Source organism: Zingiber officinale, chromosome 6B (assembly GCF_018446385.1).
Source record: "Zingiber officinale cultivar Zhangliang chromosome 6B, Zo_v1.1, whole genome shotgun sequence".
Lineage (NCBI taxonomy): Eukaryota > Viridiplantae > Streptophyta > Magnoliopsida > Zingiberales > Zingiberaceae > Zingiber > Zingiber officinale.
The window spans coordinates 2,853,159-2,923,191 of NC_055996.1; the positions used below are offsets into that span (position 1 = coordinate 2,853,159).

General features: G+C 36.6%; 8 protein-coding genes across 15 annotated transcripts in view; 7 read left to right on the top strand and 1 right to left on the bottom strand.

Annotated features, from left to right (window-relative positions):
• The first annotated feature begins 5,451 nt into the window (after window positions 1-5,451).
• Window positions 5,452-8,695, top strand: LOC121991708 (cytochrome c biogenesis protein CCS1, chloroplastic-like). Of its 2 annotated transcripts, none has more exons than XM_042545717.1 (8): window positions 5,452-5,944; window positions 6,162-6,381; window positions 6,461-6,572; window positions 7,147-7,419; window positions 7,521-7,786; window positions 7,862-8,018; window positions 8,097-8,180; window positions 8,270-8,695. In XM_042545717.1, the coding sequence occupies exons 1-8, from the start codon at window positions 5,536-5,538 to the stop codon at window positions 8,408-8,410; spliced, it is 1,662 nt and encodes a 553-aa protein (XP_042401651.1). In that variant the 5' UTR covers window positions 5,452-5,535; the 3' UTR covers window positions 8,411-8,695. The 2 variants fall into 2 exon arrangements, with proteins under 2 accessions (XP_042401651.1, XP_042401652.1); XM_042545718.1 differs by having other exon boundaries at window positions 7,183-7,419.
• Window positions 8,696-11,065: 2,370 nt separating this feature from the next.
• LOC121991709 (30S ribosomal protein S9, chloroplastic-like) lies at window positions 11,066-15,347 on the top strand. Its single transcript, XM_042545720.1, has 2 exons — window positions 11,066-11,518; window positions 14,688-15,347. Exons 1-2 carry the CDS (start codon window positions 11,144-11,146, stop codon window positions 14,973-14,975), a joined length of 663 nt encoding a protein of 220 aa, XP_042401654.1. The 5' UTR covers window positions 11,066-11,143; the 3' UTR covers window positions 14,976-15,347.
• An 885-nt stretch (window positions 15,348-16,232) lies between these two features.
• On the top strand, window positions 16,233-24,040 carry LOC121991710 (peptide chain release factor 1, mitochondrial-like). Of its 6 annotated transcripts, none has more exons than XM_042545722.1 (13): window positions 16,233-16,428; window positions 16,521-16,643; window positions 16,804-16,990; window positions 18,435-18,535; window positions 19,797-19,895; window positions 21,101-21,317; window positions 21,436-21,484; window positions 21,547-21,625; window positions 21,712-21,786; window positions 21,888-21,965; window positions 22,822-22,980; window positions 23,385-23,480; window positions 23,553-24,040. In XM_042545722.1, exons 3-13 carry the CDS (start codon window positions 16,855-16,857, stop codon window positions 23,742-23,744), a joined length of 1,281 nt encoding a protein of 426 aa, XP_042401656.1. In that variant the 5' UTR covers window positions 16,233-16,428; window positions 16,521-16,643; window positions 16,804-16,854; the 3' UTR covers window positions 23,745-24,040. The 6 variants fall into 6 exon arrangements, with proteins under 6 accessions (XP_042401656.1, XP_042401657.1, XP_042401655.1 ...); XM_042545723.1 differs by having other exon boundaries at window positions 16,521-16,628; XM_042545721.1 differs by having other exon boundaries at window positions 16,233-16,664.
• A 1,874-nt stretch (window positions 24,041-25,914) lies between these two features.
• On the top strand, window positions 25,915-29,948 carry LOC121991711 (cytoplasmic tRNA 2-thiolation protein 2-like). Of its 2 annotated transcripts, XM_042545728.1 has the most exons (8): window positions 25,915-26,295; window positions 27,189-27,537; window positions 27,615-27,701; window positions 28,152-28,273; window positions 28,341-28,425; window positions 28,562-28,947; window positions 29,018-29,114; window positions 29,487-29,948. In XM_042545728.1, exons 1-7 carry the CDS (start codon window positions 25,973-25,975, stop codon window positions 29,073-29,075), a joined length of 1,410 nt encoding a protein of 469 aa, XP_042401662.1. In that variant the 5' UTR covers window positions 25,915-25,972; the 3' UTR covers window positions 29,076-29,114; window positions 29,487-29,948. The 2 variants fall into 2 exon arrangements, with proteins under 2 accessions (XP_042401662.1, XP_042401661.1); XM_042545727.1 differs by lacking the exon at window positions 29,487-29,948 and having other exon boundaries at window positions 29,018-29,354.
• Window positions 29,949-31,481: 1,533 nt separating this feature from the next.
• Window positions 31,482-47,453, top strand: LOC121991713. Its single transcript, XM_042545729.1, has 9 exons — window positions 31,482-31,704; window positions 32,453-32,610; window positions 32,702-33,593; window positions 34,129-34,829; window positions 34,922-34,987; window positions 35,053-35,236; window positions 35,317-35,412; window positions 35,501-35,567; window positions 46,439-47,453. Exons 1-9 carry the CDS (start codon window positions 31,636-31,638, stop codon window positions 47,248-47,250), a joined length of 3,045 nt encoding a protein of 1,014 aa, XP_042401663.1. The 5' UTR covers window positions 31,482-31,635; the 3' UTR covers window positions 47,251-47,453.
• Window positions 47,454-54,175: 6,722 nt separating this feature from the next.
• LOC121989868 (EG45-like domain containing protein) lies at window positions 54,176-54,749 on the top strand. Its single transcript, XM_042544175.1, has 2 exons — window positions 54,176-54,290; window positions 54,354-54,749. Exons 1-2 carry the CDS (start codon window positions 54,179-54,181, stop codon window positions 54,665-54,667), a joined length of 426 nt encoding a protein of 141 aa, XP_042400109.1. The 5' UTR covers window positions 54,176-54,178; the 3' UTR covers window positions 54,668-54,749.
• Window positions 54,750-61,861: 7,112 nt separating this feature from the next.
• On the top strand, window positions 61,862-69,262 carry LOC121991714 (serine-threonine kinase receptor-associated protein-like). Its single transcript, XM_042545730.1, has 7 exons — window positions 61,862-62,202; window positions 63,671-63,806; window positions 67,123-67,204; window positions 67,749-67,924; window positions 68,356-68,493; window positions 68,582-68,721; window positions 68,829-69,262. The coding sequence occupies exons 1-7, from the start codon at window positions 62,085-62,087 to the stop codon at window positions 69,065-69,067; spliced, it is 1,029 nt and encodes a 342-aa protein (XP_042401664.1). The 5' UTR covers window positions 61,862-62,084; the 3' UTR covers window positions 69,068-69,262.
• Window positions 69,263-69,782: 520 nt separating this feature from the next.
• The window catches only part of LOC121991715 (protein FAR1-RELATED SEQUENCE 5-like), a 2,825-nt gene continuing 2,574 nt past the window's right edge, over window positions 69,783-70,033 (bottom strand). Inside the window, exon 2 of the mRNA XM_042545731.1 lies at window positions 69,783-70,033. This exon is cut by the window's right edge and continues 2,004 nt beyond it. Within this exon, the coding sequence (XP_042401665.1) occupies window positions 69,991-70,033 (43 nt within the window). The 3' untranslated portion in view covers window positions 69,783-69,990.

The window sequence follows — 70,033 nt, forward strand, 5'->3', positions numbered from 1 at the left end:
AGTCCCCGGGATCTCTTAAAACTCTGTAAGACACTAAAATGAGGTCAAGATGATCACGACGTGGTCATTCCGATCTTCAAATTAGAAATGAATTGGCTGACATCTAAAGTAAGAGTTTTGGATGTGTAATGTGGATATACCTGTGCTCGTCCAAGTGGGCTTTCTTTTATATTTTCTCCTAAGGGTGTGTTTGGTTCAAGTTATCATATATAATCTTGGTTATATAATTATCAGGTAATCACATAACCAAGGTTATGGGGAATAAAACATAACCAAATGTTGTTTGGTACAATCTAGGTAATGCAACAAAAACTTGTTTGTTTGAAGGTTTTAATGAATACCTTAGTTTAATATTTTACCGTATTACCCTCAGTTACAAAATCAACTATACATATTATTATTATTATTATTATTATTATTATTTATTTATGTTTTTTTTACTTTTCTTTTTCTTGTATATATTTTTTACTTTTTTATGTTTTTTTTTAATGTTTTTATATTTTTTTTATATTATTCATATTTATATTTTTTTTATTTTTTTACATTTTTTAAATTTTAATTTTTATTTATTTATTTAATTTTTTAATTTTTTATTGTTAAAATTTTTATACATTTTTTATTTTTAAAATTTTTAATTTTTTAAAAATTTTTAATTTTTTTTTTAAATTTTTAATTTTTTTTTAAAATTTTTAATTTTTTTAAAAAATTTTTAATTTTTTTAAAAAATTTTTAATTTTTTTAAAAAATTTTAATTTTTTTAAAAAATTTTAATTTTTTTAAAAAAATTTAATTTTTTTAAAAAATTTTAATTTTTTTAAAAAATTTTAATTTTTTTAAAAAATTTTAATTTTTTTAAAAAATTTTAATTTTTTTAAAAAATTTTAATTTTTTTAAATTTAATTTTTTATTTTTAAAATTTATATATTTTTTTAAAAAAAATTATTTTTTAAAATTATTTATTTTTAAAAAATTTTGAATTTTTTTTTTTTTTTTACATTTTTTCTCTTTTTTCCATGTTCTTTTTTATCGAAGGGTATTTTTGGTATAAAAAATTTGTTAACCCCGGAATCAAGAAAAACCTTAGTTTTCTGAGGTTTTCCGATTCCGGGCTGCATAACCCTTTAGCTGACGTGTCGGGCATGAAACATTACTCGGGAATCATCGAATACCTAAACCAAACAAGGTTTTTGTTGATAACCTTGGATGGATAACCAAGGTTATCAAGAATAACCCCGAACCAAACGCACCCTAAGAGGCATGAATCCCATGTCTAGGTTGTGGGGATGTCACGTGAGCCCACACCCTCCATTTATCACGGTATTCATGTTCCCCACTATTGAGAGGGGGAGTCAGCGATTATATCGGGAGGTAGGGGGAAATGGCTAAGTTGCCAAACCGAGGGAGTCATGCATGTCGACCTAAAGGAGTCATGACTCAGCTAAAGGGGTTAGGTATTAGTATGTATACTAAAAGCCTAACATTTTTATAAACATTTATTTTGAAATAAGAATCGCATTGGTCAAATGTCTACATTTATGTTAAATGTAGCTGTCTATTTAATTTATATTGTAGATAACATGGTGTGTGGTATCACACAGAAGATCATGTTATCAGTTCCTTATAAATTATAAATAGTAGCTCACGACCAAGATGGATAGGGACAAACCATTAGAACGGTCGTAGTATAATTTGGTAGTAGTTTATCTTGACTATAAAATTACACTAATACACTATGAGTGTATTGAGCAGGACCATTTGAGGTTGTTCTTTTTATACTGACTGCATAAAAGAACAGGACCTCTGTTATTATGGAAGTATGTGCTCTTAATTCCGATATAATAACAAACACATATACTTAGTATTTATTTGTTTAATTTATCAATGGGTGGGATTTATTCAGTTGGATCAATAGACCCGATAAGTTAGAAAATAATATTATTTATATGGTGTGTTGTGTTGGATCGAGACCGCGCTAGAGGGGGGTGAATAGCGCTCATGACTTTCAGGCGTTTCGGATTCAGAAAAACTATCGAGTAAAGAAGCGGAATAAAAGAGATACAAAAGAATACCAAGATTTACTTGGTTCGGAGCCTTGGGCGACTCTTACTCCAAGGCTCGCGATCGTTGATCGCTTTCGGTGGGCAACAACTATAATATCGTTAAAAGAGTGCAATTGGATTTTATAATTAATGCACAAGAAATTATACCGACAATAACAAATTGTAAAACTGAATCTTTGGGTTGTCGGTGGCTTGTCGTAGCTTAGTCGGAGCGTCTCGTTAACAGCTTGTAGTAGAAGGATTGCTTATTTCTTGATGTATCTAGTTGCTGGTCGAGATGTGCTTTTATTGGCCGTTGAGGGCGCCTCCAATGCCTCATGGAGGCGCCTCCATCAACCACTAAGGCGCCTTCAAGACAGCATCCAGGGCTCCTTAGCTGTATTCGAGGGCGCCTCCAAGCTCGCTGCGCAGCCAGCCCACCTTTGTACCCGAGGCGCTTCGAAGCTCCATGGAGGGCGCCTTGGGTACTGTTCATCCGAGGTAAACTTTGTATTTTAGTCCCTGCAAAATATGTTAGTCCCAAAAATATCCTGCAGCAAAAAGTTAGTACATAATACACATAACAAAGTGTTTGAAAGTCACCGGACTGTCCGGTTCTGACTTTAAATTTCCAACCGAAAATCGTAAGTCGAACCGACGCCTACTGTTCCATCTTCCAAGGAACGCGTCCTCACTTACTCTACTCAGGAGAGCATACCTAATGCAGTCCGGTCCTCTGGACCGATTGGACTTTCTGCCTAGGGTTACCACCCCCTAGGACCTAGGGTTACCATCCCCTAGGGTTTTTCGCCACCTAGGGTTACCATCCCCTAGGACCTAAGGTTACCCCCCTTTAGGATTTCCACCACCTAGGGTTACCATACCACCCTCTAGGACCTAAGGTTGTCGCCCCTTAGGGTTTTCCTCCACCTAGGGTTATCACCCCTAGGACCTAGGGTTACCACCCCCTAGGGTTTTTCCTCCACCTAGGGTTACCACCCCCTAGGACCTAAGGTTACCACCCCCTAGGGTTTTTCCTCCACCTAGGGTTACCACCCCCTAGGACCTAAGGTTACCACTCCTTAGGATTTTCACCTGCCTAACCGCAGTTAGGACTTTCTTGCAAACTCATTTGCACATGTTAGATAACAAATAATCTTAACTTTGAATCCTTTTGCCATTATCAAAACTTGGGTTCGATCGTCTGATGCTTCCCACACCAACATGTTGTTGATTATAGAAGGAAACTGTGTGCTAGTAATTTAGGTTGATGATTGATGTCCTCTTAAGGAGCTCATAAGGGTTTCATGTAAAACGTGCAGGTGGTCCAGTCCGGCATGACAATGACATTGAGTAGTACTACTTTGGAGCTAGATATTAATTAAGTAGAAAACTAGAAACATGACAAGAAGACTAAAAGGACAACTTATGACTTTTAGCTTCCATGCATGTCCTACATGAATAAAATGGAGAGGAGGTAAAAGAAGTAGGTAAACCATACTTATTGATAATCGTCTAAACAATGCGAAGAGAAGGATGACCAAGTCGAGCATGCTAAGTTGGTTTATTTGTGCATTCACCACTAAAAACTTTAATGGAAGAACTTTGAAGATAGTAGAGATCATTTTTTATACCACCATGAAATAAGATAGTATTTGTTCTTATATTTTTGTATAAGATAATGATAATTATGATGAAATTCAAACACGACATGGTTGTCAAAACAAAATTGACACGTGAAAAGTAAATTTTTTGTAATAGATGGAACATGAAAGATATTGTGCATGTGAAAAGTATGATTAGATAAATAAATATATGTGTTTCTAAGATTAGCAATTTACAAACTTGAATTATCGTCTACTTGAATCGTATCTGAGTGATAAATAACTTTAAGTCTGCAAGGATATTATAATCTGATGTGACATGATGTGTTACTCCAGTGTCAATATACCATTATATAGATGAAAACTCTGGGGGTTTACCACGATTAGACATAGATGAGAGGACTTTAGGATAGACTTGTGAAATAGTTAATTATATTATTTTGAAGTTGTAGGACCATCAATGAAATTTGAGTGAACTCGCCTAGGACATTAAATACCATATGTCTAATTTTGAGGCAAATTTGACATTTACTCCGAGTGTATAACCAATTAAATTTTCTAGAGCATTGATTTTCAATATGTCCAATGATGTGGTAGATTTGACATTATTCTAAACTTTACCTTTGGTCCTGGTGTTGTTGATTATTTGAAACCGTAAATAAAATAAAAAATGAACAAAATGTGAGATGAGCGTGACTAGCCGCGGAAAGGAATTATTTTGAGATGAAATTGAAAAAGATGAAGTCTATGTTAAGTAAAAAAAAAAAAAGACGAGGAGGGAGATTTTATTTTATTTTTGCCAAAAAAAAAAATAATAAAAGAAAAAGGTTAGGATAGTAGGATTCTACTGGAGATGCGATAGTAGGGTTCCGACGTCAAGGTGGGAGAGGAAAGAAGGGAAGATAGGGTTATTAAAAAAAAAAAAAAAAAAAAAGAGAAAGATGGATGACTTAGCTGGTAAAAAGATAAAGCTAGAGAAAGATGTTGAGAGACAAATAGCAGACAGTGGAAAATTTTAATAATAAAATAAATTGTTGCAGCAGAAGTTTAAACTATTCCAAGAAATCTAGAATTTCAATGATTCAACCTTGAGGCACGTCTCCGAGAGTGTCGCGAAAGAAAAAGAGTATTGGCTTTGATACCATATAAAAGAAGAATAAGAAGAGTGCATGACAGCATGAAAGAATATGAGAATAATAATCAATTTTATTATTCATTAACATTTATTCGAAGAACACTACAATATATAATATATGGAAATTATTTATTCAATTAATCTATTAATAAATAATATAATTATTCTAATAATTATAATAAAATTATTTTAATAATCTTAAGTATAATACTACTTTTGATTTGATTAAATCCTGTATACTTTTACCTCGTGCTTCTCATCAACGTCTACGGCTTGAGCTCTCCACGGGGATCCGATGTGGGATTTTCTCATCTGTGCTTGTAATTCTGGTCGTTTGCTCTTCTTCTTCATCGTCGGCGGCGGCGGCGGCGGCGCGGAGGGAGTCCACCAGCGATCGCCCCCACCATGCCATGATTTTTTTTTTGTTCTTGCCTACGATCAAACTGGCGGATTAATCAGGAATCAATGATGTAGTTTTATTCGATAACCTAATCGTCATTTCCAGTCCCAATCGCTAAAGGAGAAGGAAATTACGAGGAAACAATCGCCATTTTTAATCCACTATAAGTCGTTAATTTTTTTAATAAAAAATATTTGATAGTCTTGTAAAATTTATAATACAAAATAGATTAAATTGGGGCCTGCAAGTCCCTCCTTATCCATCACTCATCAGCGTGTCTTCCTGTCGCCCCAATAAAAATCCCACCTTTCAGCAAAATCCAACCCAACCTTCTTCCACCTCCTCTCGGAGCTGCGAATGTCTTCCCTTCTCCTAAACCCCCACAAAGCCCTTTTCACGGCATCCTCCTCTTTTCCCCTTCGTTCCGACGTCAATGCTCAGATTTTGGTCGCCAGCCGTCGCGCTGCCACTAGAATCGTCGATTGCCGGCCGAGAGCCTCCCGTGATAGCTTCGAGGCAGAAGCACTTCCGGAGACCAACGCCAAGAAGAAGAATGCGAACAGAAAGATCATTCTTTTCGGTTCCTCGCCGCCTCCCCTATCGGAAGACAGGAGCGGCGCGGCGGGCAATGGGAGAGGGAAGCCTGGGTCGGAAGCTTCCTCGTGGGGTTTCTTCCAGAAGGCATTGAAGAGAGCTTTGGCGGTCCTGTCGAACCTCCCCTTGGCGATTGCGGAGATGTTCACGATTGCCGCTTTGATGGCTTTGGGTATGCGACCAATCACTACTCTTGATGGACTATTCCTCTTCCTTACTTTTTCTCAACCTTGACATTTCTCCTTCCCTTGGCATTGTTAATGTCAAGATTCCACGATTGATATTGGGGCAGCAGGAATGATTGAATAATAAATGGGAACAGAATGTTCAAGAATTGCTTTGAATAACATTAGCAATGCTTTAAATTTGTATTCATTTTGAATTATTAGGTACGGTTATCGATCAGGGAGAGGCTCCAGATTACTACTTCCAGAAATACCCGGAGGAAAATCCAATGTTTGGATTTTTTACTTGGAGATGGGTCCTTAATCTTGGCTTTGATCATATGTTCACGTCTCCAGTTTTTCTTGGCCTGTTGATTCTACTAGCATGCTCACTAATGGCTTGTACATACACAACCCAGATCCCTCTTGTTAAAGTTGCTAGAAGGTCCAATTCCTTTGAATTTGCCGCAGAAGCTTCTACTAAACATTCTGACAAGAGCTTTTACTTACTTCTTTATATGCAGATGGTCTTTCAAGCACTCTGCTGAAGCCATTCGCAGGCAAGATTTTGCAGACTCCCTTCCAAAAGCATCTGTCAAGGATCTGGGAATTATTTTGATGGGTGCAGGATATGAGGTAACTACAGAGCATGTTTTAACACTGGCTTAGCAAGTGATACACATGCCATTGCAATTTGTTGGAACATCTTAAAACATTACAGAGTTAGCTGATGGAGCAGTAAACTGTTAGGTCTTAGTATTTCCTCTCTGGAGCTAACCATTGTTGTTGAAGATTTTCCATGTTATCAACAACTTTCGCATTCAAACATTTCCAGTGAATGATCTTTGATGAATTCTTCACTCTTTTAGATTCTGAGTAGACAACATAGGAATTGCAATCTCATGAGTGATGTATAATTTACGATGAATGATGCCCTATTTGACGAAGTAACTAGAACTTTATTTATTTCGAGCATGGTGCTAGATGTTTGTCATGTTGTTTGATGCTATAGATAGGTAATCCTAAATTGGATTTCCTGGTAAAAACAAATTTCACACACTGACAAACAAATGACTTATCACAATCATATTTTATAAACTGGAAGGCAGTGTGTGGCTAGACAAAATGATCTTGTAAAAACTTGGTTTAGCATAGAATTGTGTTAACAATTTTCTCATATCATAACTAGTTCTAGCTTCTAATTGTGTAGGTCTTTCTAAAAGGGCCGTCTTTGTATGCTTTCAAGGGAATGGCAGGCCGATTTGCTCCTATTGGTGTGCATATATCCATGCTTCTGATCATGGTAGGAGGTACCCTTAGTGCCGCTGGAAGCTTTCATGGTTCTGTGACTGTTCCCCAGGGACTTAATTTCGTTGTGGGTGACACTATGAATCCCAATGGTTTTCTTTCTTTTCCTACTCAATCCTTCGACACTGAAGTTCATGTTAACAGATTCTACATGGATTACTATGATAGTGGAGAGGTAGTTCATCAGAACATGCTCAAGTTATGTTTCAAGTTTTTGTATCCTTATTCTTTCTGATTCCTGCGATGTTAACCTGTATGTTTCTTTCGGTTATCTAGGTGTCACAATTTTACTCTGATCTTTCACTATTCAGTCTTGATGGAAAAGAACTGATGAGAAAAACCATTCGGGTAAATGATCCTCTAAGATTCAGGGGAATAACAATTTACCAGACTGATTGGGGATTCTCAGCGCTCCAAATTACAAAGAATGGTGAAGGTCCTTTCAATCTGGCTATGGCTCCCTTACAAATGAATGGTGAAAAGAAGCTTTTCGGAACCTTCTTACCTACCGGCGATGCTGATTCACCAAATGTAAAGGGAATGTAAGTTAGCTATAATCTTGCATGTCATTTACAAAACTCAGGCTCATCCACTGACCTGTTCTGGAGAGAATTCAGATCAATGCTTGCTCGCGATCTGCAATCCATTGTCTTGTATGATCAAGAAGGCAAATTTGCTGGAGTTCGCCGGCCTAGCTCAAAACTTCCAATCGACATTGATGGTACAAGAATTGTAATCGAAGATGCTATTGGCAGCACTGGCCTTGATTTGAAGGTATTCCTTACAGTTGCAACTATAAATCTCCATTGAGACTATCAATCAAAAATCAATTATTTTCACTCCTACCTCCAGACCGATCCAGGGGTGCCCATCGTATATGCTGGATTCGGTGCTCTGATGCTGACAACTTGCATAAGCTACTTCTCTCATTCGCAGGTCAGTGTGTGTCCTTTGCCGGTTAACGCTATGGAAGAAATGCACATTCTTTTTTTCTTCATTGAGTCTATTGGTGCTGAGCTTTGCAGATATGGGCTTTGCAAGATGGAACAACAGTTGTGATTGGAGGCAAGACCAACAGGGCGAAGCTCGAGTTTCGTGATGAGGTGAACGGATTACTAGATGAAGTACCGGAACTTGTTTCTATCGACCAAAATTTGAATGGCTGATAATGATTTGCTTCACTTCTGGTGTTGCTCGATTGGAGTTTTGATACAAATGGATTATCATTGCGCCTGCATTCTCCATTCCCTGTCAAGGATCCATGCTACACTGGTTATCCAGTAAGAAACAATATTCTATCTAAACCTGCAACTCCAAGATACCTGCTCATACATTTCAAGTTGCTCTTGTATAGAAAAAAAAACATTCTATCTAAACCTGTTAAGCTGTATAAATAGATTGATTGAGCAAACCAAAATACAGAGAATAATTGTCATAAATTGGCTGCTTCATTTCTCAATTTGAGGCTTAAATCATAGCAAAAGCAAACCAGCTTGATAAAAGTAGGATTAATTAAATCTTTTGGTGAGAAAGGGCCGACACTAGGAAGACCGTTAATGTAACGGATCTATATACTTTTTTTTTTAATATTTAGGAGAAAACAAGCAGAGCATTCAAACATGATAAAAAAAGGACTGGCTATGCAACTATGAAACAAGTTGGGTTAGCCATAGTGCGATGATAAGAGGTAGTAGGGTTCAAAACTTATGTATGGCACTTTATACATTCACGGTGTTCGAACAACTCATGATGTTGGATGTGTTGGTGCAGGTTGTACTAACAGTCTGATTTTGATGTATGACAAATAGGTTAAAGTTAGATGGGTTGTTTGTCTAACGTTTCTACCAAGTGTGCAGGAGTTGACTTGTAAAGACTCAACACTAGGTTGAAATCCAGCTGGGCTCGATAGCTGGTAGGAAATCCAGCTAGGTCCGCGGGGCTCGATAGCTGATATGAAATTCAGATAGGTCTGCAGGGCCCGATCTCTGGCGGGAAGTCCGATTGGGTTCGCGGGACCTGACAACCGGCCGAAGTCCAATTGGGTCTGCGGACCTGACAACTGGGGGGAAGACCTGGTGGGTCAGAGACAAGTCGAGTGACTGCAAGTGAGTAAAGTTAAGCAACTGAAGGAGAGATCCAGTGAGGACGTGTTCCCCGTTGAGGGAACTGTATGCGTCGGTCTAGCTTAGGTTCATTTGGGAAACCTAAGCTAAGACCTTGACTAGATCCTGATCTCGGAGAAACAGGATCTAATTACTAATCATATTCTATTATGTTGTGCTAATTCTATTTTGTAGGAAAAAAAAAAAATCTATTTTTAGGTTACCCAGGACTAATCTTTTCTACAGAAGAAAGCTGCTGAAGAAAAGGGGTCCAAGTGCCCGGACGGAGACCAGGCGCCCGGAGCTAGTCCGGGTACCCGGACCAAGCTCGCCCGGGCAGGCCACAGGCGCCCAAGTGGTCCGGGCGCCCGGAGTCGGTTCAGGCACCCGGACCCGAAACTTCATCCATAAGCTGACGTGAAGCGCATCGATTGGCCGAGCCACGTGGTCAGGCGCTCGAAGGGGTTCTAGGCTCCCGGAATAGACCTATATAAAGGTCTTCGACCCGGAGCTTCAAAACAACAACTATTACAAGTTTTCTTCTTGGTCGGTGCTCCGAAAAGGCTCCTGCAACGTTGCTATGCTCCATCGACAACAGCGACTAAGACTTTTCAATTCTATTGTTGTTGTTGGTAACTTTTTCCAGTTTTTGTACTTAACTCTTGTAATTTTTTGTGAACTATTAGTGGATTGTCTAACGAAAACATTCGACGAGTGCATGCCTTAGAGTAGAAGTCGTCGAAGGTTAAGTAAAACTCGATTATTTAGCATTGGTTCATCTTATTCTTTCGCTGCGTATCTATTTTAAAATCGAATTTTTGACGATCGCTATTCATCCTCTCTTTAACATTCTTTTCGATCCTACAGGATGGTCCACTATAATCTATCTGCACTTCACGTATTTATCTTAATGATCAATGAAAAACTTTTGTCGAGTCGATGATCATCAAATTAATCAATTTGAACAATTAAATACTTGAATTAAAAAAAAGTTGGGTTATTTGATAAAGTTAAGTAAATAGTACATAATTTTCATTAGAATTCTATCAATTAATAATATGCATGTATTAAATCTATCTCTTTTCCCCCTTCAAATTCAATAAATACATTATTATCATTATTGTTATTATTTCTGACTAGTATTTATTTATTTTAAATTTAATTTATAATATTTATTTATACTATTATTAAAAGGGGAAAATAAGAAATTCCTTATATTTTTTTATTATAAATAACTCATTTTAAAAAAATAATTAAAAGGGCATCTTATATTTTGAAAAACCCCGTTGTCTAATGTTATTAAAGCAGTTTTAATTAAAATTGCTTTAAGTAATTTGGTTAAAATGTATAATAGTTTTAGTCAAAACTATTTTAATTGTATTAATTTCTATCAGAATTCATTTAATAATATTTGATTAATTTTAACTAAGTTGCATCGCTTTTAACTAAATTAAAATAATTTCAATTAATATTTAAATAATTTTATCAATATTAAAATAATTTCAATTATAATTATTTAATAATTTTAGAACAATTTTAAATTAAAATTGAGTGTCCTTTTAATAAGTTTTTAAATGATTTTAAAAAATAAAGATCACCTTTTGATTTTTTTTTTTCCTTATTAGAAATAAAAATACTCATGGGATTACGCTAACAGCGATATATTCCATGCATAACGCTTTAAAACGCCGTTTTATGTGATATAACAGTTTGTTTCAGACCTCTCTCTCTCCTCCCAGTCTCAAAACCTATCCACTCCGGTCGGGTTATCCCTGACCTCGCCAAGAGCAAACTCCAATGGCGACTTCCTCCCTCTCCTCTCTCACTGTGGCCTTCTCTTCATCTCTGTCCTTCTCCACCTCCGTGTCCTCCACGCCGTCCACCTTATCTTTCCCCCGGGCACGGATTGCTCGTGCCGCCTCAGCTCGCCGGCAAAAGCCGATAGTCGCCGCCTCTTCTTCCCTGACCCCAGTCGGCACGGTCGCAGGGAGTGCTTCCGTTGCCGATGAGGAGGTCGAGGGCGTGAGCCTTGAGAAGTACGTGAAGTCCCGTCTTCCCGGTGGGTTCGCCGCACAGAGGATCATCGGGACTGGGAGGCGGAAATGCGCCATTGCCCGCGTCGTTCTCCAAGAGGGAACCGGGAAGTTCGTTATCAATTACCGCGACGCTCAGGTGTGTTCGCCGATATCTGTATTTTTTTCCCCTTCATCTATTGTTAGTTACTTATAATATCTGCTTAGAATGTTCCTTGATATCCTAGTGGAAATACTTTTGAGACATAATAAACTGAATGATTAACGAGATCTCATCTGCGAAAGGAATCGTGATGCACGATTGTTCCCTGATGCAAACTTTTGCCTGATCCCAGATATATATTTTTTTCCCGAGTTTATCTTGTGACCTATTTGATACTTCTGTCTATTCATCAAATGTAGAAAGCCTGTTCTTGAAGTGTTAGAGATAACTCATCCATCTTGTTAATGTGAAAAGGCTTGAATTTTATAGTCTCAGAAGGGGAATTTAAGGAGTTAAAAGTTATATGGAATTTTTCAGTCTTCGTTTGAGGCATAGAAAGGATTAATCAATAGAAAAACTGATGGTCATCCTGCCTATAAGGTTCCTACCTGCTAAAGATCAACAAGTTCATCATAACAACCTCCATATAGCACCCTTCTTCTATTGTTAGTTACTTATAATATCTGCTTAGAATGTTCATTAATATCCTAGTGGAAATACTTTTGAGACGTAATAAACTGAATGATTAATGAGATCTCATCTACGAAAGGAATCGTGATGCACGATTGTTTCCTGAGGCCAACTTTTGCCTGATCCCAGATATATATTTTTTTTTCTGAGTTTATCTTGTGACCTATTTGATACTTCTGTCTATTCATCAAATGTAGAAAGCCTGTACTTGAAGTGTTAGAGATAACTCATCCATCTTGTTAATGTGAAAAGGCTTGAATTTATAGCCTCAGTAGAGGAATTTAAGGAGTTAAAAGTTATATGGAATTTTTCAGTCTTCGTTTGAGGCATAGAAAGGATTAATCAATATGAAAAACTGATGGTCATCCTGCCTATAAGGTTCCTACCTGCTAAAGATCAACATGTTCATTATAACAACCTCCATATAGCATGCTAATTGAAACATCTTTTCCTATTTAAAAAAAAAACAATTGAATCATCTATGACCTTCCACCTAAAATTGTAATCAGGCAGTAAAATTCTGGAATAACATAGTTGAAAAACGTTCTTCTATTTTTTTGTGTTGAAAAAAGAGACTTTTTCTCTTCGACCCAAGTTCTAACTAAATGAATTCATTTAGCTATCTTATGATTGATTTTTTATGTCAGTGAACTATATTGAGAAGCACAGGAAAACATTTACAAAGTACAACTGCTAGGTTGATGCCTTTGGACGACATGCTAGTGTTTATAGAGTCCACATACTATTTTTAACAAATCTTGGAAAGATTGGAATAACTTTAATTCATTAGGTACATAGTTGAGTTTGGTTATGTGATTTTGTTGGTTCCACTAGGAAACTTGTTGCTTATACCATCCAATTGATTCAAGAAAGAAAGCATAGGGGGCCGTGGAAGTTTTATGGCCACTTTTTTACTTACTATGTGCAAGGCTTATATATATATATATATTGCTTTTATGGAGAAGGAAAAAGGTAAAGAAACAAAGATAGTTTTTTACCATGATTCCATTGTCTCTCCTAATAGCTTTTACTAACAAGGCAATGAAATTATGACAACTGAGAGATTCATTGCTCACCTTCCTCCAGATAAACCTCACTAGCTGCCTGCATGATGTTTTGAATATGTTATACATCTCCATGATGTTCATTTTGCAAAATAAAAGGGTACAATGACAATTAAGTTGGTGGAGCCACTGAAGTAGAATGTGACAATCTACTAGGGGAAGCTCACAATTCACCATCTATTTTGAACTTTTCAAAATTGCATTGGGTTTTGTATGGTTTAGAGCTTGTTCCCTACATAAAGCATAATTTTTTTTTCCTTTTATTTGTTGAGCATTTAAGTTGAATTGGGTTGCTGGGTATTTTGGGTAACTATGTGTAAGTGACATGTTTGGGATGAGTAGGATGCTTCATAGGTATTTCATTGTCTAGCTGGGTTCAGTAAAGGCAAATTAAAGATTTTCCCACTATCTGATTCAAGGTTTTGGCAAACTTCAGGTTGGACTTGACATCCTGCACTGGTTAGATTGTATAGGTTTAATATTGTCTTAATTTATTTTTTCCTACATACTTTAGTTTGTAAAACTAGCTTAGACTTTCAAAAATGATTTGCACCTTTCATATTTTGTTAGGTGTACTACACAGCACCACCTGGCATCCATGTGGCAAGTGATTTGTTCCCATTTGAATGTGTGCAATTGTTTGGCAATTGACCTAATGGAATTTGGCTTAAACAAACTGAAAGTATCCTTCAAAATTTTAAGAGGCAAATTGGCAGTTCAAAAATTCTAGTTCATTTTGCAAAGTGATTAAAGCATAGGAGCAGTGTGAAATTTTGTCTTTCTCATGGATGAAAACATTCTATATGTGGTAATTTGATTGTTATTTAAATAGAAGGGAGTAAGATTGTTTGGGATTCAATGAATCTCTTTCATCTTACTGAGATGGGTTTACAGGATTATCAAAAGATACACTAAATGCTACCATCCACGAGCAATTAGGTGAAGCTTCATTATATATATAATATATATGCATATATATTATGTATGTGTAGGTGTTAACTCGATATGAAATTGTTCAATGATTGCCAATACATTTTATATTTTAACAAGCTGAATTGACTGGGGTTGAAGGTATGTACATTGGAGTCCGATGAAATTCTAGCTAACATAGTTAAATGTGATTTAAGAGATGTGAATATTACAAATAATATAGTTTACTTAGAGTAATATGATCCATGTAGCCAATCCAAATGTCTTGAACTAACATAGCATGCATAGCTTGTCATATTTGAAGCTTAATGTTGTATTTGGTGATTGTTACAAATAATAGTCTTTGATTGCGTTCAATTCAGTCCATGTAGCTGATCTCAAATAGCTTGGACTAATGTGGCATGCTGATCGTATCCTACTTGAAATGAATTGTTGTATTGTTAATTGTTGTTCCCCACTATGTACTTTCTATATGAGCATTAGAAACAATGTTGTTTGGAATACATGTTAGTACTTGCTCATATACATTATTGTTTGGAATACATGTTAAATACTTGCTCAATTCTTCTTTATGGTTCAATCCAGATATTCATATTCATAGCAGCTGCCACAATTTTACTAATAATCAGAATAAAATTCAGGAGTATTTACAAGGAAATCCTCTGTGGCTGCAATACATCAAAACTCCCTTCTTGACTTTAGGATATGAAAGCAGCTATGATGTTTTTGTGAAAGCTCATGGTGGAGGTCTCTCCGGTCAGGCCCAGGCAATTTCTCTTGGTATTGCACGCGCTTTACTTAAAGTCAGTGAGAACCACAGGGTTCCCTTGAGGAAAGAAGGCCTTCTGACTAGAGATTCTCGAGTTGTTGAGCGGAAGAAAGTTGGTTTAAAGAAGGCTCGAAAAGCTCCTCAATACTCAAAGCGTTAAGAGTATATTACTGAATCACTCTCCCTTTACATTATTTGTCAATTTTTAGCACTAAGCATACTACCAAACATTAAGGGAATACACGCTTCCAAAACTAGGGCATCTATACCACCCTAGTTGCTCTCTGCTGTATGACCTTTTTATCCATCATATTCCAACTACATCTTGATATGCTAGTTTACAAGAAGTAAGGTGAATATTCTGTACGCAGGATTTTGGTATCATGTAAGCATGATACTCGGTTTCCAATTCAAGTTGTGGATTGTTTTAGACAGGCTTCTCCTGAGTCGAACTGGGAAAAGCATTCGGTGTTTGTTGTAGCATTGTAATTCAATCTGCTTCAGTTGGTTCATTGTTTGGTGAATGTTGCAACTCCTCAGAGTTCTAAGCTTCTATTGGATTGCTGCGAGTGTTTCCCGCTTTAGAAAAAATGTTTCGAAATCGGAAATGTGAAATAGGTTGTTCACATGTGGTGCTCTATTTGCTCATCGAACCTTCTTCCATCGAAACATGTTTCTATCTATTCATTTCATAGTAAGAGTGGAATACGATATTCATTTCCTCCGAATCGAATAGATGTCGACCTGCACAATAGATGCTAAACACCTTCTCTAACATTTGTGCAATTTAGGTACATGGGCATGTTATTTGTGCTCTCCATGGATCTAGAGGACTGATTCAACATAGAACATGAAGACGAAGTTTGATATTGGCTTAGGGGAAAAAAAATGGTATTAACCAGAGTGCAAGCAAACATTTTCGATAAGAATCCAAATGATACGATGAGGATCTTTTCATCACCACCATTGACGCATGAAATTTCAAATGCAAGAAGCAATTTTTGAGCGGCAATGACATAATTTCTTACCTTGAGAATACGGGCGGGTTTAATATGTTGGGAGTTTCTGAATTGTCCTTTATTTATAATTAATTTTTATAAATTAAAATTTAAATATAAATAATAATAAACTACTTTATATTTCCTTTATATAATTCAATTTAAATATTGAAATTTTAAAGGTTATATGAATCTAAATATTTAATTATTTTCTTACAAATTTAAAAACTTAAAGTTTGGATTTGGATTTTGCTTAACTTTAAGATTCTATACACTTTTATTAAAATTCTATTTTATTAAATTAAAATTCAGATTTCTAAAACTTTAATACAATTTTTTAAAAAAATTATATATGAACAAAATAATAAAAAAGATATTTTAACAAAATCACGGGCGTTTTCAAATATTTGCCCTTAGTAATTAAAGGTCGAATTCGGCTTTTGGGGCGTTATCTGTAGCTGCGGCCGGCGGTCGTGCCGTAGAACGACGACTGTGAGGTTCTCTTGGAGACCACCTCGCCGCTCCTGAGACCCTCTCCCAGCGTTCTCCTCTCCCGCGACCCTCTCCTCTCCTCTTGATTTCCTGCAATCCGATTTCCTCCGGCCTTTCTGTCTGGTAACCACCACCACAAAGGACTTCCGATTCTCGTATTCAGATTTGTTTTTCATTTGCGCCATTTATTTGGCATATGAGCCTGGTTCGAGCAGCCGAGTAGAGAGAAGGCCGGAACTTCCATTGCAGGAGCTTGCGCCGACGCCATTTAAGTTTAGGGGAATATTAGCAGTACTTCTTGTATCGCACTAAGAGCATGCTAAGTATGACATGGAAAGGTCTTCTTTTTTTTTCCTATCGTATGTTAACTTTTCTCCCTTAACAATTTTGTCTAAAGTAGTCCACCATGTGTTTGAACTACTAATCCAATGAACTGTGAATCATCTCTTGCAGAGTCATACTTAGTTTAATCTTTGTGATGCTGTTGTTTCATGTCAGATAAATGACCTTAAGAAGTACAAGGTAAAAGTTTTCGGAAGGGTGAGCAGAATGAGAAAATTAATTTTGCAATGGGGAAGGAACCTTTTTCAACGTCATTGCCACAGAAACAAGAATTTAGTTTCCTCGATGCCTGTTTTCGCATCCGATGTGTTACTCCTGATGACTTCTAGAGGATACTCGGCTGGTAGGATATTGCTAATTTTTTTCTTGGTCATTTTCCTGAAGTTACTGTGTGTCTACAAACCTTATTTAATAAAATGATGTTTTTCTGTTTAAAATTACTACATTTACATAAGTCGTAAGTGAAAGTTTAGCTTCAGTTGGAAAAGCTATAATCAGAGGAATTGTAGCATGCCTAACAGTTCTCCCAATTTTCCTTCTTTCCGAATGGTCAATTGAATTGTTTGGATTCTTGATATGTTTTTGGCATTTACTAGTTTGTACAAGTGATTTGTCAAAAAAAAAATGATGTTTGGGAAGGAAAAATGATGCAGAAAGTGTTTGAAACATTGTACCCTCGGTGTAACAAGGCTCTTTTTTTTTATAGAAAAATACTGGATTTGAGGGGAATTTATTCCATTATCTTTAATTGGCTGAAATTTTATTTAGGTTGCCGGAACAGGTTTTATAGCTTAAATCCAAAAATTTCTCTTCATTTTTTTTCATAGGCTTACTACATAGAACATATAGGTGATGTGCTGCTTTCTTGATGTCTACATTGATTTTGATTTTTAGATGTTGTGGTTCATGATGGTTTACAGTCTACAACCCAACAAGGGAAAACATATTTGAAAGTTATGAATTCACTTAAGCAACAATTTTGTTTCTTACTCAAACCTCAATCTTTGCCGATAAGATGACATTTATTTTATGATACAAATTGGGAAGTTATGTAATCAAGACAGCGAGACCATCATAGAAATGGCAATGGATCTTTGGCTCTGATGTTTTAAACCATTTTTTTGGTTGTCATTAATGTTTTGGGAACTGAGTTGAACGAAATATACACCAAATTTTGAATCCTTCACGAGATCACAAAAAAAATAGTAGAATGGTGCACGAAGCAAAAAATCAATTTGGGGTCCCCGGGAAGGGTCTATTGTACGCAACCTTGTTCTATATTGGAAGAGGTTATTACCGCAACTCAAACTCATAACCACTAGGTCGCACATCAACAACTTTACCATTGCAGGCTCCCCTTCCTTCGTGAGATCACATAAAAAAAAAAAGGGTAGCCCGGTGCACGAAGCTCCAGCCATGTGGGGTCCCGGGGAAGGATCCATTATACGCAGCCTTATCCTACTTTTTGCAAGAGGTTGTTTCCAGGATTCGAACTCGTGACCTTTTGGTCACATGGCAACAACTTTACCGTTGCGCCAAGGCTCCCCTTCCTTCGTGAGATCACATATCAAAGAAAAATTCGATAGATTATGTTTCTAATGAGCATAGCTGCAAATTCTTTTGTCAAGTTTATCTGGCGAACATATTTAATTTTCATGCATCTTGTGGTTTTTGCATTGGTAACATTTCTTTGCTGTCTAATTAAGGCATTATATGTTTGTACTTTGACCTTTCCCGAGCAATTCTAAATCTAGTTGGATCATCAAATGCTATTCTTTCAATGACAGAATCAAGTTCTGAGCTTCCACTTGACCTCCTCAGAATCATGAAACAGAGAATTATAGCAATTGAACAGAAAAACTCCTACCTTCAACAACAAATTAACCAGGTAAACTAAATTATCCCTTTCTAATTTTTCATCAAGATAACAGTTCTCTGCATCAAGTTTATATTATATATTTCTCAACCTAAAGAAATATATTTCAGAATGATCATTGCAAGATCCCTGAAAATGTCACTATGAGATACAGGGGAGATGATTGCATTGTAACAAGAGTTGAAAGGATTTTGTCTTTTTCTTTGTATGACTTAGAAGACAATGAGCCATTGAATGGTCCATGGAAATTTTTTAAAGAATCTGATGATCAGTTTTTTTTTTTTTTTGGGGGGGGGGGGGTTAGGCTTTAATAAGCAGATGTTGCAGCATAGTTTGCCAGTAACTAGATGCCGAATTTGCCGCTGCCTTAAAATCGAATGATTCCAGTCAGAGAAGTTCAATGTTGATGTAGATTCCTCTAGGAGAAATTACTGGTTATCAACTAGCAAGAGACTGTCTCCTTATCTGTCAACCCTTTTTCATATTGCCCTTGCTCTTTGTGGTCATGATGAGATAGATGCAATTAAGTTTTGTGCTATCATTCTTATCAACATTAACAATCCTGATGCTCTAAGTTCAATACTTTCTAGCATTTCTTTGTTTGGGATATGTGATCTAATGTAACTATTTTGCATATTTTTATCTTGGTTAATTAATGTGTCCCTAACTATGATTTTTGTATATTTTTTTGTCTTTGCTCATAATTTTTTTTTTTTTTTTGCATAAAGTTATGCAGGTTTTGTAAATTTATCCCAATATTTAGTATTTGTTCAGTATACATTAAATTAGTGAAATCTTACATGGCTCGCTAATTAACTAACTATAGAAAAATGCCTAATCACATTAAAAATTACTTTTTGCATGCTTACAAAAAAAAGGAACAAAAGGAGTACTGATAGAGCACCAGTGTTTTTTATTTACTAGTTTTATGTATTTAAAATATAGAACCTTAGGGTGACTGAGAATTGATGTTAGAAATGTTACAGACACAGATATATCAATTTTCCATTGTTTTCTCATGTTTGCTCTATCATTTCTAGAAACGTACAATCATGAGCTTTTTAGATCATAAGCTAATGTAATCATTAATTTTTCCTAGGAGATCATTGATTGCCATGATATGAATAAAACTTTTAGGTGCAGTTTTGTATACTTCAATTATTTCCATGATTTTATTGACAATAAAATTCACATGACTTAATAAACTTGACATATCTTGGCATCCAGAAATTTTGCTTATCACGGTTCTTGTTATTGTTTATTTGTAAGACAGGAAGTAGTATCAGTAGCTGATTATTCAAGAGCCAATAAAGAGCTACGGGAACTTGGGAGCTCAATGGAATTAATAAAGCAGCTTAGATCCATAGAAAAGGTTTTCTCTAAAATTTTGACTTGTTGCATGTGTGTTTGAGAGTTGCTAACATTATTGAACTCAACTTGATCACTGTTTCTTGATCCTCACTTTTTTTTTCACATCCGGACACATTCTTCAAAAGCCACATGAACAATGTATAATAAAGCTACATAGAGACAGAACATCTGCATAACATTTCTGCAAACCTCAACTCTGCATACTTTTAAGTTATGCACAAATTTCAAAGTCGTAGGATTTAGAAAACATCAGCAATCCTAGTCATACAAATTTGTTGAATAGATTATATACATATATGACTCTATTTACAATTTCATTTAAACTTGAAACTGACAAATGCAAAAAAATTCCCTAACCTCTGTGCCAACATGATTGTATGCACATGCATTTCTAACTCTTTGATCTTTCATATGGTTATTAGATTATCAGTTTATAATTGATTGGTTGTTCATAATTACTAACCAGTAACCACCGTTTTCCTTCAATATTTATCCACCAACCACTTCACCTTCCTGTTTCAACAATTCTAAAATAACCTGATTATTTTCTCTACTAATGGGCACCTATGTCCATTTTTTCTTTTTCTATAATGTTTTTTAATTTTCTTTATTATCATGTTACCATTTCTGCATGTGGTGTAAAGCATTGTGACAAATTTATCCTGGTTATTTTTTTTTTTTGTCTTTGTTGAAAATACAATTAAAATTCTGAAAAAAATATGATTATATTTACACTTTCGTAAGTCTGTTTTCTTTTAATGGAGATTATTTTCTTATTCATTTATACTTTTATAACTGACTATATGATCATGTAAATGGAAAATACTTTAATATACACTGACTTTAGAAATAAATGCAAAAGATTATTTGATTTTTTTTTCACATTAACTCATCATTATCTCATAGGAGAGACTGAGAAGAGCACAGGAAGAAGGCCAAGGGAAAAAAAGAAAGATGTAGTGGATAGCATAACTCCGCTTCATATTAATATCTAAAGCATAGAAATAGTCATCCTTTTTACCTAATGTTTCCATGCATGTATCCCACATGAATAGACAGCAAATTTAAATGAATTTGCTTTTATGTTTCTTGTACAAGAGAATGTACTCCTCAAGTTTCCTTTTTCAAGCGACTGTATTCACATTTACCCATCACACTCAATCAATAAAGTACAAATTGCTCATGATAAGATCCTTCTCATTTTAGATTTGTAGATTAGGAATAATGATCTGGTTACAGGAGATTGATGGTCTTAAATCATTGATGTCTGACTGTGCTGAAGACAAAGACATGAGCAACATGGCAGCTGAGGAATTAGAGCAAGCTCTAGTAGAGGAGAGAAGGTTTCAACATTTACTGCTCAAGTCATTGCTTCCTAAGGATGATGCAGATGAGAGAGATTGCATACTGGAGGTTAGAGCAGGTAAACAATGATAATGTCTCTATTTAGTACTTAAACCTGCTCTTTAACTTACATTATTCTCTATTCCATTGATAGCTTCCTGGTTGTTTATTGCGATTTATTGTCATAAAATTATCAGGTACTGGCGGTGAAGAAGCTTCATTATTTGCAATGGATATATTCAAAATGTATGTGTTCTTTAAAAAATATCCATGGTCTCACAATTGATTCTTAAATAAAGATATTACAGGTATGAAAAATATGCACAGAAGAGAGGTTGGAATTTTGATGTTATTGCCACAATGGAATCTAATATTAAAGGATATAAGGTAATTTTCTGTTCTCGACTAGTTCTAACATATTCAATCGACATTTGGTCTCTTTTGTTAATGCTTAGTTGAGAATTGTTAAACAGGAAGCAAGTGGGACAATATCTGGACCTGGTGTTTATGGTAGATTGAAATTTGAGAGTGGGATCCACAGAGTTCAGGTTTAAGGATGATCGTTGATGTATATTTTTGTGTGTTTCCCCCACTATTAGAAGATATTATTATGCCTTGGTTTCTGAGATTAAAATCATCTTTGTAACAGCGTGTTCCGGTGACAGAGAAATCTGGACGGGTTCATACAAGTGCAGTTTCTATTGCCATACTTCCTCAAGCTGATGAGGTCATTCATTTCATATACCTACTACTGTTGGATTACCATCAAAAGTTAAACATCTTATGCAAACGTTTCCCGGAACTTTACAATGAATGGCATATTAGGTTGCATTCAATTTGCACCATTTGTGATGCAATTTGAGCTCAAGTTCATTCACATATCTTCCATTAGTAAATTTAATTGGATTCACTCTAATTGTATTGGCTACAGTTGGTTAAAAGACTCAGTTGATTGTTCTGCCTTTATTGCTGAATTCTCCTTGCTAGTTTCTGTTCTCATTATAAGTGTTCCAAATTCATAAGTTGGTATATAGTTTTATCTTCTTCGCAAGATAACTTTTATTCATTAATTTCCAGATCTTGGTTTGGCTGTAAATCTTTTAGTATGGTAAGTTAGGACTTGCTATATGTATCACAGATTCTGACTTCTTGAAGGCGTGGCGTAAATTGCAACTGTCCAATCTGCACAACGGAAAGTGGAAATTGTCAGTGCTAAATATGCTCCACTGTTGTGATATCTCCATTGGTATATGTGATCACACTAGGTATATTATAGTTAGGTTATCAAACCTTAGTTAAATGCAGAAAGAGCTGATTCGTCTGAATGGCTATCCTCATCCACTCACAAAACTTCAGATTAGACCAGTTCATTCCTTCGATATGGTGTCAATCATGAATCATTCAAAACAACCCTATTAAATGGTCCTGATCTCAAATAATTGGCTGCCATATTTTTATTCATTTGAAGTCTGCTTAGTTTTTCTAATAGGAATGCCTTCTCTGAAGTCAGAACTATTCTTGTTTTATTTCATATAATCTTAAACATAATACATCTATACATTGTTGTCTTTTTTTCCCTCTAGGTTGATGTCCAACTTCGAAATGAAGACTTGAGGATTGATACTTATCGATCTGGTGGCGCTGGAGGTCAATCTGTGAACACCACAGATAGTGCAGTCAGGGTTACTCATATACCAACAGGAATTGCAGTTGCGATACAAAATGAAAGATCACAACACAAGGTATATATTCACTTATCTTCTACATTTCCTATCTCCAGCAAATAGAATGCTTTTTTATTAGAATTACTATGTGCCATACCAGCTTTTTGTTATTCAGAACCATCTGCAAGTTAATCTGTAGAGAATTACCAAAGGCGATGTAAAGCAGTTTGTAAACACCTAAAAAGTTTATCACTATAACCTACATTACCAAAGGGGATGTTATTTGTAGTTGGGTGCAAACCGATTAATCCTGAAAATAGATTGGTTTTATAGTCGTGTAGCCTATTCAAGTGAGTTCTTGATATCTGTAGAATCCATTGTCCTTAGTTTCTGAATTCAACCTTCTTTACTCAGCCCTTAGTTTCTGAATTCAACCTTCTTTACTCAGCCCTTAGTTTCTGAATTCAACCTTCTTCATTCAGAATAAGGCAAAAGCGCTCGAAGTATTGCGTGCTAGGCTGTATGAAATGGAGAGGTCGAGACTTCATACGAGCAGGTCAAAACTTCGTGCGGAGCAGGTAGGTGGCGGTATTTGGCATTCAGTTTTGATATATCTCAACGTCCGATAAGCATTCCAAGGTCTTTTACAGATTGGAAGCGGCGATAGGTCAGAGCGTATCCGAACCTATAATTTCCCTCAAGGTCGAGTCACTGACCACCGAATTGGGATAACAAACCATTCGATAGAAGATGTCATGGAGGGAGAGTGCCTAGACGTGTTCATCGATGCTCTTCTCTTGCAAGAGGAAATGGATGCCATTGCCTCATTCAGCAGTCAGTGATTGACAAAACATATTGAGTTCCTGGAATGGATTCAATCCAAGAATAAGAAACAGCTCGTGGTCAGAATCGATAGTCTTCGGTTTTTGTTCGTTGGTGATTTTGAAACTAGGGGATTCCTTGCTACTAAATTCCTTTGGTATCTATAAAGATTCCATCATGTTGTTGAATACCTGTTTGTTGATTCCACTTTTGTGCATTGCAGCATTGTTTATGCTGTAAACTGTAATCCTCAGAAATGATAGAATCATTAGGCAAACAGATATGAGGTTACCAATAAAGTTATGTTTTATCATTATTATTGAAATTGTATATGAATCAATGTAATTTAGGATTTGATTTGCTAAGTTTGTTTATCATAAATCAGATTAATTAAATGCATACATTTAAAATTTATTAAATTAAATGAAGGGCAAAAATAAAAAATAAAAAAAATGCTCTTAGAGCATCCACAATCGTGGGAGCTCTTAGAGAGTTCATTCATGTGGGAGCTCTTAGAGAGTCGATTGTGGAAGCTCTTAGAGAGTTCGACAATCGTGGGAGTTCTTAGAGAGTTCATTCATGTGGCAGCTCTTAGAGAGTTCGACAATAGTGGGAGTTCTTAGAGAGTTCATTCATGTCACTTTAAAATGTAAAAAATCTCAGTATCTCTTCAATATTAAAAATCTCTCAATAACTTTTCACAGGTCTCACATTTTTTTAATTCGCATACCACATATCTTTCTTCTAATTAAAAAACACCTCCATTATCATAATTAAATTAAAAAAAATATTTTAATAATAATAATTTTAAAAAAAAACGTGAAGGAGGGATTTCGTAAAGATGGAGTCACTCCCTACTGTTGTGTCGCCACATCGACAGTGGGAGCTCCTTCTCCGAAGGAATTTTCATGGTTATAAATGTTATAATAGTTACATATTCATAGCTACTATAATGTAAATATTAGGTGAAAGTTAAATTTGTATTGTATCAGTTATCATTTCTACTACAACGTGAATATTTTTGAAAGGATAGACCAACTCAAGATTTAATATAGGGCTTTAAATGAACTGAATGTTCATGAACAAGTTATGTATTTGACTTGGTAAGATTTTGTTTATCTTTGTTCAATACACACAAGATCGATTAAATAAACAAGTTTAAACAATTCACTAAACTAAATAAACAAATTTGAACACATGTGTTCAGCTCGTTAATATCCATAAACAACGTTTATGAATAATGTTCGTGAACTATTAATAAAACTTTTATCAATATATGAAATAAAAAAACCTTTTAAAATAAATAAACAAGTTTAAATTATCAAGTTTAATAACCAATCAAACAAGCAAAATTTCTAAAAATCAAACAAGTTGGAGTTGAGAACTCGATAACATCTAAACAAACTAAACTACAGTGAAACTTGAATTGAAAATTCGATAACATCTAAATGAACTAAACTCAAACTAAACTTAAGCTCATAAAAAATAAACTAAGTCAATCTTGAACAGTCATTTCAAAGGTTTAGTTTATTTTAGACTTAACTTAATTACCTTATCAAATAAATTTGAACACCTTAAAACTTAGCTCAGTTTAACTTATTTGCAATCCTAATTTAATGCTCGTGACGGGAATAATAATATAAATAATATATTTTTGAGAATTATGTCATTTTATATCAGAGGTTGGGACTTGGGAGTAGGAAATCCATTTTTAATAAAAATTAAAAAGGGGGCACAAGTAATGATTCGAATAAAAAAACAAAAGATGCTCTTTTTTTTTATTATTGCCCTAGAAATGAAGGGGGCGGATCCTGATCCGCAAAAATTAGATTAATTTATGGTCCAGTCTTTGTATTGGTGGGGGACAATGATCTACCTGTTAACAAGTGAGAGTCATTATCTCCCATCAATTCTTTTGTTTCGGTCCAAGAGAAGAACAGATCAGGATCAGGGGACTAAAGGATCTGCTCCCCATAATGAATGAACATAAAAGGTGCGTAACAGAGTGGTTTATTCTACAATTGTTTTTTTTTAAATAAATATTTTAACATATTTTGATAGAATAAATTTTTAATATGCTTTTTGTCTTTTTGATACTTACGAAATATCGGGGTGTTTAAAAAATATTAAAAATTGTGGAAGATTTGGAAAATTAACCGAAAATAAACTATGCGGGTGTGCAACATTTTCCCAAGTAAAACCCCGATCCGACCCGTCCTCCTCGAGACGGAGCTAGTTTTGGAAAGGGATGGCGTCCTGCGGCTCCGCTTGCGATCAGTCCCACTGCCGGCGGCCGGATGACAGCGGCGGCGCAGAGGAGGATGTGCCGGAGAGGTTCTCCGCATCCCGTGATTCTGACACATCGAAGACTGCCGGAGACGGGGACTTGGCGCGCTGCAGCAAGTGCGGAGAGGAGCCCAAGGCGGGGACGCATAGGGTACTCAACGGGATGTGTGCATCCTGCTTCCGTTCCTACCTATACGGCAAGTTCAAGCTCGCCGTCTCCACGAACGCCATGATCTCCCCCACTGACAAAATCCTCGTCGCCTTCTCCGGCGGCCCGGGCTCCAGGTCCTCCTCGCCAATTCTCTTCCTTTACTAAAGAGGAAAACGTAGCAAATGAATCAGCTCTCTCTTTATTCCTGATTAATTTTGTCGTTTAACTACGCAAACTTTTTCTCTTCCATATTAAATTGTCTAGTGAGGGTTTAAGATATTTTTCCAACTCAGGTCCGTGTTAGAGAAAATCTTGAGAAATTCATAGAATAAAAAGCAAATTTTGGTAGTAATACAAGTAGTCAAGCACGAAATTGATGTAGTTAATTTCAAAATATATCCTGAATTTTAGTAAAGAAAACATCTTAGAATTAAAGAAAAGTGATCCCCATGGCTTAAACTCCCATAGATCCCCCTATGACCTACTACTATTGGAAAATATTTAGCATGCTACTAACTATATGACAATCAAAACTCCTACTTTGCTTGGTGACTTCTCCTAAGACCAAAGAATTTTTAAGTGAGCCCCACTAAATTTACTCCCAAAAATCCTCTGGATGACTTATCCCTCTTTAAGAGACTTTCAAGAAAGATGAAAATGGTGTTTGAATTAATATTTTTGGCAACATTTTAATAATTTGAATGGTAAAATGACAAAGTATTAATTGCTTGGTGAGCACAAAAGAGATCTGCTTATTTTGCTAGTAATGGGGGTTCAAAAATTGAATATGACCGAAAGGTTGAGCTTTTATGATAATTAATTCTTAAAAATTGCTAATTGATTGGTTATGTGTGATTGCCTAAGCACAGCCTATAGTTGATTTGAAGCCGTAGTTTACATTTCTTGCTAGTTTTTTTTGAAAATTTTCCAATATTATTTGTTCCAGGCTTCGAAATTTTTCCATGGAGAGATCTTATTCAATTATCTAATGTTTCTTTCCGTGGCTCATTATATTTGTTTGTTTCAGAGTAGCTCTACAATTTGTTCATGAGATGCAGAAGAAATCGCTGGAAAGCTGGGATGCAAGTAAATCTCAATCTTTACCGGTTTTCGGTGTGGGTGTTGCTTTCGTTGATGAAAGTATAAGCTCTGTGATCCCATCACCCGAATTAGGCAGGATTTTCAAACATATCAAGTTGATCGTGTCATCTCTGGTTCCTGGTCATAAGGATTTGCATATTGCACCAATTGAGGATGTATGTTCTATGGGTTCTGATGATGGAACAACTAGATTGAACAAGTTACTGAATTCAGTCTCTGATGCTACTGGAAAAGAAGATTTTCTGGATCATTTGTGCATACTTTCATTACAAAAGGTTCTAATTCTAATTATTTGTATTTATACATGGACAAAAAATTGTAAATTTGTTAAATGTTAAATGATCTTCACCAGATTGCTTTGGATAATGGATACACTAAACTTGTGGTCGGGTCCTGCTCATCAACTATAGCACGCCATGTAATATCAGCAACTGTTAAGGTTTGTAATTTTTCAAGCTCTGTGCTCTTGCTTGTTTGCACATTTTCAAAATCATATCAAACTAGAGTGATCTTTTGATTACCACCATTTTATGTATCAGATAAGGCCAATTTTTATGCTTCACTTTGTTTGTTATGCACATTGAACATTTTTTTTTTCCTTTTAATGAAAATTCAGACTCTGTAACTCCAGTTTATTTTTTTTCATGAAAGTATGAAAGCCACTCACATGTGCTTTTCAATTTGGTAACATTTGTTTTCTAAATAGTTTAGTACAGAACTTTAAATACAATACAGTTTTGCACACTATTATTCCATGATAAATTTGGGGATTAGCACAATTTTGTAACCATTGCTGTGTCAAAATGTTTGTAGCATCTCACATCCAAGTCCATGTTTTATTATTGAAACATTTGTGAGACTTGAAGCATTGGTTAAACTTTGCTTTCAGGGTCAAGGTTACTCGCTTCCCGCTGACGTGCAGTATGTGGATGCAAGGTGGGAAGTTCCAGTCGTGCTTCCTCTTCGTGATTGCTTAACAGATGAACTAAGTTTGCTTTGTCAGCTTGATGGGTAAGACATATTTATAGCAGCGCATTAATACTTCGTATCTGGATTGTTCGACTAATTGATTAGATAGTCTGGAGACACTGCAGCTGTCCAAGAGGCCTTCCAGCTCTAATAGTATCAACAGTTTGGTTTCATCATTCATATCCCGCTTACAGGTAAAGTTTCCTATTATCCTCCCATTAAATGTGCCGTATATTCAGTTTACCTGATTTGACTTATTCTCGATTGCTTCAACTACTTTTACTTGTCTTTCTGTTCCAGTGTCGATTAAAGAATTTGTTGCATTTTCAGGATGACAACCCTGCCCGTGAGCGCACTATTGTAAGAACTGCAGAAAAACTCAAGCCATTTGGATTCAACAAGTTTGTTGAGAATAAATATCACGAGTTCATCCCTTCTCGTCTGCGTTGCAAGTTTCAGAATACCAACAATGGTGAATCTGATCTCGCCGAGGTCTTTTGCACATTCTGCATGAGTCCTCTAAGTGAGTCAGAACTCCATGACATGCATGGAAAGTCCCAAACCTTGGTTGACACATTTACCGCAGCTTGTTGCCAGAGCTGTTCATTCCAGATCTTGCCAAAGGAGTCTGAATCTCTCCAACACTTCCTTTCCTTCCTACCACAATCAATGACAAGAAAAGTGGCAGATAGCACGTTGGAACAAAGTCTGCTGAGGTAATAGTCGTTTCGTGCGTTTATACACGGCACATATGATCTCCCTTAGAACTCTTCATTGTTTGTTCAGGGAAATGATAGATGACTGTCTGCTGGTTGATGATGATGCTGATGGTGATAGAACTTAAAAGTATAAAACCATCTCGCCATTCTCAGCTTTTCTCATGGTAATGCATAATCATCATAAAGTTTTTAACATTATGGATCTCGTCTCCCATTTTGTAGTAGAATCAAATCTCTATGGTCTCTGAATTTAGGTGTTTTAGTATTAGAAATATATTTTTTTTCTGTGTCGTTGAAGATTTTTCCTAGTACAATATATTAAGAAATGCTGAACACATCAACTTGATGATGTTGATGCTCTTTTTTGAAAATATGATAAAGATCAGTTATTTTTCTTTGATTTATCGAAAAAAAGAGTGAAAGTTTATCATAGTATACATAGCATACTGTTTATATATATACATGTACAAGCCTGCAAAATTTTGATCTAGATCAAAAGAAACCAAGCAGATTCAGATCATTCTGCTGAACTGCAGCATGGGAATGGGATAAACAGTGAATTAGCGCCTTCTTGGTCTCTGTGGTTTGGTGGAGCTGCTCTTGCCGGGGAACGGGCAGCAAAAGTATAAAGGACTAGGAGACGGGCGGTCGACCGCCGGCGATTTAATTCCATGTCTGCTTACTGTGCTTGATTTGGAGCGCTGCTGCTGCAGCTCCTCCGGTGATCTGCTTCCGTCGTCCCGATGATTCTTGACCCGAGACGGATACTGATCTCGTGATGCGAAGAATGTCTCGTCCCACACCAAACCCGACGACCCTGACCGCCGGAACGTCGTCTCCGACCTTCGCAGCTCAGCCATGATCACTGCTCTCTGTCTCTTCCCCTCTCTCTGTGATCTGTGTCTGCACCTTTGCTCAATTAGCTGCGCAGATTAAGCAGGGAATAAAAAGCAAGTGAAGAAGAGTAGGAAGTTTTAAGCTGATAAATAACTGCCGATTTCGAAGTGTAGCTCTTGACGTGTTGGCTTCCTTGCGCTGACCGCCGGCGTAGGTACGCCGTGCTTGGCTCTAATCGCCGGTCAAAGTTGATTTATTTGCTTACACCGTCGGTCAAAGTTGAATTATTTGTTTTCACCGTGATTTAATATAGGGATTAATTTTTTATAGACGTCCGTTCTTGAAATGTTTTTTTTTCCTATCTTAGTCAATAGACTATAAATTAACGATCATGAGTCTAATCATAATGTAGGAGAGTTAATCCATAATTAAATATTTACTATCTAAAGCCATTGAAGTAGTCTATTTCGAATAATAATTTAAAAATGAAAAGTAATAATAATAATAAAAAAAATGTATACTAAGTGGACTAGAATGATTTTGAATACGAGTGAATTTGATAGTAAAATGAAATGAGAATGAAAATAAAAATGAAATTTATTTAGTTATATAGTTTTGATTTAGTCCCATAAATTTGAAAATTATTTTTAAATTATCATTCCCAAATTTATAATTCAAACATTATCTTTAATTATCATTACATTCCCTCGTTCTCAAATCCATCAACCAAACACTCTAGAGTTATATCGATCCAACCGAATTAACACCAAACCGAATTAACACCGATTGAAATTAAAAAAATAGTTGGGTTAATTTAGATTTTTTTAAAAAAAATATATATGTTAATCCATTTGGTTTAAGTTTAAGATATAAAAATAAAAAACATCAGCTAACTAATGATAAAAAAACGGGTTATTCTAATTTTTATCAAATTGATTGATTTTCAATTAGTTTGATTTATCAAATTTTTAGGAAATTTTATTGCGATTAATTAAAATTTAGTTTATTCAATTTTAATTTAATCGTTGTTGTTAACCGATTATTGTTACCTATTTAGATTGTAGATTTTTTTTTTAAATTTTTTTATTTCAAAATAAGACAAACTATTTCTTCTCTTCAGTGAAATTATTTCATTTCTCTTTAATTTGCCACCTCAACTAAATATAAAATTTGAATCTTTTTGTTTCAAAATACAACAAACTATTTTTTCTAGTCAATAAAATTATTTCATTTCTTTTTAATTTGCCACCTAAGTAAACATAAATTATTTCATTTTGTTAAAATAATATTGATCAATTAGGTTGAAATAACAAATAATAATTTAGTTAATTTTATTCGAAACACAGTGGACTATCATAATCAAATTCTTACACAAACACATTTACTGAGTGACACTATCACTTGAGTTTTAAAATTTATCCAATAGATAAATCAGTAGGAGGAGAAATCGTTCATCTCCCGATTTAGTAAGAAAGGTTGGATATTCAGATTACCCAAAAAAGAAAAAAAATGCAATTAATTGCTAATCTTTTTCCTTTTTTTCTTTTGTCAATTATTTTTACTCATTTGCCATCCGAAGTATTGCACTTACTAGAGCACGTGCGCCGAAAACAAGTTGGAGTTCATGCCCCTTTTGGTAATTTCATCCTTCCCGCCCACATCTATTTAATCCTCCCCTTATTTCCTTCGGCATCCCAAAACAAAGTTAAAAGCCGAATTTTATTTTCACACAACACAAAGGGAAGGCAACGAAAAGAAGGGGAAAAAAAAAAAAATTCACGCTTCGTTCGTGTGTTTTGGATCGTTTCTTCGCAGCTTGAGGGCGAAAGATTAGGGTTTGGGGCCGCCATGGACATGGATTCACCAGAAGCAACCAACATTTCCGCCCCCGGCTCCGACCCCTCCCCGCCAATCAAGGTTCTTTTTTTTTCTCGGTTTTCCATTAAAAATTCCAGCGGGAATCGGTCGTTTTTGTGCTTTTGTTTGCTCATTTTTGGGTTCCTGCTCCGAGATTCTGTTTTTCTTGGCCGTCGTACTTAGTAACCCTAGAAATCTGCTGGAAAAGTCTCTTGTACAAACTTTCGAGATTATCTCTTGATGTCCGTGGCATTCTTTACAGTAGATTTAGGGTTTTTGGAAGGCATTCTTGGCTCACGCTGGTATTCATTTTGATGCAAAATTAGCCCTTTTAAGATATTTAGTTAGTTTTTGCGGATGATGCTTTGCTCTAGTTGTTACCGCACCACCTCGTTCCTTTCTAAAGTAGTGCTTTGAGTTGGAAGAATAGTTCCGATTGGCTATTCTGATTCGTTTTTTTAAGATTTACTTCGAAAAAATAGGAGATGCTTCTCTAAGAATGTGATGATGATTTGCACGATGACAAACATTTCTTGGTCTGTACTGTGCGTCTTGTTAAAGGATGATGATTTTGCATGATGATAAAATTGCATATTCGTGTGTAAACTTTGATCCTTGCTTTTCATTTACATGGGTGGTGCAGTTTCTGCTCTCTCTAACAATTTTTATTTTAGATTTCTGACCCATTTGACCATTTCATAGTATTTATTTTTCATCTATCACTTGTCTATTTTTTTTTTTTAAGATTTTGTTCCCATCCTTTCTGCAGCGTTTGATGTTATGATTTCGGTTCCATTTCATTTTGCAGGAATCACCTTTCTCTAGCTATGTTAACACTTTGTCACCATTTCAATATTCTAATTTGGAGCATGGCTTGCAAGCGTATGAAGATCTTAGTTTTCCATCTCCTCAACCTGTATTTACATCACCACATATTTCTCTTCCTAGAAAAGATACTGCGAGAAGGTACCAAATTTTGTCATACTTTAATTTCTGTAAGAAGAAAAATATCTGAAGGATTGATTTGTTACAAATCTTTCATTTTTGTTTCTGTCAGTTTCTTATCACTACCCTTGGTTACCTCGGAATCAGTGGTTCAATTGAGCTCTAGAATTCATGAAGGCGATGGCAATCCATCTTCTAAGGATGAAAATAGTGGTGATTCTTCAAGTTTTGTTGACACACTTTTGGAAGATCCACTAGATAATTTTGATAAGGCTTCTTGTAAATTTTCAAGCCAAGCAAAAGAAATGACTCAAATTGTACATGAAATTTGCACTAATGCCAACGTTAATACTATGGAGTCTTCTAAGAATGATTTTGCATACTTGAATTCTGCTACTTCTGCTTCAGCTTTGGTAGATGAATCTATAGATGATGCTGTGGGGCGCTCTGATCCATCTAATTTGAACTCAGAAGTTATAGTTGTTCTGCAACGTCCATTAATTGACTCTAACAGTACCCTTGAACTGAATGATCAAACTTGTGAATACCATACACAAAAAACTTCTGATCATAAGACTACTGAGCAGTTCACCTCATCTGATGTTGAAAAAGTTTTCTCTGGTACTGAAGCATATTTTCCTATTGAACCATCTTTAACTGATGGTGAGACAAAATCTGTTGATGCTGTTGAGATAACCAATAAAATTTCACTTGATGGGCAACCAGTATCAATCATCAACAATAACCCCACAGATAGTATTCATTCACTTTTGGCACCAACAACAGGGGAAAAAGCTGAAGTAGATATGGTGGATCAAGATTTGAATACAACAACCAAATTGACAGGTGTAAGATCACAAGGTTTTTCACAAGTCTCAGATGAATTGCATTCAACCCCTCAATCCTTTGAATTGATTCAGGATTTTCAAGATGTTATCAAAGATCCTGATGTTTCACAAGATAAGATTATACCATCTGCTGACAATCAGATTCCATATGATGAGGTACAAATTGGCGTTCACATTCAATATCTTCTACTTTTGGTTCAAAAAAATAATAACATAGATGACTTTTGTAGACTAAGAGTCAGTAAGATGTACAAAGGGTGCATGATCTGTGTACCAATTCTATGATGGACCTATTGTTCGACTTGTGCTGATAACGGGATGGTTCAGTAAGCACTAGCATTGTCGATCTAATATTAGATGTTTTTATTTAGCTCATCTTAATCCCACAATGTATATTTGACCCACAAAACACTGAAAAGTTACCTTTAAGTCCATATTTAGAAACAAAGTGAAAAAATGGTGCAATACTTATTTTCCTTTATCCACCGTGTGTTGATAAGTTTGGTGATGAAACACCGGTCACTCCTGTCTTGTCTTGTATGGCCTAGCTAGGAAGTCCATTGTCTACTTGTATTGGCGTCTATATAATTTTCAATAATCTCAGCAATAGTTATCTCCATCTTGTATGATTAGTGGTTATCAAACACTTTTTCCATTATGCTGGATCTGATGATTATGGTAGTGAATGTAGGACATTGCTCAGCTTCAGCGTGGGATGCGGAAGCGTCTTCAGTTTGAGGCTATCAAAAATACTGCATGCCAAGAACCCAATCAGAATTTTACGTATGATCTCTCTGGTGTAGAACCATCGGATGTTGCTGCCCACATGCTTACTTCAAATGCTTCTCATGCGGAACCATTTGAAACCTGTGGGATGAAGCAAGGCTCTCATTCAGACACTCAAAGTTTCATGCCCGATTTGATGGTTAAACCTGTGGGAAGTTCTTCCTTGCTAGATCCTAGGCCATCTCGTATCGGCTTGCACTTGAACAGCATTGGAAGTATTGGTATGGTAGCTCAATTAATGGGAAAGGATTCATGCTTGGAAGAAAGTTCATTTCTTGGCAGTAATGATCAACTTTCACAAGGTTCAGACATGGAGTCAGTTTCTACAGGCTTAGTAGGACAACATACAGTCGCATTAACTGCAAATGTCCTGAACCCATTTCTTGAATGTGCTAGTGAAGACACTGGAGCCAATGACATTGAAAATCATGTTTTGGAACTTCCAACATCTAGCCATCAAACTCCGCAGTATGCAAAAACTGTACAATTTTCTATGCAGTCAAAGCTTGCTGAGCAATACATAACCCCTCGTAACTTGAAAAGGCCACTTTCTAAAGATGATGACAAGTTTGATAACTCAAGTCAGTCTAGTTCTAGAAAGAAAAGGTTACTATCTCCATGCAGATAATTTCAGTTTTCATGGTTCTTTAATCTTTTATTACTTCCAATTCACTTTGTTTGCACTCTGAATTTATTAGGAGGAAGCCATCTGAAATTGAAGGTCAGAAGCGTTGCAGTTGTAAGAGGTCCAAATGTTTAAAACTGTACGTATTCTCTAAACCTGCCTAAATTTTTTTTCACTGTGGTAACTTCATGTTTCTCTCTTCAGTTACTGTGACTGCTTTGCTGCTGGGATATTCTGCACAGAAGTTTGTGGTTGCCAACAGTGCACTAACAAACCAGAAAATGAGGATGCTATCCATGAAGCCAAACATCAGATAGAGTCTCGAAATCCACTTGCATTTGCACCCAAGGTGGTTCTTTGTGTCAGTGATCCTCTAAAAGACAGTGAAGTAATAATAATAACTCTTCAATGTTGTTTCTCATGCATTATTTCTTCCTGTGGAACCACATTAAGTTTCCAATTTTGCAGGAGACTATGGGGGCAACTCCAAATTCTGCAAGACACAAGAGAGGATGCAATTGCAAAAAGTCACTCTGCCTTAAGAAATATTGTGAATGTTATCAGGTTGTTTCATAACTAGATATGCTAGCAATTTATTTACTTTTCTCTTTTACTAGGCCTTAAGTTTTTATTTCCTGTTTCTTTCTTGAAGACTGGTGTTGGATGTTCATTTGGATGCCGATGTGAAGGTTGCAAGAATCCTTTTGGCAGGAAAGAGGGTAAGATCTGAGTTATTTCTTTTGCTATATAATATGATCACTTGCTGGTTACCAATAGAGATTAATATCTCCTAAATTTGGTCTGAAGGACGAAGAGAAGATGACTTGTTTTATTTTATTTTAATTTGTTGATTATGGGAGAGCTAAAACTTGAAATCACTACCTTTTTTACTATGATCTAAGAACCTGTATGCATGCTTATGGTGCATAAACTTTATGTTCTTTAGTTGACTTATATAATATTGCAGTTCACACCCATTCTATTTATTTTCTTCTTTTAATGACACACCTATGCATTAGAACTCACTTTTCTGATCATTATAAGTTGCTTTCACACTCGTAATCATGTGCCCTTTCATTTTGTCCATTGCATTTTACCTATTGAGTAATCTTAGCTGATGGTTTGAATTCCTTTCTCTGAGGTTGGTTCTGAGTCTCATAGTTTTTCTTTAGCTTCCTTCTTCTGGTCCTGTGAATCTGCAGATCTTGCCAGTATGCTTTCTGAACTATTATAACAAACTGAGTGTTTCTCACTTAACACCTAAGTCTCTTGCAAGAGGCTTTTAGTTGATTAGCCACTTGCATCTTCACCAATCACATTTCATCTTCTGAGTTTCATGCTCTTTCAATGCTTAAAAATGCACTTTGGGATGATTAGAATTTTATGTATTTCATCTTACCTTTTACTTAGAAAAGCGTGTTTGATCATATGATGCTGATTCTTTCTGAATCACGAAACTGAAAATGTACCTTTATCAATACTTTGAAACTGACAATCTAGGTGACTCATAAGTATTTCCTTGGCACTGAGGTTGCCTAGTTGGGATTTTATATTTTACAACAAAAGTAAATGGTTATTATGCTTGATGCAGTTGGTATGCTACTAGATAGATGGTTGCAATCTCATGAATCATAATGTTAGAGTGATGCTAAGACAGGGAAAGTTATTATTTGATCTATGGGAAGTATGAGAGATTAGTTGGGACAATCACTAGACGAATCATTTGCCATAAGGATGATCAATTAAATTGTCAACACCATGTACTGATTCTAATGCTTTTACCGAGCTATAAATGTGATTGGGAACTTTGCCATTTCCAATATTTCAAAAGAGTATGGAACATATAGACATTGTCACCTTATAAGGGGAAAAAATTCAACCCAAGCAGATTAATACTTCAAATGTCAATTTCAATGATTAATTAATAGATTGGCATCTAAATTTTTAGAGGTCATAGAATGAAAAGGTCCTAAAATTGAATATATTTGTATAAGTTGAGGCTCTACAATATTTTTGAACTTGCTTAAGAGTCTTTTTTTTTTATCTAATTGCAAATTGGTAAAGAATTGTAAATATACCATTCATTTAGATGAAAATGTAAAATAACAATAAGATCATATTTATATATGTAAAGGTTGAAAGGACCACTTAGGAGATAGAATTGAATGATGTCTCCTGATTGAGTCTATTAGTTAAGCCAATATTTTATCAATTCTTTTATCATAGTGATCAAAAGTCAAAACTTAGATTTAATATTGCATTTATCGTAATAGATGAAGAATGAGTCTATTAACTAAAAATATAAATTATTATTATTATTCCTTTTATCTTTTGAGAAAAAAATCAATATATGACGTGATTATAAGATATTTAGTATATCAAATGAATAATGTTTTAGAAACCCTAGAGCTGGTTATATTTGCTGTGGTTACATATGTTGCAGGGATCATAACATATGCTAATGCTATCCCTTTACATATTTAGTTTTAAATAGGTAAGATCAAGTGCACGTTTTGCACCCTCCCACCCCCACAGACACCTCTGATTGCAGATTTGAGGCAGACACATATGCGTCCAGAGATGCTCTCCTATCGGATGACGATCTGTGTCTTTGGGCGGTCAGGGAGCATGATGGTGACAAAGGCTGATACATTATATGTGGAGGGCCTGAAATCGTAATTTTGTTGGTGAGGACGTATAAAGAATATTCAGGAGCGTGTAGTTTATATATATATATATATATATATAACATTGAAGGAAAACATGGGATCAGAGTCATAACGATTCTTGGACTTGGAAACTTTGTATGACTGCACAAAAATTAGATTACCTAGATCTTGCCTTTTAATCACGAATTGTAGTAACAGTAGATAATACCAAACATACTTGTGCATACTTTACATTCTGATCAGGCACACTTAAATTCATTAACAGACTTACTATTAAGTCTAGGCTTATCTCTCACTATCAATTACTAGAACTGAAAGTAGAAAACTTACTTACAAATCAACTCCAATAACAAAAACTTTTATCAGAAGTATTACGAAATCTTGATTACTTAAAAGCCTCCTCAAACTTAATTACCCAAACAGTACAAACAAAATTACAAGGAAGGAAACTCAAAATTTACAAACAGACTCTAAATAATTATTATTTCAGTCAAAAGAAGTCATAGTAAGTAACAAAACTCAATTGTATGAAAAACTAGATATGCTGCAACACTTATCGGAGGAACTTAAATATAAATGAACAAATTAAAATATAAAAATTCCCATTATGATGAGGCTATATATATATATATATATATATTTATTTATTTATTGAAGGAAAACATGGTATCAAACGATTCTTGGACTTAGAAACTTTGTATGACTGCACAAAAATTAGATTACCTAGATCTTGCCTTTTAACCACGAATTGTAGTAACGGTAGATAATACCAAACATACTTGTTCTATTAGAAGCAAACTACTGGTGCATACTTTACATTCTGATCAGGCACACTTAAATTCATTAACAGACTTACTATTAAGTCTAGGCTTATCTTTCGAACCTCACTATCAATTACTAGAACTGAAAGTAGAAAATTTACTTACAAATCAACTCCAATAACAAAAACTTTTATCAGAAGTGTTACGAAATCTTGATTACTTAAAAGTCTCCTCAAACTTAATTACCCAAACAGTACAAACAAAATTACAGGGAAGGAAACTCAAAATTTAGAAATAGACTCTAAACAATTATTATTTCAGTCAAAAGAAGTCACAGTAAGTAACAAAACTCAATTGTATGAAAAACTAGATATGCTACAACACTTACCGGAGGAACTTAAATATAAATGAACAAATTAAAATATAAAAATTCCCATTATGATGAGGCTATAAAATATAGAAAATATTTTTCTACTTTAAAAGACGATGGTTATTGTCATTTTGAACTTATAGAAAAGGAGATTAAATATAGGTACAACAAAACAACTTGATTATAGCTCTTATTACTTCACTTCATTATCGCTTAACTGTAATTGAAACAAAACTTTTTCAACTAGAACAACATACTTCCCGAGGTTTTTATTCGAGTGATTTTACAGAAGCTTTTGCTAAAATTAGTAGAGACTTAAGTCAGTTATCCTTAGGAAAACCACTTCTTAAAACTCCACCAATAACTTTAAAATTTTTAACTTATAACCAACCTAATGAGTCAATTTTTAACTCCACCAATAACTTAAGTCTTACATGATACTCGCTTCTCCGATATGGAGAAAGCTATTATTGGACTTATAGAAGTTGATATAAACGCCAATTTAGGCATTACCTACTTATGCCCAAATTTTAATATGACCATCCGAGACTTTGTTAAACATATTCAAATCCACATTCAAGCTAAAGGTTATGTCCAATTTCAAGGTGATAATCTTCAACTTGACATTATTTTTTTTAGGAAAAACAATGAATCATATGCACAATCATTTTAAAGTATTTGTCACTGATATGATAGAAGCCTTAACAACAAAAGGAATACATTTTCTGAAACCCAGAGAATATAATTTTGAAACTTTAGTAGGAATGGAATGGAATATTAATTTACAAATTCAGGACACCACTTTACAACCAACTTCTTCACTCATGTATAAGGATAGAAACAATTAACATTTGGTAAGATTTTATGGATATCAACCAACGACTCTAGCACCTAAAATAGAAATAGAAGAACAGTCAGCCACTCAACTTAATTTAATGAATCAAGCAGTAGATCTTACGCAAACCTTAAGAACTTTTGGCTACAAACATCTGCATCTTACAAAAAAACTATATACTCCAAACCACATATCGACTCAGAGAAAAAAGAAAAAGTACTTATGAGGTTAGATTACCAGAAAGTACAATGAAAACTATGGATTATGGTCAAGGACATCCACCAAGAACAAGAATAGTACCTTATACTAATAATAATCTTTTAGTGCGAACCATAGGAAAAAGAAGACCATCAGAAATGATGTTTTTTTGGCAAAGATGTCGTCCTACTTAGTATAAATGAATGTGACCTTCAGTTATACAATACCTACTTAGAACAATGGATAGTTTTTGTCAAATGAGACTACCAAGTGAAACATGAACTTGACATAGAAATAGGTGATGCTATGATTAGGGTAGGAGAAAATTACTTAGGAGATGTAGTTAGAACAGCTTGAAAAGACTTTAAACTTTATTTTCCTGAGGAAGTTACTTGAATTGCCACTCAGTGAAATAACATTTTAAATTTCTATTATGCAATCCATAGACTTTTAACGGTCAGAGATGCAAATACTGGTCTTGACATCAGACAAAAAGGAGCCATGAGAACTTTTTAATTGGAATTTACATTAAACCATTTTGTAATGATTTCTTAGCTTTAACAGCTGTATATGGAAATTATTGTAATCCAGCCATAGGAGAATGACATTTTAGCAAACTACTAGGAGAATTAGGAAAAGAAACCACAATAATATGGGAGCCAACAAAAACAGATAAAACATACCAAACAAAGGCAACGTTTACCGGCTCCTAAACCCAAATTCATACTTAAAAAGATTTACTATCTTAGAAAAAGCAAAGAACGTAAACCTTATTTGAATAAAGAAAAACATGTTAGGAAGTTTAAACCAAAGAAAACTTATGCTAACACCATTACGTGCTTTGCCTGCCATAAACCTAGACATAAACTTGCATAGTCGAGAAGCCGAGGTTGTTGGTAATACAAACTTTGATTTAATAGACGTACAATTAGATATCTCTAATACTTCTTCTATTTACTCTATTCTTTCTATCTTGGACTTGAAAGAATTACCAATTGCAGTAAGTAATGACTACTCTTTGATCAATTCCTTCTTAGATCCAACCTATGAGGATGAGTTTGAGGATGACCTTTTATCAGACCTTATGTTTGAAGAAACTTTACAAGACTTTCAGCATCTAACATTTATGTATAACCAATTTATCCCTTAAAACTTAATGGATTTACATTCAGACCAACGAACATGTTCCCATGAATGGACTTTAAAAGAAGGGTCGGATAATTTTCCTTGTTTTACTTGTGGATATTATCCTTCTATCCTCAACCGTGACACTTGTAAACTTTGCAAGCGACAGTGTTGCAATCTCCGTCTTAATACTCTTTTCCAAATATCCATTCCCCAAACTCATATTGTCAAACACAGTACACGAAATAGTTTGTTAGAATCTCGTGTAGCTATTCTTGAAGCATGTCTTAACTTATTAGAGATGGAACTTGCTCTGCTTAGAGAGGGCACTCCTCAGTAGTTTACTCAACCTAGTCCTTCCTTTTCTCCCGAACTACCTTTGGATAAAGGCAAAGGAATTATTCTTCCTGAAGAAGAACCAGACCATACTGAGTTTGTTTTTATTCAAACTCCTAATATATGTAATACTAGTCTTACTCTGGATATTTTTGTCAAGTGTACCTTAAATATTCAAGGACATGAACTTACTTTGCATGCTTTCTTAGATAGTGGTGCTACTACTTCCACTATTGATGAAACATTACTCACCTCTTTTATTCCTCCGACGTTAATAAAAACGACTAATACTCTTTTGAGTACACAATTTGATGACCAACAACTTAGTTGCCATAAATTTATAAAAAAATGTCCATATTCGATTTTATATCAACTACGGGGTGTTTAGTGCCCCCCTTACTCTTTCTCAGTTATGGACTCGTCCTATTCCTCACAAAACCATTCCTCTTATTTTAGGCCTTAATTTTCTTATCTCCCCTGACCGAGCCTTTTTACTCACTAAAGACTATGATGCTTTCTTTTCCACTCCTATTATTTCTCTCATTCTATCTGCCTATTCATAAGAGGTTCACACTCCGAAGCGTGGTGACACCCCTCCTGCCGAAATCTGTAATCCTACTTCCTCTTCTTGTAATCCTACTTCCTCTTCTTGTTCGTGTAAAAAGACACATTTTCCAAACACTTCAATTCGAGGGAAATTCATAACGGAAAATCAATACGAAAAATGGAACTTTCCCTAAGGGAATTCAACAAAAAAGTTGATCTTTTTACCGGGGGAAAACGCTCTTCACGCGCGCGCACGCGTGAACACGGGTACTAATTCATACACGAAAAAATACATCGTAGAATTGAGGAAGTAATTTCTCATTGGTCGTTGAAAGTTTCGACAGACTCGACAAACTCGTGGTTCGAGCGGACATAGAATCTTTCTTCCTCTCAAAGTGTCTTTTCTTTATATTCTAGAGGAGTCTAACTGATACAAAGAAAACTTTAAAGGCAAATTCCAAAGCACAGTGAAACACAGTGCAGCGATTGTTTGGATATTTGAAGCCTTTAAAGTTGAACCTCTCTAGTCCAGTCGCCAAAGGGCCCTGGTTACTTAGTGCCTCGTATAGGACATTACCATTAGTCCTCGCTCGAGCCCACGAAGCAGTTCCGGTACAGGGACGAGTTAATTATAGCCCTTGCACCAACTGAGCAATCCATCCCATGTATTATACTTTGTTTTCCTGAATTTCTTCATTTAAGTGAAAGAAGCCCACGCACCCACTCTTCTTTCCCCCGGGGTAACTCACTATTTTAGGACCCTTGACTTAGACACAGACACTTATTATCAGGATTGTTTCAACCCCACTTACTTATATACTTTAGTGACTAGGATAATCTTGATGTCGTAATTTCTAGACTTGAAAAAATAGAAATTATTGGAGAAAATTCTACCAAATATTGGAAAAAAGATAAGGTATATTGTAAATTAAATATTATCAATCCTGATTTAACTATTAAGGCACAAGATTTGAAATATACCAATTGGGAGGTTGAAGAATGCAAAATGTATATTACTCGACTCCTGACATTAAAAGCCATACGAGGTCAGATTCTAGACATAGGGGTCCTACTTTTATTGTCAATAAAGGAGCAGAATAAAAACGAGGACAATCTAGAATGATCTTTAACTATAAACGATTCAATGACAATTGTCATGAAGACGAGTACAAAATTCCTGATAAGGAGCAACTACTTAATAAAATTTAGAAGTCAAAATGGTACTCTAAATTTGATATGAAATCTGGATTTTGACAAGTAAAAATGCACCTAGAGTCTATTCTATGGATTGCATTTTCTTGTCCTGAAGGACATTTTGAATGACTAGTAATGTCATTTGGCTTAAAAATCGCTCCTTAGGTGTTTCAACGAAAAATGGATGATGTGTTTAGAGAAGTAACACATTTTACTTGTGTATATGATGATATTATGGTTTTCTCTAAGACAAAAGAGGAACATTATGCTCATTTACACCGAGTCTTTAACTTCTTTGAAAAACGTGGCTTAATTGTGTCCAGAAAGAAAATGAAATTATCTGTCACACACATTGACTTTTTAGGTAGCATAATTGGACAAGGAACAATAACACTCCAAGCTCACATCACGAATAAAATCTTGGCTTTTCCTGATAAGATGGAAGACATAAAAACGCTCTGATCCTTTTTAGGATTACTTTATTATGCTAGACTATACTTAAAAGATATTGGCAAAATTAGTGGCCTATTATATAATAAAACCTCTCAAATTGGGCAAATATACTTTAATCAACAAGATTTAGATATTGTCACACAGATTAAAAACATGGTGTAACACTTACCCATGTTAACACTACCGTTAGATTCAGACTATTTAGTCATAGAAATTGATGGTTGTGAAACTGGATGTGGTGGAGTTTTATTCCACAAAGCATCTAAGTATGACCCAAAACATCATAATCATTCTACCGATATGCTTTAGGTAAATACAAAGACAAAAGTCATCTTACTTCATTAAACTATGAACTGTAAGCGGTTATTTACTACTTAGACGCTTTCATGCTTTTCATTTGCAGCAAACTAGAAATTATTCTTAGAACAGACTGTAGAGCTATAATAAAATATAGCTAAGACAAAAGATACTCGAAAATGATTTGGATCTAAACGTTAGATCAAATTTCCGGATGCTATCCTTCATAAAGGATTGAGAATAAAATAGGAACATATCAAAGGAACTAATAATTTCTTAGCCGATACTTATCTCGTTTACTAACTTAACATATGTTTTGCAGGATGGATAAACAAAAGAAAGTCTGTACTTATGGTTTTAAAACCATGAAATTTGGTATCCATGAACTTCCTCAATTCGCCAAAAAAGAGGATACTTTTCAATTCTCTATGATAATTCAACTTGATCCAATCCAACAATGTCTAATTGACAACGTCTGTAATATACCCACTTCTCTAGGAATATCCAGTCAAAAAATAGCTATTATTATTGCCCTGACTAATTACTTCTAGACCATCTTACAAAATCTTTGGGCAAAAAGTTCTCTTGCTATATACTATTCTCTCAGGCCCTTATGTTGGCCTATATGCTAATTGGGATGAGGTCAAGGTACTTTTAGCAGTAGATAATAAGCCTTCTTATAAAGACTTTTATTCAATAGAAGAAGCTATGACTTACTGAGAACTACTTTGGACCTAAATTTTATTATAAGCCTATTAGTTCAGATAGATGGAAAAATCCAAAAAGATAAATCTTATTCTTGCCAGACTTGATACTGACTATCTGTTCTATAAAAATTGATGAATTACCAATCACTTGAAATACTTCAAAGCTACAGAAGGAAGGAAAGACATTTTATTTACTGTCAATACTTCACTAGAGGATATAAGAACTTATATCCAAAGTTTGGGTGATACTTCTACTTTACAACATTTTCTTGAATTAGAAGAGGCACTCAACTGGTTCCATCAAAATACAACATCAGGCATTGCAATTACTTATGAAGAAGAAATATACATACAAAATTACTTGTACTAAAGTTTTTCCTCAGTGTTCTAAACAGGACATGATAGACTTAGGCTGTAGATGCCAATTACTCTACTCGTTCAGAAAAGCTAATATTCATTATGAAAAGTTTCAATAAAAGAGTTACCGAGGAAGACTTATTCCTTTCACTTTAATGACTTCTTCTGCAACAACTATGGGTACATGATTTGGATTCTTTACAAACTTTTCCAAAATTACTTGGGAGATTAATACAACATATACTTGAAGAGAAAGAAACTTTTGTCTTATGTACCTTTGCTAGTTCTCCTTCAGAATGGAGAACCGTATACTCTGAACTTGTCAGATACTTAATGAGACTTGATGTACAAGGGTTTAATATTCAGTTACTTCCATTTGAAGATTATCCTTCAAACCCAAACAAAGAATAGACTTCACCAAAATCACTCAAGGAACAACTTAAATATTGGAGAGTCTCTCTCCAAGGCAGTTCTTGGCTCTGGGATCCTTATCAAGATCCTCTAGAGTATATACTTTGGCTGGTGAAACATTCACGGAAAAATTTTATTGGCCAAAAACATTTGGCACGGTCTTCTTTCCATTTGTTTACTCCACTCAACATTCAAACCTCTGCCAATTTTACCAAAAGAAAAATATGGCTTGGTTTGAAAAACAAAAGATAAAAACACCATCAACAGCTTCTACCTCCACTCTACCTCCCTCTATGGGATCGGTTGAAGAAGCTAATCTAATCAATATGATGGAAAGCTGACGGAAGCAATGACGACATTCATCCCAGAAACGTAAGCAGTGACGTCATCAAGCACTTCACCTATGACAATTCAAAGCACTTACCTCACTCAACCTCTAGAACTTTCTTCACACAAGCTAGCAGAAGCACGTCTGAAGTAACTCTCTTCCTCTCTTCTCCTCTCTCATCTACTCTCTACGTTCTAAGTCTAATGTCCTACTAAGATCTGTAAGTAGTAGTTGTCATTTTCTTTCTATACTGCTGTAAATTATATGTTTGTGTAAGATATTTTTATGGCTAAGTAAATCTATTCTCTCTAAGCTTTAGGGCTTTGTTTTCTTTATCTCTCAATCAAAAGTCCTCAGTCCTTATCGGAGTATACCTTTGTAGAAATGTAACTAGCTAAGGGAGAAGAGGGAATTGTAGACCTTTTTGGTTCTGTAAAACCTGTGCTGGCTACCGTAAGACTTGAAGATAGTTGGGGTTAGTAGCCAAAGGACTACTAAACCATTCTAGAGGCTCTCTACTAGGTGAGGTTCACTGGTGAGATTGAAAGAAGAGAAACAAAAACCTGAGGTTTAGAGCAATCCTATCCAACCTACCAGAACGTAAATTTGTATCAAAGCAACTTGACCAACTAAAATTGAAAATTTCTGGAAAATTGAAATATATATATAGGTCTTTAGGTATCTATTCAAATCTGATACTATATTAAACATGAATAGACTCTAAAATCTATTCATGATATACCACTTTTACTTATTCAAAAAAAAAAAGTTATGATCAGGTAATCTAAATGTATGTTGGCACCCAAAGTAATCAAAATTGTCGATCAAATCAATTAGGTTGAAGATTCCTTGGCAAATCATAAACACTTTTTATTTCTTTCTTCTCCTGATCTTCATATTATCCCAATCTTCAGGCCCTTTCTTCTAGTATATCTGTTGATACCTTACTGAAATACTCCTTAATGACAATTAACATACACCTTTTTTTTCTCTACTTTTGCAGGATGTACTGAGATCATTGAGATTGAACACAAGCGCAATGAAGAGAAATTGGATGGTAATCCATCCACCAAAACCAAAGGAAAAAACCCTAGAAGCATGGTGGATTCTCGCCTGTCCTCACTAACACCTTCAGTGCAAGTCACAGGGTTTAGCAGTGGAGTTGATGCAGCCAAGTGTTTGGTGCTTCCTCGTTATTTGACTTCACCAGAAACAAGTGGTTCTGCTTTAGTGTGCTATGAAAGATCACCAGGTTCTCCTATGAATTTGATCAGCAAAGGATCCTCTGAAAATGCAGGAGAAGATTCCATATTGGCAGCCTCGTATGACCCGGACTCGGAGAATGATCTGAAAGTCGACATCTTCTCTCCTGGATGGAATGGTTTTCCAGACATATGCACCTTTAGTCCCTTGGAAAAAAATTCGCCGAGCAACACAAGAGAACCCAAAGTTTTACAGACAAGACTAGTCCGAGCAAATTCCTTATCACTTCATCGTCATGGTTCACCAGTGACTCCACTTCATGAGTTCGGCCGAAGCAAGGTACCTCCGGAATCAGATTCTGACAGCAGGCTAAACAAAGAGACGATTGACTATACTCCTGAAATCTTGAAGGATTCCTGCTTGCCTACCCAGGCTGTGAAGGCCAGTTCACCCAAACAGAAACGTGTATCTCCGCCAAAAAGGCTGTTGCATCGGTTGAGAAGCAGCTCTTCCAGCGGTAGAAGTGGCCGCAAGTTCATACTGCAGTCTGTGCCTTCCTTTCCTCCTCTTACTCCTCACAGTAATAATAACAGAGGAAGTGGTGGCACATGAGTCCTTTCGACACACATCGAATATAAACTCCTGTTATTCACTGAGAATCATCGTCGTGTCGTTCGACTCGTTCCAGCTATGAATGTGTTAGTAATGCAACCATGCATTCCAATTTAGCTTCTCTGTTGGACCCTTGTTTATGTTTTTTCTTCTTGTGCTTACAACTCCTCAGAAAGAACATGCCGCGATTCGGCTCTGCTCCCTGTCCATCAGCTTTGATTGTCTGAAATCCGCCGTCCAACAGAATATTCTCTGGTTTAATATCCAAATGCAGCAAGCGGGCGCAGTAGTCGTGGTGGTGCAAGTATGCTGGCGCCATGTCCACCGCCACCCAGTATTGCGGGGGCCATGGCGACGGGAATACCCACTCGTCTAGACCCCCGTGAAGGCTGCTGCCGAGGAGCCGTGGCCCAGCAGCCACCGGAAGTTGTCGGTGGCCCTGTCGAGGTCTCGCAGCGAGTACTTAGTGGGCAACCCTGTGCCTCGCCGGAAGAAGCTGTACTGAAACCGGAGTTCTCGGCCCTCATAGGACACTCGCCGGAGATCCGATGATCGCCGTCGGTTGACGCCGATGTAGTGGATCGGAAGCCATAGGCTAATGATAAGGACGACCTCTAGGGCAACGATAGTATCAGTCAATGCAAACTAAAATCTTGGTGCCATCGATTGTTGAAAGTCAAGTTTGACTTCAAAATCAAAATCTACGTTTCGCGTAGATAAATCTAGACTATTAATTTGCTCAAAACCAATTACGGGTGAATAAGAAATTAATTGTTCAAAGATGTGCTCAAATTAATATTAAGGAAAAAGATAAGGTTTTAATCCCACATCGTTAACCGGCGAGAGCCAGCGTTTCCTTATATATGTTGTGTTAATGTTGTTAATACAAAATCACAGGTGCTCTCTACCCTTGAGCGAGAACGATTAAAAGTCATTTGAAGAGTTATATCTCAGATCTGATGGTTGAGATCAAAGGACCTTTAAAGGGTTATACCCTTTCAAAATAAACGATCCAGATCAGTCCAAACCAAGAGTTACTTATCTCTTCACCCAATATAAATAGATCTCTCTCCTTCTTGGAAATCATTTATTCGAAAAGCATTAGCATTCAAACCATTCGTCCATCTCTTGCATAAGAAGAGTCCAAAAAGCCTACGAGAAGGTTCGTCGGTCTCGAAATTTGAAGTGCTACTATTTCGAGACGTCGTCATTGTATCTTGGGAACGAATTGCTGCTATCCATGAGCACCGTAGCGGAGCAATATAATTTTACTGAGATAGCGTCGAACACTAGCCTCGACGACAATCAGTTTGCTTCCTACCGACAGCAATCTCCTAGAAGTCCCGACAGTCGACTAAAATCAACTATGTCAAATACCGAGAAGCAAATCTAGAGGTTCAAGGATCTCGTAATTGTAAAACGATATCGGCAAACTGATTTAGTCGGGATCAACGACGTATCAATTGCCATCCCTCACGCTGAGAAGCTGGAGAAATTCAACGGAGCCGATTTCAAAAGATGGTAGCAGAAGATGTTGTTTTACTTAATCACGCTGAACCTTGTACGGTTTCTGCGTGAAGACCCGCCAGCCGCTACGGAAGATAATTCCGATAGTAAGGCTGCTCGTGATGCGTGGTTACATGGCGACTTCCTGTGCCGCAATTACGTTCTTAACGCGCTGGACAACGTGCTATATAACGTATATTGCATGATAAAGATGGCCAAATCTTTGTGGGAATTGCAAGAGAAGAAATATAAAATCGAAAAGTCGGACTGAAGAAATTCATTGTCGGCCGATTTTTGGATTTCAAAATGGTGAATTCCAAAAGCGTCACGTCTCAAGTCCAAGACATGCAACTAATAATGCATGATCTGGACGCCGAAGGAATTTCGCTGAACGAGACATTCAAGGTTGCTGCGGTAATCGAGAAACTCCCTCCTCATGGAAGGATTTCAAAATTTACCTAAAACACAAGCAAAAGGAGATGAAACTTGAAGACCTTATCCTTCGGTTGCGGATAAAGGAGGATAATCGAAAATTATCCGACTCTAGAGGAACGAAGCGGGCAATCGACGAGATGTCCAACCTGACGGAACCAAAAGCCAAGAAGCCGAAACAACTGAAACAGAAGGCTCAAGACAAGAAGTTCAAGGGCATGTGCTACAACTGTGAAAAGTCAGGACACATGTCCAAGGACTGCAGATGCTCAAAGAAGACAACCAAGAGTTAGAAGAATGTTGCGAACCAGGTCGCAACTTCTGCTGATATAGATCTCAGCACCATGGATCTCACTGCGGTCGTGTTTGAAGCCAACATGGTGGACAACCCGAAGCAGTGGTGGACCGATACTGAAGAAACTCGCCACGTCTGTTCTGACAAGACGATGTTCTCCAAGTACACCCCGATAAGTGGAAGAAAGCTCTATATGGACAATTCCATGACGTCCCCGATTGTTGGAGTCGGAAAAGTAGTTCTAAAAATGACGTTTGGGAAGGAGCTAACTCTCATTGATATGCTCCATGTTCCCGACATCAGGAAGAACTTAGTTTCTGGATCGGCACTTGTTAAAGCCAGATTCAAACTAATGTTTGAGTCCAACAACTTTGTACTTACGAAGAACAGTGTCTTTGTAGGAAAGGGGTATTTAGAACAAAATTTGTTCAAGATAGTTGTAATGACTGTACACCATGATTTTGATGGTAATAAAATAAAAGTTTCCAGCTATGTTATTGAGTGTTTCAATTTATGGTATGATCGGCTTGGGCATGTCAATAATAATACTCTGAAACGTCTTGTCAAACTAAATTTATTATCAAACATCGATGTTGATGAAACAAACAAATGTGAAGTGTGCGTGGAAGCGAAAATGACGAGATTACATTTTCATTCAGTGGAAAGGTCGACAACTCCTCTAGAATTAGTATATAGTGATCTATGTAACTTAAAATTCATGCAAACTAGAGGAGGTAAAAAGTACTTCATTACTTTTATCGATGAGTGCACGAGGTTCTATTATGTCTTTTTTTAAAAATTAAAGACGAAGCCCTAGAAGTTTTCAGAACCTATAAAACGGAAGTTGAGAATCAACTTGATAAACGAATTAAAATAATTCGTAGCGATAAAGGTGGAGAATATGATGCATCGTTTGATGAATTCTGTTCAGAATATGGAATTATCCATCAGACAACGGCGCCTTACTCACCTCAATCGAATGGTGTTGCTGAACGTAAAAATCAGACACTAAAGGAGATGATGAATGCTTTGTTGATAAATTCAAGCTTATCCCAGAACTTGTGGGGGGAAGCCATTTTATCAGCAAATCACACTCATAACAAAATTCCTCACAAAAAAAATGATAAAACACAATATGAACTATGGAAAGGCCACGAGTCATCGTACAAATACTTGAAAGTGTGGGGGTGCTTAGCAAAGGTCGAAGTACCTAAGCCAAAGCAAGTTAAGATCGGATCTAAAACGTTCGATGCGATATTTGTCGGATATGCATAAAATAGTAGTGCATATCGTTTCATAGTTCATAAGTCAGACATTTCTGATATTCATGTGGGTACAACCATAGAATCTTGGAATACAATATTCTTTGAAGACGTGGGTACAACCATAGTTCTTAAAGCGCTGGACAATGCGCTATTGGACGATGCGTGGTCACATGGTTTTTGGATTTCAAAATGGTGGATTCCAAAAGTGTCACGTCTCAAGTCCAAGACATGCAACTAATAATGCATGATCTGGACGTCGAAAGAATGTCGCTGAACGAGTCATTCAAGGTTGCTGCGGTAATCGAGAAACTCCCTCCGTCATGGAAGGATTTCAAAAATTACCTAAAGCACAAGCAAAAGGAGATGAGACTTGAAGACCTTATCCTTCGATTGCGGATAGAGGAGGATAATCGAAAATTATTCGACTCTAGAGGAACAAAGCGGACAATCGACGAGATGTCCAACCTGACAGAACCAAAAGCCAAGAAGTTGAAACAACTGAAACAGAAGGCTCAAGACAAGAAGTTCAAGGGCATGTGCTACAACTATGAAAAGTCAGGACACGTGTCCAAGGACTGCAGACGCCTGAAGAAGACAACCAAGAGTTAGAAGAATGTTGCGAACCAAGTCGCAACTTCTGCTGATATAGATCTCAGCACCATGGATCTCACTACGATCGTGTTTAAAGCCAACATGGTGGACAACCCGAAGCAGTGGTGGATCGATACCGGAGAAACTTGTCACGTCTGTTATGACAAGATGATGTTCTCCAAGTACACCTCTATAAGTGGAAGAAAGCTCTATATGGACAATTCCATGACGTCCCCGATTGTTGGAGTCGGAAAAGTAGTTCTAAAAATGACGTTTGGGAAGGAACTAACTCTCATTGATGTGTTCCATGTTCCCGACATCAGGAAGAACTTAATTTCTGGATCGGCACTTGTTAAAGCCAGATTCAAACTAGTGCTCGAGTCCAACAACTTTGTACTTACGAAGAACGGTGTCTTCATAGGAAAGGAGTATTTAGAATAAAATTTGTTCAAGATGGTTATAATGACTGTACACCGTGATTTTGATGATAATAAAATAAAAGTTTCCAGCTATGTTATTGAGTGTTTCAATTTATGGCATGATCGGCTTAGGCATGTCAATAATAATACTCTAAAATGTCTCGTCAAACTAAATTTATTAACAAACATCGATGTTGATGAAACACACAAATGTGAAGTGTGCGTGGAAGCGAAAATGACGAGACTACCTTTTCATTCAGTGGAAAAGTCAACGACTCCTCTAGAATTAGTACATAGTGATCTATGTGATTTAAAATTCGTGCAATCTAGAGGAAGTAAAAAGTACTTCATTACTTTTATCGATGAGTGCACGAGGTTCTATTATGTCTTTTTTTTTAAAAGTAAAGACGAAGCCCTAGCAACTTTCAGAACTTATAAAACGGAAGTTGAGAATCAACTTGATAAACGAATTAAAATAATTCGTAGCGATAAAGGTGGAGAATATGGTGCACCGTTTGATGAATTCTGTTAAGAATATGGAATTATCCATCAGACAACGACACCTTACTCACCTCAATCGAATGGTGTTGCCGAATGTAAAAAATCAGACACTAAAGGAGATAATGAATGTTTTGTTGATAAATTCAAGCTTACCCCAGAATTTGAGGGGGGGGGGGAGTCATTTTATCAGCAAACCACATTCTCTACAAAATCTCTCACAAGAAAAATGATAAAACACCATATGAACTATGGAAAGGTCGCGAGCCATCGTACAAATACTTGAAAGTGTGGGGGGTGCTTAGCAAAGGTCGAAGTACCTAAGCCAAAGCAAGTTAAGATCGGATCTAAAACGTTCGATGCGATATTTATCAGATATGCCCAAAATAGTAGTGCATATCGTTTCATAGTTCATAAGTCAGACATTTCTGATATTCATGTGGGTACAACCATAGAATCTCGGAATACAATATTTTTTGAAGACGTGTTCCCAAATAAGAAGGGAAACGTTCAAATAATGATAACGGAAGTTCTAACAAAGATGATGTTCCATAACTTAGTTGCCAGAAAGTGACTATTGACAATCAAAGCGAAGAGTCACGTCAAAGTAAATGGACTAGAGTTGAAAAATCGTTCGAGCCGGATTTTATGACGTTTATGTCGGAAATGGACCTAAGAACATTAAGCGAAGCTCTCTCTGGTCCCAACGCCTCATTGTGGAAGGAAGTTGTTAATAATGAAATCGAGTCCATCATGAATAACCATACTTGGAAATTAGTAGACCTTTCTTCTAGTACTAAACCATTAAGTTGTAAATGGATACTAAAACGCAAGTATAAAGCTAATGGATCGATTGACAAGTATAAGACCAAACTTGCAGCCAAAGGGTACAAGCAAAAGGAAAACCTTGATTACTTCGATACCTACTCACCGGTGACAAGGATTACGTTCATACGAGTGCTGATAGTCATTGCAGCATTGTATGACCTTGAAATACACCAAATGGATGTTTACACTGCGTTCTTAAATGGTAAGTTCAAAGAAGAAATTTACATGGAGCAATCTGAGGGGTTCGTAGCACCTGGAAATGAGGGAAAGATGTGTTGACTTATTAAGTCGTTGTACGGACTTAAATAAGCGTCAAAATAATGACACGAAAAATTTGATAAAATAATGTTGTTAAACGAATTTATGTCAAAAGCATTTGTGTTGTGTTGATCGGACTGGTCTGACTCAGGCTCAGCTGAGTGTTGTGTTGACTTAGTTAAACTAGACCGTGGGTCAAGTTGACGTAGCCCAAGCTTTGAAGAGTTTGATTGGAGCTCGCCGTGAGTTCGACTGATTTGACTCCAGCTCCGGCTTGAATCGGACGGACCGCATTGATCGAGTACTGGACCCGCCACGTTGCCCATGCCATCTCCGCCACATCAGAACAGATTCTCCTACCATAAAAAAGAATTGATAATCATTTAATTTCATCGTTTTACTTTATCTTTTCTCATATTCAAATATAATCTTAATAATATTCAATAACTGAATATGGTAAATTGAATGAAAATATTAACACGTTAATGGCAAATGTTATTTTTTTAATCTGTACTTATTAACACGTTCAAATAATGCTACATATCACATCGGCGTTAATGCCTTAACGCCATTTGTAGATGCTCTAAGAGAAAGAATTCATTACTAAAATTAGATTTGAAATGATAAATATAAATACAGTAAATTTTAAAGGAATTTGTTGCACAGATGGTTAGGAATTGATGGCTACTTTTATTTAACATTTTTTTAATATCCAGTTGCCTTAAAATTGGATTTGTTTTAATCCATGGAATCGTTTTTTTTTTTTTTTGCTATAAATTGTAATAGAAATTAATAGGAATTAATTCTCTTAAAGCTTTCAAGCAACATCCATAACTATGTCCAAGCTTTCAAGCTTCCTCTCGCCGTGTCTCTTGGTTTTGTTTCTGTTCCTCCGGCGATGCATCGCCGACGTCGGCACCGCCGCCTTCTACGCCCCGCCGTACATCCGTGAGTTCTCTTTTGCTCGTCACTCTTCTTGTCTGAAACTCCGGTAATCTATTTCGCATGCAGCGACGGTTTGCTACGGCGAGGAAACCGGCGAGTTCCCTCCGGGCAACCTCTTTGCGGCTGCCGGGGAGGCGATATGGGACGGCGGCGCAGCCTGCGGGAGGTTCTACATGGTCAGGTGCCTCAGCTCGGCGTCGCCGAGGGCGTGCGTCGCCGGCGGCTCTGTCAGGGTGAAGATCGTCGATCAGGGGAGCGCGCTCGGGTCGCCGCCGTCGAAGAACGGCACGACGATGGTGCTGTCTTTGGAGGCGTACCGGAGGATAGCCAGCCTCAGGGCTGCTTCTGTGAACATCGAATTCATGGAGTCAGACCTTTAATTTAATTTGAATGCGAAGATTAATAAATCTGCTTGCACAAGGTTTGATCTGAAACTTGGAGATTTCTGAAAAAGATTGTAAATCTAGCTATTTATTTATCTTTGGTTTATAGTAGAAATTGTATTGTGCTACTGTAAAAGAGATCAAATTAAATGAATGTGGAATAATAATGCTTTATATATTGTTTGACATTGCCTGCACTTTTTTAGTTAGCGTTTAGATCCTGAGATTGCCCCCCATAGGACAACGCAGCGATACCCACGCACCTCTTTTAGATTCACCGATGGGGAATGATCCGGCCCAACATCAAACGATGGGATGACTCAATAAAGGACTCATGATCGATTACTTTTGACCGGTTGAATATAAATCGGGTTGGTTTTTACCGGACGACTCTGAATGAGCTTGGGGGTAGTCGAACTTCGGAGAGTCTATCTTTAAATGCGGTAAAAAGGTAATTCGTTTGTCTCAATGCCCCCGTCATGAGTGACTACTAGTTATTAGTACAAATCGTCAAAATATTGGGGAGATTATACTCGATTACGTAGAGTTTCGATCCCAAGATCTCATATGATAATATCCTATGTTTTAATCATTGTACCATTCCGAAGGGACATGGAGAGCCTACCTTTAAAGAAGGTTAGAATGGAGGTCAAAATGTAATTACGATGAGTCAGATTTTGATGATTAGAAAATAGAGAATAAGAAAAATGGAAAGTAGAGAAAATGTGACGCATATCTACACCAACGAGACCCGAAGCCCATTTTTATACTATCTTAGAGAGAGAGAGAGAGAGATGACACTCGCATCTAAATCATATTCTGGTTGCGGGAATGCCACTTCCCCAATTAGCACATTTTGATTGGGGCAATGTCATGACGTCACACGTTGTAGTTGAGAGGATACAACAAAAAAATGTCCCAAATAGCGACGGACATATTTCGTTACTAGAGGCATATATTGCAACGGAATAATAATGGAATGAGCATGGTCGCTTAGATATAAATCGTTGACAGTGTAGCGATGGATATTAAATATCTATTGCTAAATTAACGATGGATATTTATATATCCGTCGCTACTTTTATATCAAAAATTAATATATTCTTCGCTGCTAGTTGAACGAGACGAAATTTCTGTTGAGGTATATTAGCTATGGATATTAATATCCGTTGCTAATTGCTAAGTCCAAAAAAATCGAAAGAGAGTATCTATGTTTAATCATTAGCGACTGATGTGATGATGAGGGGTCCCATCTCGCAGAGGATAGTGGTCACGGTGGAGGTTAAAGTCAAGGCGATTAACATGCAGATAGCATTGGTCGGTCGGACGAGCATGCCTCAACCGGGGGGAGAAGGTCCCGGTTCGATCCTGCCTTCGACACGAGGAGGTGTCAAATGATCGACGCACAATGGAGTATTGGACGTCGGACGGAGGAGGAGACGATGTGCAGAAGCCGGGCCAAGCGGGCTACCTTGCTCGGCCAGGCAGTAGGACTCAACATTGGCAGAGCGGAACTTCAGCCGAGCGGACGTGACACAAGCACAGGGGAGTTACTGCCGAGCGGACGAGACACAGGAACAACAAAGTTATTGTTAGAACCCTAAGGTTGTTTTGGTATGATCAACAAGTTAAGTTAGGTCCTGTGTGTTTCTAACCTTGTGTTTAAGTGTGCAGGAGCTTAGGAGCACAGGTAGTCGAGCGGAAGACGCAGCTAGCGAGAAGGACGGCACGCGGTGCGTCCGAGGGACGAGGCGCTGCTGAAGAGTACGCCGACGGATGAGAAGGAAGCGTGCGGTGGTTTCGAGGGACGAGAAATCGAAGCGGAAGACTGCTCGAGGAGCAAGAGACGCAGCTAGCGAGAAGGTCAGTACGGGGTGCGACCGAGGGACGAAGACTGTGGATGAGTACGCTGGCGGACGAGAAGGAAGCAAGTGGCGATTTCGAGGGACAAGAAGCCAGAGCGGAAGCTTGCTTGAGAAGATCGGAAGTTGGGTTCGGGTGAGCCATATTCCGGATGGCAGCGATCATCCAAGCGAGCGGAAGACTTGGTCTGAGGTGAACGGAGCCAGAGCAGAAGACCCCAGCTGGGAAAAGTCAACGAGGTTGACTTTTCCAACCAGGGCGCCCGGAGCCCTTCGGGGCGTCCGGACCCCTCCGGGGCGTCTGGAACCCTTCCGGGCGCCCGGAGTTGACTTTTTCACATGATCGAATTTTGACTCGATTTGAACGCTGGGGGATAAATTTTATCCCCCCTAGGGTGCCCGGAACTCTCAAGGCACCCCGACCAAGGCTATAAATATAGCCTTGGTCCAGAAGTTTTTCATCAATCAGAACTCAAGCAATTCTTTCAACACTTGTACTTCGTCTGTAGTTTAGCTTATTTTTGTGCGCTTCATCGTTGTATGAGGCTTCTCCGCCTGAAGGAGATAGTAGTAATGCGATCATCATCCTTGGATTAACAACCTCCCCGGTTGTAACCAAGTCAAATCCGGTGTGCCTCGTCTTTTCTGATTTACTTTTTGCTTTCATTATTTTACAAGTGTTAGTTTAAGAGTTCGAGAAGGGTTGTGTTTTATTTTTCAGGCTATTCAACCGAGTGGACATGACACAAGCATAGGGGAGTTACTACCGAGCGGACGAGCCACAGGAACATTGGAGTTACAGTCGAGCGGACGGGACACAGGAGCAGCAAAATTTCGACCGAGCAGCCAATCCGCTCGGCCAAGCAATATACTCCCTTTGATATTCATCGACATCTTTTTGGGAGTTAGTGCCGCTGACACCGGGCATAGACAACCAGAAGATTGTACGACGAAAGCTTCCACTGTCACTTCCGAGATATGCCCAGCCTGTTAAGGTACTGTGTCAAGGACACTTTATTGACAAGTCTTTTCAAGGGGAACTTGGGGAAGCATGCCCGCCTTAGGGAGCGTGCACACGTACTATAGGAGCTCTATATAAAGGAGAGCCCAAGCTTTAGATTTAGTCGACTGAACTCGAGGATCGGTCGACCGAATGTTAACGATTCTTATAAAAGTGGAGCTCGAGGTCCGAGGCTGAGTATCTATTTTATGTTGATCCATGTACAAAGTTGCTGTTCATGCTACATCTTCGTAGGCAAGCTACTGCTCCAAGAAGTGCCGACAAGCTATATCCTTATTCTTCTGTCGGTATAATTTTTATCAGCTTGAATTATACTTATTTTCTAGTAAGATAGTAGACTATTACTATCTTACATCTTTCATTGTACTAATTGCTTCTTTCCAAAAGTTTTGGAAAGAAGGATTATAATGAATTGCCCAATGTGCGATCAAAGATTGCGGGTCTTAGAGTAAGAGACGACCTAAGCTCTGAACCAAGTAATCGAAACATGTATTTTATTTTCCGCTGCACTGCTCTTGTTTTTACTTTACGAAAAGAAAGAGTTTTTAATGTGCGATATTCACCCCTTCCCCCTCTATCGCTTTCTATCGATCCTTCAAATATTAGTTGTACTCATTTGGAACAACTCATACATTCATATATGGGTTTTCACTATATCTTCATCACATAACGCTGTAATTTGCACTAATTACATGGACATTTTAACTTAACATCATTCAAACATTCAGCATGAGACTTAACGAAGTTCACAAACTTTTCATCTCCAACAAAAAATTCTTGAATAATAAATCTATTGTCTAACCTATTGTACATCCAAGTCTTTTTTATATACATTATATCCTAATGAGAATAAAATTTTCAACATAGTTAATCATATCAAACTAAGCATGATTAAATCGTAATCATTAGGTCACATGAAATTATGCAAGTTATTTATCAAGTTGTCAAACTATACAAAAATGATATATGTTGGATCGTGGAAGTCGCTAGAGGGGGTGGGAGGTGAATAGCGATCGAAAATTCGAAGCGAGTATGCAGCGGAAAAATAAAAATCACAACGCTAACAAGAACCAATTTTACTTGGTTCGGAGCCTTCGTCGACTCCTACTCCAAGGCTCGCACTCGTTGAGTGCTTTCATTGGACAATCACTAATAATTCATAAATTGATTACAACGGAAGGTACAGGAACTATTAAATCGAAATACCGACAACAATAAGAAAAAAAACTTGAACCACAAGTTATCGGAGTAGCTTCGCAGTGTCGCAGGGGCAAAGCACAACAGAGCAGTTATAGCAGGAGTTGTTGTGTTTGATGCTCCGTGGAGGCCTTTTTTTATAGGCATGCTCCGGGCGCCGGGACATTGACATAGGTCCGGCCAATCAGCGCGCTCCAAATCTGCGACGAGATAAGTTTTGCCTTTCGGGCACCCGGACCACCTTCGGGCGCCCGAACCACCATTCTCCAGAAATTCCTTTTACTACATGAAAAAGTTAGTCCGAGACAAAATAAAAGTTAAACTACCCTACAAAATAAAAGTTAGGACAATTTATAATTAAGCAGAATAATAATTAGATTCCGTCTCACCGAGTCCGGAATCTAGTCACGATTTCAACTTAGACTTCCGAAATGTATCTAAGTTGGATCGACGCCTAAGTTCCCTAACTGGGAACACGTCCTCACCAAGTCATTCCCCCTCCAGTGACTTACCTTAACTTACTTGCCAGATATTCGGTCAGCCCGTCGACCCGTCTGGACTTCGTGCCAGCTACCCGGTCGGCCCGTTGACGTAGTTGGACTTCGTGCTAGACATTCGGTAGCTCGTCGACCAGTTTGGACTTCGTGCCAGCTATCAGGTTAGCCCGTCGACTTAGCTGAGCTTCATGCCAGACATCTGGTTAGCCCGTCGACCAGTCCATACTTCATGTCAACTATCAGGTTAACCTGTCGACTTAGCTGGGCTTCATGCTAGACATCCGGTTAGCCCATCGACCAGTCCAGACTTCATGCTAGCTATCAGGTCAGCCCGTCGACCTAGCTGAGTTTCTCCTGCACACTTCGTCAAAGTGTTAGATCACAACGAAACTAATTTAACATACTTTGTCATTCATCAAAATTTGAGTTAGTCCGTCAGTGCTAACTGCACCAACAATATCATCCAGTGTCGGCGGTGCTTGATTATTGTTAGCTGCGGTCAAATAGTGTCGGCTGTAGCCTTGCTTTACCGGTTGCGACCAAATAGTGTTTGAGTAGTGCCCGTCGTGGCCATCACTGGCCGCACAGTGCCAGATGCGCAATGTCAACCGCACCCAGCTTTGGCAGAGCAGTGCCAAACAAGGAGAAGCAGAGTAGAGGGGAGAAGATGAGTACCTGAATGTCGGAGGAGGAGAAATCGAAGGAGGGAGGAGAGATCGTCGGAGCACTAGATTCGCCAGAAATCACCAATCGCGTAAAGAGAAGAGTTCATGTGATGACCTAATATCCCAAATTTAGTGTCAAAAAATAAACTAATTCTTCGCTAATAGCGACAGCTAATCCGTCGCTAATAGTGATGGCTAATCTATCGCTAATTCATTGTAAAATGATATTTTCTATAGGCTAAAATACTAAGGTTTAGCGACGGAAATCAATTATTCTGTTTCTAATAGTGACAGAATATAAAATAATCCGTCGCAATTAGAGACGAAAAATAAATAAATTTGTCACTATTAACGACTGATAATCAAATAATCTGTCGCTAATAGCAATGGATAAATATAATCTGTTGCTAATAGCGACGGATAAATATAATCTATTGCAAAATGCATATATTAGAGGTTTTCGTATTTTCCTCTAATTAGAGGTTTTGTATTTTCCTCTACTCGACAGACGACAGTGATATAGTGTAGAGCTGCAAATGAGCCGAGCCAAGCTCGAGCTTGGATCGACCATTTAATCATGGGCTCGAGTTTCTGAATTTGAGCTCGAGCTTAGCTATTTAATCATGGGCTCGAGCTTGTCTCGAAAATAGTGAATTTAAATGTAAAAACAAGTACGCACAAGCTAGGATTCAAATCTTCAACCCCTAACAACCTTATGAAATACTCTAGCCACAAACACCTCCTCAACTTATTACTTAACTTTAAAGTAGCAATTATTTTAAATATTAAAACATTAAATTAGCCGAGTTCGAACCGGCTCGACGAGCCTTTGAGCCAGTATTAAATGGGAGATCAACTCAAATATTAAACGAGCCGACTCGAGCTCGGTCAACTCCGAGCTTAAGTCGAGCTTTGACTCAGGCGTTCGCGAGTGACTTGACTCATTTACACCCTTAATATAGTGTGTCAAATTGATATTTGAGAATATTGATATAATCAGGAGAACTAGACGAACATATATGATCTGGTTTCATGCTATTCTGAGCACTCTAGGTACATTAGCTAATTTTAGCTCAGATTTAATCGAAACTAGCTAATAGATGTAGAAAGCTCAAAATGACATACAACTAAAATTTTCAGATGTAGAAAGCTCAAAATGACATACAACTAAAATTTTCTTTATTATATTTATGTTTTTTTTTAATATGATTCGGTCTTTAAAAAAATAGTCTATTTAATAAAAAAATTATGTATTATAATAATATATTGGGGTAAATATGGAGGGATAAAATAACTATGAGATATGTGATTTAGTAATTTTAAAATTTAAACATGTGAATCATGTGATTAGGATATTTGAGAAAATTTATGATGCGGTTGATAAAAGCTAGAAACGCTGTAAAAGATAATTTTTAAAAAACTAGAAAAAGCTACTCTTTTGATTATTTTTAACATAAAGGCTTTTTTTATTTATAACAAAAATATTCCTAAACTTTAACAACTTTTAAAAATGCCTCGTACGGTTTAATTGAGTAAAATGTCCTTTAATATTTTATTTTATTATTAAAATGCTTACTCTTCATCGATAAAAAAGAATTGCATGATTTAAACTATAATTTAAAGTATCAAAATTGGTATTTCGATCAGGGCATTCTTACAAAACTAAATAAATAAAAAGTTAGAAGGTGTTTTGATAATAATGAAACATTTCCCAGGCATTTGAAAAGTTGTCAAATTTTAGAGACGGTAATTTGATAATTCACCTAAATAAATTATAAGAGGAAGAGTGTAAATTTTGGTAAACTTCAGGAGGAAGCAGTGAGATTTGATTAGTCCGAGGAATTTAGGCGTCTTTGGAACCGTTGAATCTAAATCGGACGGGCAATATTCCATCCCGTTCTCCCCTGTCGCCTATAAAAACACGCTCTTCCACCGCCCACCACCGGGCCGTTCTTCGTTCTTATCATTTTTTTTTGCTCCTCTTTTTTTTTCCCAGAGACGAATCCTACAGTGTTGTAGATAATACGTTGTTCTTCGCGATCTCTATTGAGGATTCCTCTTGTCGATCTCCATCTTTCTGATCTTCGAGGTGGTTTTGTTATTGTTAGCAATTTTTGGATTAGGGTTCCAGCGATCTTTGAGTCCGGACTGTCGCATAGCCTTCTTGAATCCATGGACAAGAAGAAGGTGGCAGTTCCTCTTGTGTGCCATGGGCATTCGCGACCCGTCGTGGATTTGTTCTACAGCCCTGTTACCCCGGATGGATTCTTCCTGATCAGTGCAAGCAAGGGTGAGCTTTTCTTGTTTCTGATGTATTTGATTGGGATCAATGGTTCTTTAAATAGTTTGTAGATAATTGTTGCAATAATGAAGAAACTAAAAGGTTAAGTGAACAGAAGACAAAATTAACCAAATCCGTGACCATTTTTCTTATTGATGGATCGGCAGGTTGTCCTTGATGTTCAGATTTGTTAGTACTGTAAAGATGATCAGTGTTTGATTTTTTTAACTGATTAAATTGATCAAGAAATGATTAGTCCTCAACTTGTGTTATCAGTCTGCAATGTGATCTACCATTAAAAAGATTAACATTTGCCATAGTTCACTAGTGTATGTCAACGTAATTATTTTTTTCCTTGAACATATTTTATTTCTTTTCACAAGGCATCTTGGATAAACTGTTTGCTGCTTCATATATTTGAGGCTTTCCACCTCTTTTAATTCTTCTTTGAGTAGTGTGTCAAGTTTTTGCAGCAATTTATCATCATCAGTATCTCTTAAAGGAAATAGAGGAACCACAATGAACGCTTGAATGCTTTTAGACTCATTGACAACACTAGTGGTCTGTTTTTACCTAGGAAGTTTGGAGGTTCCACTAAGCTATTGTGATCAAGTACTGAAGTTATCAGATGACTTTAAATAGTTATTTACCTTAATATTCTTCTATGTAGACACTGTGCATACTTAATTATATATATGGAAAAGGAGAAGGAAGAAGAGTATAGTGGTGAACACTGAATACCAGCGATGCTAAGGAAATAGTAATAGAAACCAGAGAAGGAAAAGGTGGAAAAATACCTTTTTGGTGAAATACTGAATGCGCTTCAAATCTCCCTCAACCATTTTCCATTTTTTTTTTTTGTGTGTGTGTATGAGAAATTTTATAAGGTGAAAATGTCTTTTTGAGTGATAATCCCGATGTCACATGTTGTTTTGACCACGCAAATATTTAAATCAATGGATAATTCTTTTGAAATTTGGAGTTAAAGTTTTCACCAAGATGTAACACTGCCTCTATTACTCAGATGATGGAGGCTCATTGTTGCTCCACTGGTTTTCTTCTTTTGGCAACATGAAATTAATATAATGATGTCTTTGAATTAATGTTCTAGGGAATAAATAATTCTTCTCCCACGCTATCTAATCTCAGAATTTCAATTGAAAAACTTGCTTTGCACCTGATGGACACTACGCCTCTAATTCATGAAACTTACCGATATGCTAATTCACTTTCTCTTTTTTACTATCACTTTTGTGTTAAGTTTCATGGGTAGTGCCTACGTAATAAAATATCGATAAGATTCTCTACTGTTTCACTTTGATTTCGGCCTATGAATGATTGTGTTTGGTACCCCTTTTTCCTTGTTTTGAGTAAAAATATTTTGTAATTTGTGGAGAGATTGCATGCTAAGTTAGTTTAATGTCTATTAAATCCTTAAAAGGATATTTCAGATGTTAATGATTGTTTAACATCTTAGATGCAAATCCAATGCTTAGAAATGGTGAGACTGGAGATTGGATTGGAACATTTGAAGGACACAAAGGTGCAGTTTGGAGTTGCGGCCTTGATACCAATGCTTTGCATGCAGCTACTGGATCAGCTGATTTTTCTGCGTATGTCAATTTATCTAGAATCACCAAAATTTATGAAAGCTAAAGTTTGAATAATGTTCAACTTCAATTGAGCATTTAATATTTTATTCGTTGAACCTATCTGAATACATAGGTTAGAATGTTTTGCATACTAAACTTTGAATCTTTATTTTTAGAATATTTTGCATAGAAAGATCTGCAAGGATTTATAATATTTATAGGTAGAACCTAAAGAGAGAATATAGGCATGGAATGAAAAAGGTGAAGATTGAAGATTCCTTGCCTATTTACATGTCCCTTTTCCAGCAGAATAAGTGCATGCACAACATAATCTGCACCTTCCTTTTTTTTTTTCTATTTGCTACATGGTACATATGAAATGGACATTCCATTATATTTATTTCCATAAACATGTCATCAAGAGATCTTGTGTGCTTGTTGATCTCCATGTAAGACCACATAAATTGGCCAGCAACAGTTGAATCATGATGATATCAGCCAGTGGCAAGGTCTACAATCTCAGTTTTATTACTAATAATGCGGGTTTGGAATAAAATATGGACACTTGTATTGTCTGATACCAATTGGTCATATTTCTAACTAGTTTTGAATTGAATCCTCAATGTATGATTTTCCTCAAAAATTTAACTTACAGGTACATGATCAATTGAGTTGATGTTGAATGAATCTAATTGAATAAGTAGTCCTCGCATCTAAGATCATTAGAAGGATTTGGTAGTTCATCTTGGGGAAGCCATCACAATACATTGTTAGAGGTAATAGATCAATGGTGCTATTAATCTAATACCTCTAACAATACATTTTGACATCAAGAGTTCAAGACATTGATGGAATGTTGACATATTTGTGCTACGATTGCCACTAAGAAGAAGGAGTATCCATGAAAAAGAAAAACTGCTTTTTTCCGTGATCAACCTTTGTAGATTGGGTAGATTTTTATTGAGATAAAAAAGTGGCAGCTAAAAACAACTTTAATTGACTAAATCTCATTGAAGCTTGCCCTTGTACACTGGCACCCAAGTGGACCTACTTTGATTCTCTATACATCCATTGTGTTTCATTTGTCTAGCATTGAGCTTCTTCTCCCTCTCAACAAATATCAAATTGTATTTTTCTATTATTTATGCCTCAGTAAATAATTTTTGTTTTGGTATATAATCTAGTAGAACCTCCACTGACTGTATCATCTTCATGATCGTCATTGTCACCACCATAAAGTTTATATTGTGTTAAGTTTAAACTTATGAAAGCTGGTTATTCATCTTCATCTTTCTCTTTAATATCCTCATATGTGACCTAGCAGTAATCTTTCCTTATCATGTATTCGAGCTTGACCTTTTTTGGTTTGGAATCGTCATTTTAGTGAATATATTGGTGTAAGGATTGGATTAAAACTTATTGGTGGTTCAACTATGGCTATTCATGTGAGTAATAATTACTTTGCAATAATCAACCTTAATCATGACCCAAGGGTTTCTTTTCCCATGGATAGAATGAAACCCACTTACTGTCACAATAATTTCATTGGCATCAACTAAGTCCCTCATTGCTCACATAGTTAAGCAAGCACATTTTATTAAGTCATTTAAGTACATAGTAAAGCCTTTTAAGGCATCAAGTAGCAAGAACCAAGATGCAGAAAATTCAGAAACAAACAAATGAAGAGGCCTATGAAGAGTCATGCGATAGTCCTCTACGAAATCCAATAGTGATGTTCTGATTTGAAACCCTTACTACTAACTTTCTAAATAATCTAAAGATAAGAAAAGACAGATGCCAATTTTGGAAAAATAGGTAGTAGGAATGGAACAATATGTACGATAGTGGGTTAATTAATGAACTTATATATTGCAGATTTTTACGTTTGGGCTAAAAAGAAACTTTGTTTCAAAAAATAGTCTCATTTAAGCTTGTCCTTTTGTCTTATTACTCATCCAAGAGTTGTTGAACTGATTAAAAATAAACTTCTTTTCCTCACAAGAAAATGGTTTGAATCAAATGGACCCAACAACAAACTAAACTTTCGTAGGGCAGGGTGTCTATTCATCTTCAAACTATAGTTTTGTGGGCACTGTGTCTATTCATCTTCGACATCATTCTTGTTGATCTCATCTGAATGGTTGACTTAGCTTTACTCTCCCCACTGTTATTTGTTGTAGCTTAACCTTTTTATCCGAGCAGCTCTTGTTTGTGAGTAATGAAGACTTGTGACAAGTCAAGGTTGGGATTGAAAATGTTGCAACTGATGATTCTACTAGTTTGCAAACTTATAGGCGATTTAAGATAATTTTGGATTTTGCATTATCATTTTTAGTTGTGACCTTTTTTTCCTCAATATGAATGGAGAAGGTGGGACTTTTTGTGCACTATCTTATTCAATTCAGTGGCGTCATTCAAATTTCAATCATCGTCTTCCTCATTTTGTGCAAAGGCATCATCGAGTCAGCTCACATGTTTCCTTTTGAAGCATTTGCAACAATAAGTGTAGATTTGATATAAATTTTTATTTTTAAATGCCTATTGGAGATATGGGAAGGTGAGCCTTGGAGCAATAGTGTGTAACCTAGAGGTCACGGGTTCAAGTCGCGGAAAGAGCATCTTGCAAAGCAAGATAAAACTATGTACAATAGACCCTTCCCTAGGACCTGAATTGGTGGGAGCTTTGTGCATTGGGCTATTCTTTTTTTATTGGATAAATTGATGTTGACTGTAACATGAATTGAAAGATTTGTACTATGATTTTTCTCAAGACAAAAGCTGGATTGCCAAATTTGAGTGGTTGCTCTGTTGCAATAAAATTAAAAGTTGGATTAATTTCTCATTAAAAATATACACTTTTTTTGTATGATTTTATATATAGAAAATTTAGTTGAAGTTGTTGCTCAATCTGATGAAGAATTCATGGATATGATTGGAATCAAGTGTCTTTTTCTAGTGTCTTCACCTGTTAAATTAGGATTCAGTATTCATATCTAACCAGATAATGACATTGTAATCACCTTTTGTAATGTTCACATTGGTATTGAATTAGTATATATGAATGAGATAGTTTTAGTCGTTCATATATTTAGATTAGTTTATAGACTTATTAGCTAAATTGGATAGCTGGTCTATCATCCATCTGTTGGACAAGTGTAGATTGATATTTTAGACCATGCTAGTGGAAGCTTTTATTAGCACCAGAATGTAAATATTTTTTTATTGCCCTTAGAATTTAGACCAATATGCTGCTTTAGTACTCTTTTCTCTTTCATGGGAAAAGATTGAGTGATCTCACTATGTTTCATTTTAATGATCTTTGCCTCATTTCTTTCAGGAAAGTATGGGATGCTTTAACTGGGAATGAATTGCATTCATTTGAACATAAACACATTGTCCGAGCGTGTGCCTTCTCTGAGGTACATGAGGATGGTTTTCAATTATTTTTTTATTTTGAATCATATCTTTTTTTTTTTGTTTCACTCATAAAAGTGTTTCTGTTTCTGTTCATGAATTCTCCTACATGTTTTCTGCAATATGTTTATTGTGATTTCTTTTCTTTACTAGTTTTCTACTAGCAACATCTAGTTCCTGTGTTTGGTGTTATATCATGCTCCTTTCTTTTCATATCTGCTAAGGTGCACCTACTTAGAAAAATGATGCGCTATACTGCTTTGATACTATGGCTCTTCGTTTACTCCATACCCTTGTGTAACACCTTGTATTCCAACACAGACATATCAAGCTTGAGTGCATATATATTATAGCAGATAATGAGTGTGATTACATCACTTGAATAAGTTAGCTGCTTTACATGAGTCAAGTATACCATCATTATGTGAACTAAGTGCAATTAGTGCTTGTGAAATATTGAATTTGTAATCCGATTGCTCTTTTTGAAGATGGATTCTTTGGCACAATACTTGTTGGCTACCATGATGATGTTGTCCATTTCTTCTGCAGGATACACACCTTCTGTTGACTGGAGGAATTGAAAAGATACTACGGACATTTGATTTGAATCGTCCAGATGCACCTCCAAGAGAAATTGATAAATCACCTGGTTCAGTCAGGACAGTTGCTTGGCTTCATAGTGACCAAACGATACTTAGTTCTTGCACTGATATGGGAGGTGTGAGGTTTGTTCTGCAAATTCCTTTGATGTCAGCCTTGTTCATTTGACTATCCGTATCTGCATATCTTTGAATTGCTAGATTGTTAAATCCCTTCCCAATTTTATCTGCATATCTTCGAATTGCTAGATTGTTAAATCCCTTCCCAATTTTATCTGCATATCTTCGAATTGCTAGATTGTTAAATCCCTTCCCAATTTTGTTTGTAGTTGGTGAATCTGTTCTCCTTTCTTGAACTCGTTAATCAGTTTGCTCGTGAACACCTCAATATTGTTGAATAAACCTTTTGTATTGCTGTGGCCAATATAAATGATATTGTATGTTCTAATTCACTATTTTATGAAGATCTCGTACATTGATTGATTTGTTCACCTGTATAGATGTCAGTTAACCTCCTTTTGGATCCTAATTTTGGTGGTCATAAACACATCTCACAGATTATGGGACACCAGAAGTGGAAAAATTGTGCAAACACTTGAAACCAAGTCACCTGTTACTAGTGCTGAAGTTAGTCAAGATGGTCGATATATCACGACTGCTGATGGCTCAACTGTCAAATTCTGGGATGCAAATCAGTATGCTTACCGCCTTTTTTCTTGTTTTTTTTTGTTTTGTGTGTTAAGAATAGACCTTCAAATTCAAATATCAATACTTGTTCTTCAGTTTTGGGCTTATAAAAAGCTACGACATGCCATGCACTGTGGAATCTGCTTCACTTGAGCCCAAATATGGAAACAAATTTGTTGTTGGAGGAGAAGATATGTGGATTCGTGTCTTTGATTTCCATACGGGTGAAGAAATCGGTGAGTTCAGTTTTTTAGTACTCCATATTAACCCGGTGCACTATCTGGAATGTTGATCTATTAGATCAAATGACTCTTAATGGTTTTTTTTTTCTTTATAAATGCAGTCTGTAACAAGGGTCACCATGGTCCAGTTCACTGTGTGCGCTTCTCTCCTGGTGGCGAATCATATGCCTCTGGGTCCGAGGACGGCACCATCAGAATTTGGCAGATGGGTCCGGCCGTGGCTGACGATCATGATGCTTACAGCGCAAACACGTCTCCTGGGAAACAAAAGGTTGGTGCTGATGACGTCGCTCGTAAGATCGAGGGTTTTCACATCACCAAGGATGAACTGAAGGAATAGGCTTTGCACCCACAGTTCGCAAGCTGCATTCCGTTGGTTCAATGTATGCAAGGGCTTATTGCTATTTTTCATTTTTGTAAGGCCATGCACACGGTGATTTCTATGATGCCTCACCAGTTAGATCTCTTAAAACAGAAATCCTTCCCTTCTGTTTCAGATTTGTCAACTCAATTTCAATAACCTCTATTCCTGCAATCCCTAGTGCAAATGTTAGTCATATTTGTCAAGAAATCCAGTGACAATTTTCCTGTTCCATAGCCACGAGGAAGAGGACAAGTAGAGACCGCCATTTCAAGCTGAGTATGATACAATTTTCGAGTGTAATATAGGCACTAATTGATATCTTAAGCAATCAAAGGTAGCTCGAGTTCTCATTAACATTTGATCTCAATGCACGAAGCTCTCGTTAATATGGGATCTTGGACAAGGATCAGATTATATCAAGTCCATTATAAATAATCTTATCTTGCATTGTAGCATAATAGGTGTACCATTGCAGTCTAAAGCTCCCCTTCATAACCCCAGATATCTTAAGCAATTGTGAAACAAAACTAGTTCATAACCACTGCAAGCAATTTGAGTAAAGTGTAATAGATTTGATAGTACTTTTTCCACCCTAATACAAGAAGTTACATTGGCAAGTTCAACTTGTCAATTATAGCAAACTAAACTGTAAGGTCACCAACAAGAATGCAAAAACAGCAAGAAATCTTCGTAAATACAATATCAAGTCCAGAATAGGGCGTTCGTGAATAACTTACTAAAAGTCTAGCACTATTTACAAGCGTCAAAAGAAATTTGAGTCCAAAATGAAGATCTAGGTCTAAAAATTAAAAATCATCATCTTCTTTAGTTGAGATTTATTTATCTGCCTTGAAAATGAAATAATACGGCTTCAAAACAGTGGTATTTCCGCCCTCCAACTAACCGGTACGTTTTGGGGCCTTTTCCACATGAGGGAGCATC

Excerpts from the sequence above, each read along its gene's own strand:
- LOC121991708 (XM_042545717.1), top strand. The coding sequence starts at position 5,536 with ATGTCTTCCCTTCTCCTAAACCCCCACAAAGCCCTTTTCACGGCATCC. Across the intron at positions 7,787-7,861 it reads TCACCAAATGTAAAGGGAAT|ATCAATGCTTGCTCGCGATC; the intron begins GTAAGTTAGCTA and ends GAGAGAATTCAG. Across the intron at positions 8,019-8,096 it reads GCACTGGCCTTGATTTGAAG|ACCGATCCAGGGGTGCCCAT; the intron begins GTATTCCTTACA and ends TCCTACCTCCAG.
- LOC121991709 (XM_042545720.1), top strand. The coding sequence starts at position 11,144 with ATGGCGACTTCCTCCCTCTCCTCTCTCACTGTGGCCTTCTCTTCATCT. Across the intron at positions 11,519-14,687 it reads TCAATTACCGCGACGCTCAG|GAGTATTTACAAGGAAATCC; the intron begins GTGTGTTCGCCG and ends AATAAAATTCAG.
- LOC121991710 (XM_042545721.1), top strand. The coding sequence starts at position 16,855 with ATGAGAAAATTAATTTTGCAATGGGGAAGGAACCTTTTTCAACGTCAT. Across the intron at positions 21,485-21,546 it reads GCAATGGATATATTCAAAAT|GTATGAAAAATATGCACAGA; the intron begins GTATGTGTTCTT and ends AAGATATTACAG. Across the intron at positions 22,981-23,384 it reads ATGAAAGATCACAACACAAG|AATAAGGCAAAAGCGCTCGA; the intron begins GTATATATTCAC and ends TTCTTCATTCAG.
- LOC121991711 (XM_042545728.1), top strand. The coding sequence starts at position 25,973 with ATGGCGTCCTGCGGCTCCGCTTGCGATCAGTCCCACTGCCGGCGGCCG. Across the intron at positions 26,296-27,188 it reads TCCGGCGGCCCGGGCTCCAG|AGTAGCTCTACAATTTGTTC; the intron begins GTCCTCCTCGCC and ends TGTTTGTTTCAG. Across the intron at positions 28,948-29,017 it reads TTGGAACAAAGTCTGCTGAG|GGAAATGATAGATGACTGTC; the intron begins GTAATAGTCGTT and ends TTGTTTGTTCAG.
- LOC121991713 (XM_042545729.1), top strand. The coding sequence starts at position 31,636 with ATGGACATGGATTCACCAGAAGCAACCAACATTTCCGCCCCCGGCTCC. Across the intron at positions 33,594-34,128 it reads ATCAGATTCCATATGATGAG|GACATTGCTCAGCTTCAGCG; the intron begins GTACAAATTGGC and ends TAGTGAATGTAG. Across the intron at positions 35,237-35,316 it reads ATCCTCTAAAAGACAGTGAA|GAGACTATGGGGGCAACTCC; the intron begins GTAATAATAATA and ends CCAATTTTGCAG.
- LOC121989868 (XM_042544175.1), top strand. The coding sequence starts at position 54,179 with ATGTCCAAGCTTTCAAGCTTCCTCTCGCCGTGTCTCTTGGTTTTGTTT. Across the intron at positions 54,291-54,353 it reads CTACGCCCCGCCGTACATCC|CGACGGTTTGCTACGGCGAG; the intron begins GTGAGTTCTCTT and ends TTTCGCATGCAG.
- LOC121991714 (XM_042545730.1), top strand. The coding sequence starts at position 62,085 with ATGGACAAGAAGAAGGTGGCAGTTCCTCTTGTGTGCCATGGGCATTCG. Across the intron at positions 63,807-67,122 it reads GGATCAGCTGATTTTTCTGC|GAAAGTATGGGATGCTTTAA; the intron begins GTATGTCAATTT and ends CATTTCTTTCAG. Across the intron at positions 68,722-68,828 it reads CCATACGGGTGAAGAAATCG|TCTGTAACAAGGGTCACCAT; the intron begins GTGAGTTCAGTT and ends TTATAAATGCAG.